The sequence below is a fragment of the Tachysurus fulvidraco genome, chromosome 9, assembly GCF_022655615.1.
Source record: "Tachysurus fulvidraco isolate hzauxx_2018 chromosome 9, HZAU_PFXX_2.0, whole genome shotgun sequence".
Taxonomy (NCBI): domain Eukaryota; kingdom Metazoa; phylum Chordata; class Actinopteri; order Siluriformes; family Bagridae; genus Tachysurus; species Tachysurus fulvidraco.
Window position 1 is genome coordinate 14,810,818 of NC_062526.1, and position 72,089 is coordinate 14,882,906.

The 72,089-nt window shown below is 38.2% G+C and overlaps 2 protein-coding genes across 7 annotated transcripts in view; one reads left to right on the forward strand and one right to left on the reverse strand.

The window, feature by feature from the left end:
• The window catches only part of trpm6 (transient receptor potential cation channel, subfamily M, member 6), a 35,670-nt gene extending 18,278 nt beyond the window's left edge, over positions 1–17,392 (forward strand). For 3 of the 6 annotated variants that reach the window (XM_027141194.2, XM_047818726.1, XM_047818725.1), the window contains 25 exons: positions 466–570; positions 1,185–1,450; positions 1,596–1,824; positions 2,164–2,310; positions 3,633–3,764; positions 3,968–4,096; positions 5,209–5,460; positions 5,736–5,910; positions 6,064–6,178; positions 7,101–7,294; positions 7,746–7,878; positions 8,863–9,737; positions 9,885–9,961; positions 10,050–10,149; positions 10,260–10,306; positions 10,748–10,812; positions 10,938–10,963; positions 11,062–11,112; positions 11,241–11,306; positions 11,556–11,845; positions 13,633–13,715; positions 14,330–14,535; positions 14,644–14,695; positions 15,952–16,061; positions 16,590–17,392. In XM_027141194.2, coding sequence (XP_026996995.2) covers positions 466–570; positions 1,185–1,450; positions 1,596–1,824; positions 2,164–2,310; positions 3,633–3,764; positions 3,968–4,096; positions 5,209–5,460; positions 5,736–5,910; positions 6,064–6,178; positions 7,101–7,294; positions 7,746–7,878; positions 8,863–9,737; positions 9,885–9,961; positions 10,050–10,149; positions 10,260–10,306; positions 10,748–10,812; positions 10,938–10,963; positions 11,062–11,112; positions 11,241–11,306; positions 11,556–11,845; positions 13,633–13,715; positions 14,330–14,535; positions 14,644–14,695; positions 15,952–16,061; positions 16,590–16,651 — 3,987 coding nt within the window. In that variant the 3' untranslated portion in view covers positions 16,652–17,392. Of the gene's footprint in view, positions 1–465; positions 571–1,184; positions 1,451–1,595; positions 1,825–2,163; positions 2,311–3,632; positions 3,765–3,967; positions 4,097–5,208; positions 5,461–5,725; positions 5,915–6,063; positions 6,179–7,100; positions 7,295–7,745; positions 7,879–8,862; positions 9,738–9,884; positions 9,962–10,049; positions 10,150–10,259; positions 10,307–10,747; positions 10,813–10,937; positions 10,964–11,061; positions 11,113–11,240; positions 11,307–11,555; positions 11,846–13,632; positions 13,716–14,329; positions 14,536–14,643; positions 14,696–15,951; positions 16,062–16,589 lie in introns of those variants that run through there. The other 3 variants (XR_007143934.1, XR_003439816.2, XR_003439814.2) reach the window with 3 other exon arrangements.
• A 4,398-nt stretch (positions 17,393–21,790) lies between these two features.
• Positions 21,791–47,516, reverse strand: rorb (RAR-related orphan receptor B). Its single transcript, XM_027141225.2, has 10 exons — positions 47,149–47,516; positions 31,784–31,869; positions 30,562–30,703; positions 29,215–29,601; positions 28,356–28,477; positions 26,147–26,279; positions 24,697–24,804; positions 24,499–24,609; positions 23,810–23,922; positions 21,791–23,250 (listed from the first exon to the last, which is right to left on the reverse strand). Exons 1-10 carry the CDS (start codon positions 47,153–47,155, stop codon positions 23,092–23,094), a joined length of 1,368 nt encoding a protein of 455 aa, XP_026997026.1. The 5' UTR covers positions 47,156–47,516; the 3' UTR covers positions 21,791–23,091.
• Between the last annotated feature and the right edge of the window lie 24,573 nt (positions 47,517–72,089).

Sequence of the window (72,089 nt, forward strand, 5' to 3'; positions counted from 1 at the left end):
TGTAAAATGATAACATGAAATTAATGTGAAGTTTTTCTGCTGAACAACCACAGTCACAAGTTGTTTTGCATATGTTTCAAACGTGTAAACAAGGCCAGAATAAGAACACAGTCTCCTATTTCCTGCTTTTTATAATATGATCACCATGTGACTTAGTGTCCAAAGGTCTTGCCGTGTGTGTGCATGCATATAAGAAGGTATCCAGGTGTTAAAACATCACTTCTGGCTTTAAGCTTAAGCATTATTTAGGATTTAGGCAAGAGTTATGCATGAGTTATACACTAATCACTACAGAGCCGTGTCCCTCAAGAAGTTTGATGTCCTTCATTGTTACTGATTTGTTCTTTGCTGCACTTAAATTAATTATAAACTTTAAGTTTTTTATATGGCATAAGTAGATTTTAAAATATATAATATGACAGATTTAATAGAACTGTTTTATTGAGCTGTTGCTTTGCTGGCTAGGAAGGCAGTGAGGACCGTTCAGTATCGGGAAGAACTGGCACAGAGACATCTGAGACAAATAAACAGCCTCAATTCTACAGAACTGCAAATCCTTACAGACGCCAGGTTAGTCAAATACAAAGAAAAACATCCTTACTGTAAATTGCAGCCATATTAATCAAATTAAATATTTTTTAGCATAAAAAGATCTTTTTATTTATTTATTATAGCACATAACATAGGGTGTCAGTCTGATAAAATATAAAATACTTCTAACTTGATGAGGACCAAGAGGACCAACAAAAAGACAGGGTTGTGAACACAAACAGATGGATTTAGAGTCCATCAGGAACAGGGCCTAATACCTGCATGGGAATTAGAAACTGGGAAAAAACCCCAAGCCATGTTGAGAAGCAAAGACTAATGTGATCACAGGAAAATGTCTCAAGATTGACCCAATGGTCACATAATGGAAATATGGGCAAAAAGCAGAGACTTGAGAAGAGGATAAAAGAGACACCAGACAGTTTGGACCACAGTCTCAATTGACATGATGGTTCACGCACCATCATGTCAATTGAGACTGTGGTCCAAACAGACTGGTTTAAACACAAACACAACATCAACAATGGTGGATGTTGCTATACTGTTACTTTACTGCTCATGGAGGTCAATGCAGGCAGAGGTGCTGCATGAATAAAATTTCATATGTACATATTTTTTTTTATTTTATGCTCTAGATGAAATCAGAATCAGTGCCTAATACAGTGGAGGCAGTAGAGGCAGAGCTCGGCGGCTCGTCCCTGTTTGTCTACAGTTTCAATGACCTGTTTGTGTGGGCAGTGCTAAAGCGGCGGCAGCAGTTGGCACTCTTCCTCTGGCAGCATGGCGTGCAGGCAATGGCCAGAGCTGTGGTGGCATGTAGGCTGTACCAGGCCATGGCTAGTGAAGCCAAGGAAAGCAACATGGATGACAGCATTACTGATGAGCTCAGGAAATATTCTCTGTTAGTCTTTGTTTGTTTTTTTAGACTGTATACACAATATATAATAAATAAATATTATAGGTTTTTGAGTTTGATAAATGAAAAAAGGCTAAACGCTGAAGATTTTTCATAGTGTTATGTCTGCGCGTGTTTTTTTTTTTCCAAGAGAGTTTGGCCAGCTTGCTGTGGATCTACTGGATAAGGCATTCAAGGAGAATGAGCGCATGGCCATGAAGCTGCTGACCTGGGAGATGACAGATTGGAGTAACTTCACTTGTCTGCAAATGGCTGTGGCCTCAGGCCACATACCCCTTGTGACCCACTCATGCACCCAGATGCTTCTCACAGACCTGTGGATGGGTCGCTTGAACATGAGGAAGAACTCCTGGTTAAAGGTGTTGACTGTTGTGTTGCACTTTTAATTGGCTTTAAAAGTAATATTTTAAAGGTACACTAAGTAGAAGATGCACAGTAAAGATACAAAAGATGTTAAGAAAGGTACAGTTTAGTAACGTTTCTACTGCTAATGTAGCATGTCAAGGTCACCAACAAATGATTGTGTTTATTTAAAAACAAATCTCAAATATCAATGCTATCCACTTTGCATTTTAGTGCTCTTCTCTTATGAACGAATTTCATATTTAAGTATTTATGATAGTGTCCTGTACATTTCAGTGTCAAATATATTGTTTGCATCAATAACTAATCACCATTATTCTGCTACTATAACACAGATCATTGTGAGTATACTGATTCCTGTGGGCATCCACCTGCTAGAGTTTAAGAGCGAGGCCGAGATGTCCCATGTGCCTCAGAGTCAAGAAGCTCTTCAGTTTGGGAGGGACACTGGAGATCCAAGAACAGAAGATGTGATGCAAACAGTGAGGGAAACATCTCATCATTGTTGTTCATCAATTTCTCAGTACTGCTTTGGATACTGAATGATACCTCTCTTGCATTCAGCTAATTTAGTTTGTAAAGACAGGCTGATAATTGGCTGTACAATATACCACAAAATCATATAGAGATTACAGAATATTCAGACAATATTGAATGGCTGATCATGTTGCAGCATGCAGATGCAGGTCAAGGCTTTCAGTTAATGTTTACATCAAACATCATAATAGGGAAAAAGTCTGATATCTGAAACTTTGATTGTGGTATGGCTGTCGGTGTGTATTGAGTATTTACATAACTACTGACCACTTGTGATATTCACACAACTGTTTATAATTCACACAGAATAGTACAGAAAAGAAAAAATATTAAGTCAGCGACAGTACTGTGGGTGTAAATGCATTGTTGGTCAGAGAGATCAGAGGAAAATTGCCAGATTGGTTCCAGCTTCCATGCAGGATACAGTAACTCTTAACCATGGTGAACAGAAAAACATCTCAGCATTAACATACATCGAACCTTGCGGTGGATAAAGTATAACAGTAGAAATCCGTATACGGGTTCCAGTTCTTTTCGCCAAGAAGAAGAATCTGAGGGTATCATGGGCACGGGCTTACCTCAAATAACCCAGACCTTTTCAGTCTTTAAATGTCCAGTTTCAATGAGTGTCTAGGAGATCACGTTTCTGAAATACTCAAACCAAGAACTGGAAGTGGAGCGACGTCCCTCACCGGAAAAAATGCGGAGCGATGTCACAGGAAAAAGAAAAAAAAAACAAAAACAATTGTCTAGGGAGGAAAAAAAACAAAACAATAAGAAATAAATAAATAAATAATAATAATAATAATAATAATAATAATAATAATAATAATAATTATTATTATATATATATATATATATATATAATGCTGGGTCTGAGTTTAGGTGGAATCCTTCTGTCACATTGGGAGGAGGATGACAGACACAGATTCAGGATAGTTCAAATAAACGGGGCTTTAATAAATAATATACATAGATCAGGAACACGGACGAACTAGACAGGACAAAGGACGAGGAAACACTGATGCAGCCATAGGCACGGTTAAATACTATTAACAATCAACACATAGGGAACAGGTGTGCAGAGACGGGAAGGAGTAAACAAGGGCGGGGCAGACACGTGACACAGAACATAAACAAAAGCATGTGGCCAAAAGCCCGGGCTGAATACTGACAACTGCATGATTGTGCCTGTATACGTGTGTTCTTATTAAAGTGTTTAGGGATTGTAAATGTGTTCTGCAATTGTGTTTGATTTCCTCTGAAGAATGAGAGTGATGCTGAGAGAGGGAGGAGCCATGTAAACCACCGGCCAAATCTCACTGCATGGTGGTTACCATGGTCCAGGAAGGTCTATGACTTCTACAATGCACCAGTGGTCAAATTCTGGGTCCACACAGTAAGTCTCCTGTCTCTTGAGCTCCCAGTCATCTACTCTATGTCCATCTTATTTCTTCTTCCTTTTCGTTCTTTTTCTGACCCACACTGTTAATTTGTGTATCTAAGTCTTTAATCTTACCTTTGTGCTCTTTCTCTGTCTATATCTCTCTCTAACTTCTCTATCTTTAACTCTGACATGCAGTATATTCTGTGTGTTTGTAGATGTTCTACCTGATGTTCCTTGCACTTTTCTCCTACACGGTATTGGTGCGGATGGAGCCGAGACCCAGCGTCCCCGAATGGATGGTTTTTGCCTACATCTCATCCACAGCTGTAGACAAGATCAGGGAGGTGAATCTATATGCTCAGAATTTACCTGGAATTATTGCTCTCATTCTCATGCTTTAATGCACAATGTACTTGCTGGTGATATTATGCCTCCTTGGCGGTCTTTCTGTAGTTCATCCACAACTCCTGTGTGATACAATTAGGATTATAATTTCTTTGGTAAATGTCCATCATTCAACATCACTGGGTCTTGAAATAACAAACAGCATGCAACTCATTACACGTGGAAAAACTTTACTAGATCTGGAATGTAAGAAAGTAAATTATATAAGGAATTATAAGATGACTCATCTGACAATCTGACTATTAATTGACATTTAAATCTTCAAAAAGTCTGGGCAAGTGCAGTGTTTTAACTTTCTATCTTTTATATATATTTTTCTTACGTAATTGTGTGAAAAATCTCAGGCATATTCACTGTCATGCAAGTTGCTTTAATTATTATTTTACTTTACATTTACAAATTCTGATGAAGTATTCTGTCTTTGAGGGCCAAGTAAGAATTAAATGTATATTACTATCGACCGTCAGTGTCCTAAACTGAAGGCCCACTTTATTAGTTTTACTGGAATCAAAGGTCTTGTCTTATCTCCATACCAATTTTCTTGAAGAGACCGCTTTCTTTTTACGTCTGTCCGTCTGTCTTTGAGTGTAAATTAGCAGCTGTGTTGCTAATCATTCACCCAGTTTAGTTGTTTACAGTACGCTTCAAACGTGACAAACACTGAGACTGTTTAAACTTAAATATGCATCGGTCAGATGTTATTGTGAGAAAAGCAGTGAGAAGTAACAAGAAAATGAAACATTTATCTTGTATGCGGGAACTGTTTAGCTATATCTCAAGCCAGTTGTCAATGTTTGATGACATTTTTCATTCCATAGACACCAGTGAGAGAGAGAGAGAGAGAGAGAGAGAGAGAGAGAGAGAGAGAGAGAGAGAGAGAGAGAGAGAGAGAGAGAGAGAGAGAGAGAGAGAGAGAGAGAGAGAGAGAGAGAGAGAGAGAGAGAGAGAGCACGCGCTTGCTCGCTGCTTTTGCTCACTGGTATACATGCTACTAAAACCTGTTAAATGTTTTAAAATGCTACTATCTGAAAATATGCTCCCTCTTAACCAGGTGTGGGTTTCTGAGCCTAGTCGACTCAGCAAAAAGCTGAAATTGTGGTTCAGCGAATACTGGAACATGAACGAGTTTGTCGCCATCATTCTTTTTTTCACGGGCATGGCGCTGCGCTGGTACAAGGGCCTAATACACATCACGGGGCGCATCATTTACTGCCTGGACATCATTTTATGGTTTGTGCGTCTGTTAGACCTGTTGGCTGTTAACCAGAAAGCTGGACCCTACCTCACCATGATCTCCAAAATGGTATTTCATTTTTGTTTTATTGATACTGTCTACTCCAACAGACACAGTTTCCAAAAAAGTGGAAACTGTGTCTGTTGGAGTAGACAGATGGATATCAAATCCATTTTTCAGACTTTTCTGGCCTGAAAAATGGATTTGATGCATCCTTACATTTAAGAACAGATTCTTTTTTTTAATATGGTCAGGTTTTATCTCATGGTGATGGTTTTCTATGTGTATTGGCTGAAAACATTGTTCTCATTTACATGAAATTTGTGTGTCTGAGCATGTTACAGATGAAGAACATGTTCTACATTGTGGTCATCATGGGCATTGTTCTGGTGAGTTTTGGTACACCTCGGTGGGCCATCCTAAATCCCCATGAGGGACCATCCTGGAACCTGCTGAAGCAAGTGCTCTTCCAGCCCTACTTCATGATGTTTGGGGAGGTCTACGCTACAGAGATTAATCGTGGGTAACAGAAATAAAGACCTACTTCCTGAGAGAGAGAGAAAGAAAGGATATTCAGGCCACATCCTACTGTGTATACTGTATATCGTAGTATATGTATACTTGTTAATTATGGACATAATATGAATTTGATTCTTTATACATTTTTTATAGCCTGTGAAGAAAATCCCAACTGTCCTCCTGGATCATTCCTCAACCCACTGCTTCAGGCTGTCTACCTCTTCATGCAGTACATAATCATGGTCAACCTCCTTATTGCTTTCTACAAGTAGGCACCAGCTATACAGCATACACTGGCTTACAGAAGTTTTCAAGCACAGTTGGATTTATCAGACTTGTCCAAATAATACTTGGCACATATTATGTATATTCTTTTTATTTTCGCAAGTAAGTATTTAAAAGGTGATAGAAGCGTAGAAGTGTTAACAATGGCAATAGAAACTGCTGAGTATTGTAAGCTAAATTAATACAATTATTATTATATATTATACAATGCACTAAGGATTAGGAGATACATTCTCAGAGTGTGGAATTTCCAGTAAGCAAAGTTGAATCATCTGTGAGGAAATGGAAGCTGTGTCACACCACCAAAAGCACTACCTAGACAAGGCTGTCTGTCAAAACAAGACCGTGACTGGTGAGGGAAGCCATAATGAGCCCAACAGCCACTCTGAAGGAGTTATAGAGTACAGCAACTGAGAGTGGAGCACCAGAGATTTATTGAGGACTGTGCGAAAGTCACCATTGCTAAAGAAGAAATATATATATATAAGCAGAGATGAAACCAAGATCACAAATTTCAAATTTCTATGTTTGACTTAAACTAAACACAGGCCATGCCTCAATTACCACCTGTGCTACAGCAAAACAATACAATTGCAATACAAAAAAATGTCTTAAACAATCTGTTTAAATCAGACAAATCTGGAAACCTTTAAAAGTGGTTTAATACTTTCACAAGGCACTGTAAATAAAACAGATATCACAATGCAGCTTACACCCCGGTATGGTGAGGGACAATATTTTTAATCATACAGAGATTTGGGAGCTCTGTTTCTTTCATTAGTACCAACAGTGAGAACTCAGATCGAATGATTTTGATTTGGTCAGATTTCAATTGAAATTGTAAATGTTGGAAAAAGAGTATAAACAGCTCTCTGTTCTCTTTTCTATGTTTTTCGTCCCCATAGCAATGTTTACATTGAGATGAAGAACATATCCAACCAGTTTTGGAGGTACAACCGCTATCGTTACATCATGACCTATCACAAAAAGCCACTTCTGCCTCCGCCTCTGATCTTTCTGAGTCACACGGCCTTGTGCATCAATGCAGTCTGGCAGAAGCATAGACGGACATCTACACATGACCAAGGCTCTGGCCTTAGTGAGTGTGTGTTTGTTTGAGAAGCATTTTTCAAATGTCCCCACATGGATAGGAATTTCTGACTGGTTTTAACTTCTAGGTTGATTTTAACCTCTAGGTTGTTTGATGTGCCAAAATGTTTCCCTGTGGTTGTTGAGATTAAGGTTAGACAGACAGTAGATTTAGGTACAGCATTGATTTAATGCTTTAGTAATTAGGTCCGTAGAAGGTCATAATGATAGTGAGACAAACATCATTACTAAAAATCATCAATCATCATCATCATCATCATCATCGTCATCATCATTTTGATATTAATATGAGAAAGTCCACGCCATAAAAATGTCTAATGAAATTCTTATATGAGTCACTATTTAATGAATTTCTCTCTCTCTCTCTCTCTCTCTCTCTCTCTCTCTCTCTCTCTCTCTCTCTCTCTCTCTCTCTCTCTCTCTCTCTCTCTCTCTCTCAGAGCTGTTCTTGGCTCCTGATGATCTGAAGAAGCTGCTGGAATTTGAGGAAAGATGTGTGGCTGGCTATTTTTGTGACAAACACGAGAGACAGCACTGTAGCGAGATTAACCGGATCTGCGTTGCTACAAACAAGTGTGTTCCCCCCAAAGAACACCCCTCCCCCGAACACTGACTTGACACAAATCACTTATTTACCTTCAACAAATAGACATATTTTTACTTAAAATATTTACGTGTTAAAATGATGGATGACCTTTAGAGGACTCCAGTCTGAACAGAGAGCTGGAGGTCAATGATCATGTGGTGAGCTAGCTCACAAGTACACCTTTAAAGTGCCTGTTTGCTGAGTCACATAGACGACACTAGACGACACTATATATTTATAAATAATACTTGGGAAGCTACTTTAAATTTGGTCACAATCAAAATTCTGATTTTAATCTTTACATTTTACATTTTGCTGGTTCCTTCACTCACTTGTGTTTTGTTGAATCAAATTATTTTAGTAATGTTTTTGGTAACACTACACTACCCTTTAAGTATGTTATACATTAATAAGTGAATTTAGTTGATTAATTTATGTTCAATTATTTACAGAATTAGGTGTTAACAAAGCATTTATTCCACAGTATCCACTGAATTAATGCAGTCATTTTTATACTCAATTAATAGTTAATGAATCATATAAAAGTGCCTAAGTTGGGTTGTATTGAACAGAAAACAAGTCAGCTACCATTTATTTGTTTCTTAAAATAGTTCAGAAGCTTTATGCCCATTTCACTACACCACATAACTATCCAAAAGTCTAGCTCACGATCAAGGTGCAATTCAAAGCACTTTGCACTGATTTTTAACAGCCATGCTATGCTGATAGTCATGCTCATTTTAAATATAACTCTAGCAGCACTTACTAACATGAACTGAGCTAAATAAAATGGAGGTTTCTCATGACTTGGTATTGGTATGGATGTGTACCAAAAATAATTTAATGATACTTTATCTAAAAAAAAGATGGTATCAGTGGTGTTGGTCCTTAGGACCATTAAGTATTAATAACCTTAAAACAAGTCTACTAAAATACAGTAACCACTGCTGTATTCTGTGTGTGTCCATCAGGGCAGAGGAGATGATGGGTACATTATCTGAGGTATCTGAGAAGGTCCAGTTCATCCAGGAGAGCCTTCAGACGCTGGACGCTCAACTTGGTCAGCTGCAGGACCTGTCTGCTCTTGCCGTGGACACACTTAAACTCCTTTCAGCATCTGAAAACAGGCAGCAGGAAGCTGTCCATCTTTGTCCCAGCCCCCGAATCACAGTTACACCTTATTCATCCATTGGGAACGTCACCCCAAACCACACCGCTCGGTCTCCAAAGGCTTATTGGAGCAATCCACCATCCCTACTGCGTGGCTCAGCCCATAGCAAGTCATACAGCACTTCAGAGCATCCGCCAGGGAGTACAAGCAGCTTCTTTGACAGCAAGCTCAAGTGGGTGCTTGGAAATTTGGAGGCAGAGCACAGCAGTCCAAGACAGAGACTTGGTGGAGACTCGTCCATAGGATTCCGTCTCTCACATGGATCTCTGACCAATTTGTGGTCAGACCAGCATGGGTCACCTGGACCTTCATGCACCAGCTCTCTCACCACAGTCTGGGATCATGAGCCACAAATTCCACCAAGCCAGGAGGAGTCCATGGAGGAGGAAGAGGACGACGACGACAACGACAATGACGATGATGACGATGTGTTTATTGACACCAGAGCCACGAGGAACAGCATGCTCGGCATTGTGAATCCAGCTTTCTGTGGTGATAGTGATTTAGCCATGCCCAAACAAGCTCTCTTTGGCAGGAAGTTGCCATTTGCAATAGACAGAGATCTGGGGCAGAGCCGCTCACTTTCTGCTAGTGTGGAGACATTGGCCACGCCCACAAATAGGCACAGTGTTTCAGGAGAATCCATACCATTGCATCCAGGACCGAAGAACAGGGGTACTGTGTCTTTGACATCAGATCTGAATTCTCAAATTTAAAAAAAGCATGATGTGTCATTAATTCATTGTTGCCTCACTAACTGAAACTTAACAATACACTGAACCTGTTTACATTTATTTGTATTTTTTTTCTTGTCACTGAAAGATCTTTACAGAATCTTAGAAAGGAGGCGATCATTTGGCCGAAAGTGTGTCAAGATCAAAGAAGGAGAAGCAACCGATGTAAAAAAAAAAGCCATTTTTGGTTATATATTTTTTGCCTTTATTTTCACATCAGATCACAAACTGTGTAGTAACATTGGCTTTGCAGGTAAGAAGACTGGAAAGGGATTTGACACGGAGGAGCAGACGAAAAGGGAAGGGATTGGCTGGACGCAAGTTCCGATCATCTGTCAGTCTGTCTCAGCTCAGTACGCTCATTATTTATTCATTACTAGTATTTGATTTAATGGAATTACTAGAATTAATGCAGTTACTTTGAGTCATGCAGCCATTTGATTGTGATTGTTTTTATTTTTAGCTTTTGATCATGTGGATTTCTTGCAGAAATCACTCAGTTTGGCTCAGGTAAGATGATTTTATAGTGTGTTTTGCTTAATATTTTTACTGAATACGAACAATGTTTTGTGAAGATGGTTTATCAGAAGGATTCTCAAATCAGAGTAAGGATTTTACATATCAACTGGAGAGAATCTGGATTAAAAGGCCATTGAAAGAAGACTGTAGATATCCTGAACATAAGAATTAAAAATCTTATGCAAATTTGCATTTTCTTCCTGTGCTTTGGGGTCTGCAGTTTCCTTTCCAGTCCAAAAACATGTTATAGGCTGATGGGCATCTCTAAACTGTCAGTAGTGTGGGAATGGTTGTGTGAGTTGGGTGGATAAAACCTTGTGCTCTGTGTTCGCTAGGAAAGACTTCATGTTTTGTGTTCTTTGTTGGATAGGTGCTACAGAAAATAGAGGTATGGATTGATGTACATTTAATAACTCAATTTGTTTCCACCAGAATACAAGAAGCCCCAGCCAATCAGTTTGGAACAGTTGGGTGCACTCAGCCAGCCGTCGTTCCTCGTAAGTCGTAAGAATTTTTTACATACACAATATTTCTCAAATGTGCTGTTTTTTTGTACCTCTAGATTTCAATTTGATTTAACTGTCCTTAAAAAGATGTCCTATATTTTTTATGTGTTGTACAGGGTGCAGAGCTGGGCAGCAGTCGAATGTAAGTATACACAAAATTTCTTTAGTATTCAAATGTTCAATTTAATCATAGAGTTTGAACTTCACCTCATCTTGGTCTTTGTTCTGCTGCTGTTTCAGCTCGAGCTTCATTGTTTAAGTCAACTGAAGATTTGGACCCACATTACTCAGGCAAGTCCGGCTCAGTTTACACTGTATTTATTTTTTCATGCCTGGCTGTCAGTCATGAGAGGCCCTTTTTGACTCCCCTGGTCTTCGTATGACATATGGTCTATCTCCTGTTTGATTTGATTTTGCAGCTATGGAGAGAAACAACCTGATGAGATTAGCACACACGATCCCTTTCACACCGGTGTCCCTGCTGGGTGAGTTACACAAGACTGTTTTCTCTGAGAAAATGCACTGATCTGTTATTGTACTTTATATTCCACCATGTCACTGTTGTACTCTTAAATTAGATTGGTCAATTTTTTATTCTATAATGAAGCGGAATCAAATGAATGAACTTGAGATATAAGAGGAGCTGCTTCTCACCTTAAAAGGATATTCATTTATTTACTCATTCTTGGATTTGATTTTAATGTTAAATCTGTGTCTTTACTTTGGCTGTGTAGGAGGAGAGGAGGTGTACATCTACACTCTGGAGGAGTCAGATCCAGACTCCATACTCTCCAGCACCTCCTCGTGGTGTCAGAGAGGTCATGCGGCCGTACTGCAGCCCGTGTCAGAGCAGGGAGTGCTGGACGGTGGGCTGCGCCGTGCTCAGTGGGTACTGTGCACCTGGGCAGAGGAAGATGTGCTAAAACCCGGCTGTGTGTACGTGGTCAAGTCCTTCCATGAGCAGGTGGTGCACACGTGGCAGACACGGTTCCCCAACAGCACCACCATAGATCTCTGCTTAAGGGTAATAAGAACATCTAGTCAAGTCAAGTCACTTTTATTGTCACATCACCATAGCACATGTGCCTTGGTGAGTGAAATTCTTGGGAGCAAACTCCAGAAATTGCAGAACAGTTATACAGATAAAGATATAGATAATGAGTTGACGTGAAAATGTGCAATTTGCTCATACATATAGTTAGTGAAATATATGTGTACAATATGTGTGTACAATCAGCAAATGAACATGTGCAGTATGCTCATACGTGTCAGTACACACAGTGTACTATTGGGCCTCCTTACAGTAGCACTACACATTATATGCAGTATGTATTTATATATGTATATGTGTAAATATATGTAAATATATTATATATAAAATACTATAAGGTGCAAAACAGATTGTACAGGTACAGAAGTGACATGGATGTGCATCGGATGGTATCTAGTGGTAACAGATGGATTATGGCATTAAATGCAGTGTGTATGTATAGTCCAGTGTGTCTAGTGCATTGTGAGAGTATAGTCCAGTGGATAGTCCGAAGTTAAGGTGCTGAGCGTGGCATACCATATTGTAAAATATTTATCTGGTATTATATATTATCCAACATGTTGTCATCTGTACCCTTTCTCTTGGTTTAATTCAATTCAATTCAGTTTCATTTGAATAGCACTTTCAACCATGGACACTGTCAGCTTTGCAGAAATATATCAATTCAGGATAGAGAATTTCATGAGGTTAATGTTTCCTTTAAAGGCAACTTTTAAAACATCTCGAATAATATGTGCGATTTTAATATTAGCAGTATTTTTCTGTTCTATTTTCTCATTCTGTTCTATCTTATCATGATGTATAATCATCATATATTCTATTGTTAGGAAATCTATAGCAATTTTTCATGTTCCATTTATTCTATTCTGTTCTGTTTAATCTATTTAAACTATTTCTATCCATAATGTAAGTGGTTCTATTCTCTTCTGTCATATTACTTTGTGTTGTCTTATAATATATTCCATTCTATTGTCAGAATAGAACAGATCATAATATTCTATTCTACGATACGTTTTCTATTTTATTGTCATTATGTATTAGATACCCTGTCCTCTCAATTCCTTTTTTAATGGTACAATGCATTCTCTTCTTTTATGTTATATTCTACTCTGTCATAATGCATTCACTTCTAGTCTGTTATATTATCTTCAGTCAAAATGCATTTTCTTATAGTCTGTTGTATTTTATTGTGTCATAATTCATCAGTAGGTCAATTCCATTATTTTCTTTTTTATTCTGCCATGTTCTATTCTCCTTAGTCGTAATGTATTCTATCTTCTCTGTCTTGCTCTCTTCTATTCTGTAGCAATGCAGTCTGTACATTATATATAGTCATAACCTAGGTTATTCTATTCAGTTCGATACTGTTAAATGCTGTCCTCTTCTCTCTTTTCTTTTTCATATTTTATACACCACTCTGTCATTTTGTTCCATTTCCATTCTGCTCTCAAAATTAATTATTTTATAGTTATTTATTTTATACTTATATATTCTATTCTCTCATTCTGTTTTCAGTTCTTTTTAGGCAATAATGTATTCTCTCCCATTCTGTTATAATCTGTATTCAATCATAATTCATTCTAGTTTATGTTGCATTCTGTTTTATGCTCTCATTATATTCCAATATGATCTGTTCTACTGTATTCTGTTATATGTAATTTTAGATTACTTTCATATTCTTTTATCTTTTAATCTATCTATTAATCTATTTAATCTTTTATCTAATTCTATTCAATTCTATCTATTTTTGAATCCTGTAGGAAATCCAGCAGCAGAGGGCAGCCCAAAAGCTCATGCAGGTCTTCAATCAAATCAAGCCCAGCTCTGAAGCTCAGTCTCTCAGGTTAGTTAAAACCCTAAATAAGAGTGTATATGTAGGTGCTTGTAGAGTGTATATATAAATATGGACTCAGAAAGTGCTTTCTTTTGAATAATAATGTGCTGTGGGTCTGTTAATGACAGTCAAAGCTTTTATTAGGCTTTATAATAAAAATACTGAAATAATGAGAGTTTATATGTGTGAGTACTGTATGTGTAACTATGATATGTGTGAATATGTGTGAGTATGTGTAAAATGATGTCCAGGCAGTAAATGATGCGCCCGGTGATGTGTATTAGACCCTAGCGCAGTGCCATGCCTGTGAAAAAAAGAATGATGGCGACAAAATCGTTCATGTTCCAATATTCGCTGAACCACATTTTCAGCTTTTTGCTGAGTCGACTAGGCTCAGAAACCCACACCTGGTTAAGAGGGAGCATATTTTCAGATAGTAGCATTTTAAAAAATTTAACAGGTTTTAATAGCATGTATATCTGTGAGTAAAAGCAGCAAGCAAGCGCTCTCTCTCTCTCTCTCTCTCTCTCTCTCTCTCTGTATATATATATATATATATATATATATATATATATATATATATATATATATATATATCTGGCTCTGTGTTTTCCCTTCTTTAGATTTCTGGATCTGTCCCTGGTGTACTGGCAGGCTAAAAACCAATGGCTAACCATAGAGAGGAGCATGAAGGGTGACTTTAAGAAGTACAACAATAATACAGGAGAAGAAATCACGCCCTCTTGTGGCCTCGAAGAGATGGTGCTGGCTTTCTCACACTGGACTTACGAGTATACAGAGAGAGAGCTGCTGGTACTGGACTTGCAAGGTCTAGATATTATACTATATTTATATCTACATGTTTCTATGTACAGAATTCCTGTCATATGATGTTTAACATGAACTTCATAAATATTCATTGTGTCCCTTTTCTCAGGTGTGGGAGCGGAGCTGACAGAGCCATCTGTGATCAGAGCAATTGATAACAGGTTCATTCTCGAGAAAGCTTATTGTGTAACTTAAGTAGAATATCTTATACGCATGTTCACGGTAGATTTCTTCTGGTATTTAAGCATCAGCTTACATCTCATCAACTCAGATGTTGAGCAGATGTTGCTCAACATATTCAGATCTATTCCTGTTAATACCTGACTTTTCAGAAAAAGTGTATTTCACCTCATTAAAGAAAAATTAGCTTTTTGAACGCTTATTTGTTGCCATATAGTTCTAATTGAGATTGTCCACTGGTAGTGTTTTCCTTAAGAAAGTTTATCATAAGTAAGAAAGGACATTATTTACATTTACATTATTTACTGTAGAGTGTCACCCAAATGAGGATGGTGTCCCTTCTGAGTCTGGTTCCTCTCAAGGTTTCTTCCTCATATTATCTCAGGGAGTTTTTCCTTGCCACCTTCAACTCTGGCTTGTAAATTCATTTTAAACTTCAGACTTTAACATTTTTATTCTGTTTCTATACTCTATACTCTGTTTCTATACTCTGAGACAATGTAAATTGTTAAAAGCACTATACATATAAATTTTATTGAATACATTTATTTTTCAAAGTAATTGTCCATGTGCTTTTAACCAACAGTCCATAATGTCTAAAACATGATGACACCAAGTAAATCCAAAGCCAAAGAACTTGCAAAAGGCACATAACACATAAAGCAATCCAGGTACCAAACTCACACAAATGCGAGGTCTAGTCCATATGCTTTTATTCAATTTCAAATCTATTTATTTGTAAAAGGCTTTTACCAACTGGCATCGTCTCAAAGCAGCTTAACAGAAGGATAGAAACAGAAAAAAATACTATTTATCTCTAACAATTTCCCCTAATGAACAAGCTGGAGGTGACGGTGGCAAGGAAAAACGAACTGAGATGATATCAGGAAAAAACCTTGCGAGGAACCAGATTCAGAAGGGAACCTCATCCTCATTTGGGAAGAATAAATAATATAAATGTAAATAACTGGAGAATAAATAATATAAATGTAAATAATGTCCTTTCTACAACAGTTTGTAGTTGAGTGGAATTAAGCAATGAAGAGCTCCTGAGGAAGTAATACTGTAGGTCAGCTTTAATATTGTGGAAGCAGGAAATGGGAAACGTCACCTGGTCATAGATTATTAAGTGTTTGATTCCTGACTTAACTATAGCTTTCAGCTGAAACATGCAAAAAGCACAAGATTATCTGATTTTGTGTGGTATAGTCGATGAATATGATCCTTGTCTTTGCAGCTCTTCCAGAGATTTGATGTTCGGCACAACCAGTTTGGATGAGGATGCAGTCCGGAGTTTTGTCCACAATCATACCTGCAACTCATGCTGCAGGAAGCTTGGCCTTACAGGTGAACTCTCCCTCCCTCTCTCTCTCTCTCTCTCTCTCTCTCTCTCTCTCTCTCTCTCTCTCTCTCTCTCTCTCTCTCTCTCTTTCTTCTCAGAACAGCAAACTTTATTTTATACAAGTCAAAAAGTTAATTTTGTTTCTAAAGGAGGTGAGAAAACAATAACATAAAAAAAGTCTTAATAAACTGAAATCGTTGCATCAGCATGAGTACAAAAACATGCAACGTGGAGGCGTGGCTTCCTATGTTTGGCATTTCGAGAGCTTTCTTTGATTACATATTTAATAGCCCTTTGTGCGTTCACTTTGATTAGATATTAATCACAGTCTCGAAGACGAGACAAGACGACAAGTCTCGTATCGAGAGAGCACTCTGTTCAGAAGTGAGGGAAAAAAAGGGAAACAAATAAACAAGCACAAGAAGCTGAATCAAAACAAATTATTTATTAGAAATTTTGGTATTGTATCTCAGAGAGCGTCATTCATTTATTCATGCTTATGTTTGTGTGTATGTTTGTGTTTGACTCATTAGATTTGTGGAAGAACAGCAATCTTCACAATCCAGCCTCCGAAGACTGTGTCAGCACAGTTTGACCTTTACCCCAGATGTGTTTATATATTTTTTTTTCCTCACCTGGCGTGTTCATTCTGGCCCTTTAACACATCCCACAACACAAACTGTGTCTTCTGCCACAACTTCATTACTCGAGGATGTTATTAATATCTGGATTTTTCTTATAAATAAAACTGTTCTAATATGAGTCCCTCCAGTATTACCAGAATTTCAAGCAAACTCCATGGTATACTCAGGAACCTGCAATGCTTCAAAATGGCCGCAGATTTTCTGCAGGTTTGGACTTGACAGCACACGTTTAGTCAAAGATTTCTTCAATTTCTGTGTATGAACAAAATTACAGCTATCATAGGACATAATTCCATATGTCTTCACTTAGAAGAATTCCGTGTTTGCAATTTCACCAAATCAAAAGACACACAAAATGACAGAAATATCAAGCATTTCTGACTTCATCAATTGCAAAAACAATCCTTGAATATTAGATCAGCATTTCTAACCCTGATTTCTGTATGTATTTCCACACTGCCACATGATTGGTTTATTGGATAGCCACACACTTGGGCAGCAGTGTAGGTGTTCCTATTAAAGTGACCTGTAAATGTGTAAGTACTCTCAACTATTATGCTACATTTATTTCAGAACACACATGATATATTAGTTACATGACAATTTTTTTGTGGATGACTCTGTAAAGACTTTGCTCAACGCACGGTGTGTGTAATAAAAAAAAGTACTAATAAATTTTTTTTTTAAAAAGAGCCAGAGGTCTCAGTATCCGTAAAATTGTCTTTAATTCTGTTCCCCAACAAAGAAATGTATACAAAAAGCGATAAAATATCCTTTAACAAAAGTCCTGTGCCTGCTATGTACAAGTCAGAGGAGGAGACGGTTAAGAGCTCGACTTTGCTTGCACACAAGCTGTGGATAAACCCCTTAAAACACACACACATAGCCACACTTCTTAGTTGAATCATCATGCATACAGAGCACACACGCACACAAACACACACATACACACTTGGCAAGTTACCCTGTTCTTCCTGCCCTGATCCACAACCTGTGTCTCTGCAGCATTGTGTCATCAAAGACGTGTCATTAAAAACAAAGACAAAACTTTTTTGTCTTTCTTTGAATTCCCAGTTGCTAAATGGTTCTCAAGTAAACGATGCATTCTTCATATTTATTCCTCAAGCGCCGTTTAGCTTCATTGCACCCCAGCTATGGCACTTCAGAGAAAAACATCCAATGAGCAGCATGTTATCATTTACAAATTAACCAGTGATTGTAAAGGAATTGTGGTTTTTCCTCATAACTTCCAGAGTTATACAAACATAAGCATATACATGTGATATATTTCTTCCTGTTGGGTTTCTGTTTGTCAAAATATTACAGTCGCTTTGATTTGAGCTTAAACAGACGAGTAGCTTCCAAAAGTCAGGTTCAAGAACTGTTTATATATTAAATCATTTTTATCTAAGAATAAAGAATGTATCCAAAAATGAAAATTAAATCAAGGAAGGAATCGTGGAAAAAATCCTACAGCAGTTAAGATGATTTAAATCATTACACAAGGCTCAATCATGTGTGAGAACATACTCATGTCTGACTATCATTGGATTAAACTCTAATCTTATTGTGTGCAATTGGAACCAGTTATGTGTAATTATATGGAACTTTTCTGTTGTAGCTTTTACTGTTAGACGCTATCAGTCTCTCTCTCTCTCATTATTCACACTGCCTGACTTTGATTAAAAATATCATTGCGTAAAATAAAAACAGTTCTCAATGACTTTTGGTTCTCTTTGCTGAAATTGTTAAAAAACACATTACATTATTATTAAGAAGAAAAAAGTTTCTGCCTCGTTTGAGGCTTTCAAGTCCTTCATAAAACGAACTAAGTGCCTGTTATGTGTGTGACAGCAGACTCAGCAGGGTAACATGTATTCATTCTTACTATAATAACATTCACAACAACACCCCACCCCCAAAACCCGCCCCCTGACCCCAACCACGCCCTTGACAGTATCACGTAAACCAAACACAAAATCCTGACTGTTTTTTTTCCTTCCGTTCCATCGCCATGAAACAGCATGCAAGGATAACCGAACAACAGGCTAGGATTTAATAGAAATATCAAAATCAGGATAACAACAAAAATAAAAAATAAAAATAAATCCAAATAACAATGCCAAATGGGACAGAAATTCAGAGTTTAGTTATTGCTACAGTACAATAAAACCTAAAACAGTGTTGAAACTGTTTACAATGTGATCGCTTCTGTCCTAAACCAAGAAAAAGAAGAAAAAATACATTGTCGCCACATTTACTGAGCGCTGAAATGGATCTGGAGAATATTCAGCATAATTATACACTCTATAAATAAACTAACTTACATAGAGATCGTAGGAAAAGCATATTAATAATAATAATAATAATAATAATAATAATAATAATAATGATAATTAATAATAATAATTACAGTGTTCTATTTTTTCAACCTCTCTTTTCTCTGTATTGAGTGATTTCATCACTTTTAACAGTATTTACAGGCCGCTAGGCCTTTCACGAGTATTTAGTAAGTATTTACCCTGTCAGCATTACACACACTCATACTCATTCACATACACACACAAAGCCTTGTCTGGGTAGGTCTTATTTCAGGCAGTATTTCAGAAATCTTAAAGATTTGTTATTATTTTTCTCGGAAGTGTCCATTTTCTTTTTAAAATAGGAGACTCTTTCTATTGAAAATAACAAATGCTGAAATCCCTGAGATGGATGCTTTCCAGGTGGCATCCAGAGATGATTGTCTTGAATAAGAAAGAAGCAGAGTGTTTACAGAAAAAACGATCGGGTGTCGGCATGGACAGTGTGTGTAGATCCTCAGTGTTTCCTGTTTTGCCTTTCGCACCTGATCTGTACAGTAAGTGCTTTCTTATTCGTTTCTTCCTTCATTTTCATCGGAATTACTGATTGCACGACGCACTAGTATCTGCTGAGAGTGGAGGGATGGACCAGGGGTTCGTACGACTAAACCTGGCTTGGTGGCTATTGCAAAATATCAGAAACTGTATGAGTAATCATATACAGTATGTAAAGAATTTAAAAGAAAAAAAACCTACATGTTGTGCCATTATAGAAAAATAATCAACTATGGGGTTTAATTCAATTTACACCATAGCAATTTCCCAGTGCTGACAAGTTTTTATTCATTAAAATGGTGGCTCTTATTGCCAAAGGGGTCCAAGCACCAAAGTGAGCCACAGAGCTTTTCACACACTGCAAATCCTGGGTACAGGAACGTTTCACACTTGGAGTTTAGAAGCAGTGTACAGTGTTTTCTGGCTAGTTGCTTAGCAAAAAACAGGCAGCAGAAGTGTGCAATGTAGCAAAAAGGAAATACATGACACTGAAAACTAGAAGCTGGATATCATCAAATGTCTGGTCAACTAGACGACAAACTTAAAAAGACCAAACAAGATAAGAAAGATGTGAATGATAAACTGCTCAGGTCCCGAACGACAGACCTGATCTTTTTTCCTCACTGACATGAAAGCATAAGACGAGCCATTATTTAAAGCGGCCATGCCCTTGACTTATCCAATCCTGCTTGTTGATGCGCAAATATGCAAATAAGAATGCAGAGTTTAGGAATGAACAGTGTGAAACCTCAGATTATGAAGTGCCAGGATTAAGTGTTAACCACAGGTAAAGCATGAGCTTAGTGAAACCTCAACTAACAATAACCCAGGATAATGTTATTATTGTTGATAAATTATTAAATACCCAGAGTTCACTAGGACCCAGGAGATCTATGGAAAGCTCTGTGGTGGGAAATTCAATAAAGCTCAGTAATCTTCATGAAAATAATCCATATTTACTGAGTGGGGCAATAGAACAGATTTTACAGATTGAGAACCACACTGTATTAAAGTATCACAATGCTTTTACTGGAAATGTAACTGGACGGAAAGAAAATCTTTTCAAATGGCTGTCTCAGTGGTGTTTGATTTAACTTCAAGGTACTAAATGGGGTTGTTGTGAAACTGTTTTTGCCTGAGAGAATCGTGAAAATTGTAAACTAAGCAAGAACAAATATACGCTTGACACTCAGACCTGCTCAGATTTGTCCTACTGGAACTGTTAAAAAAATGAATAGTAGAATGCTACATGATTGTCAAAGCTACAATATTGCCACTGAAGAGCGTCTATTAGACAAAAACGTCTACACAAGACTCGACAAGCATGTTTCGTGTGAAATGCCTGAAACGATGGTACCATTTTTTTCCTTTCAATATGGAATATTCCTGGCCATATTATTCTAAAACATTAGATTTAATATTCTTTATCACACTGGCAAAATAAACACGAGCATGGTTGAGCCGTATAATTGTGACGCAAATGAAATAATTACATACATTTCATCATCATTTACTTGCAATCTAGTTAGCAACTATATATTTAGCAAGCTAGTTAAAAGAGTTAATCCATGGAGGCATCCATTATTTCCATTTAGCTTAATTAAAATAAAATAAATAGGAAAAAATACCTAACAGCATGTTCTCATTGCTGTGTTTCTTCAGCAGTTTTCTTGTGAGAATATTATAGTACAATAATAGAAGTTAATAAATAATTGATTGGTCACTGCTAGTTTTATCTTTAGCTTGATCAGTCAGTATCAATTCTCACGATTTGGTTGCCTGGAATATTGTGTTTGGATGCAATAGCATATTGACTGCTATGTTAGCTAGTTTTATGATCTTAGACAGTGGGTGCATTCCAAATCTCATACTTATGCACTATTTGTCGGCATTTCCTTCTGACTGTTTGTGTCAACACATTCCCAAACACACACAATTTTAAATACTGACACTTCAAGTACCTTGATGATGCACTAATTTAACCCCAAAAAACTGAAGCGTGGAATGCTGGATAGCAGTTCACAGCTTTGCTTATGTAGCGGGAGAGAGGCGGGGCTACTGGAAGAGAAAAAAAAAACTTCAAGATGGGAGACGACGCTTCGCTGGACAAGACGTCTTGTATTTTTAAAAAAGTGTCAAAGAATCATTTTAATATTCATCGTATACTGCTGAAGCTAGCGGCGTCCCGTTATGTGCGTTAGATGTCATTTGCCATCGACTGGGAAACAACTTAAACTTCCAGTTAGTAAAGAAAAAATTGTGTTCCAGTGTTTGAGACAATACTATTCTTCTAAAATTCATCAACTTTACGCTGGAGTACATAGTGCATAGTGTTAGTGTGTAGTACATCATTTGGGATGCAGCTCGTGCTTGTGACCGCGACAAATAGACTTTAGTTTAAAACAGTTAAATGGTCGTACTTGGCCGTTGTTGTTTCGGTTGTCTGATAAAAGGCTTGTGATGGTAGGCGTTTCAACTAGTGTCTAGCATGAGATTTTCTTGCAATTTTCAAATAAAGACCTTTTTTAACCTTTTTAAAAAAGTAGTGGGACAAGTGTGCTCAAGCTTGGAACAATCCTTGCTGAACAAATACTGCAGTGCATCTTTAAAGGGAAAGTTTACAACCATTAAAAGTGTGACGATGATCAGAAAGTCTTTCTGCTTGCATCTCAGCAGAAATAAAAGGTCTGTTTTTTTTTTCTTTTTCTATATATAAGATCTAATTTTTGGGGGGCTTTTCATAAACTGATCTGGAATGACTAGTGCTTATTGACATTATTGCAGAGGTGACTGATTGATCAACCATAAGCATTTTCAAAATATATATCAATATCTTCATATGGAAAAAGATCAAGAATTATTGTTCTTCTATTAGAAAATCATTTACATTTCCGTAACATTTCTAAACATTGTTGTAGAGTCTATACATATCTACATGGCCCAGACAAGGCTTTTTTTTAAAACCGTACCCGAAAGGAAATTGTCTCTAGTATAGTTTTACAAGTTGCTCTCAAATTATATACATGTAAAACTACAAAAAAAGAAAAGATTTACACAAAGTACCGGCCTGTCGGGTTCTTGCTTATAAATTATGACTAGAATATAAACAGAATGTGGTTTAATACTGGAATATATCAGAACTAGGGAATTACTATGAGATCCTCTGTCTTTGACCCTTGTCCCCCTTTTTCTTTTCACAATTCTGTATAAAAAACAAAAACAAATAAACTTACCCAAATAAAAGACAGCTTATTAAAGGCTCTAAAGTCTGTACATTTCTGGTCAGATCCTCACTAACAGGCGTGTATATACATTCTTTTGACTGAATCGGTGAAACTGAAGTCGAATGTTTGAAGTGCTGGTCATTCCTGAAGTTCTCTCATTGTATCGTTGCCTCAGGTTGCTGTATGCCGCTGTCTGCTGTGTCAAGGTGACCCACTTAGCATTGCCTCCTCTGCCTCAGTGGCTCAGGCCCCTGAATGTTCTGCCGTAGTGTTCTGCCATCGTGTTTTTTAATTTTTTTTAAAAAGCATTTGTCACTTGGACATGACATTGGCCACATCAGGATTGAAAAGCTCCTTGTAGAGTGGAGGGAAGAGCATGTTGACTGTTTCTGGGTGTAGCTGCTGGAAGGCCTGAAGCTCCTCTGTGTGCAGGGTGCACAGTGCCGCAAGTGTGGGGATTCGACCAACCAGCTGTAAAAAAGGGACATTGTTATAAGATGCTTTCAAGGCAATCCTAGCACGTGTGGGTGATCATGAAACCACAAAGCTTAACATCCAAGATAAACATGTAGTGATTAAGAAAACAGACAGAAAAAAAAATGACAAATACGCATAATAGAAAATGTGCAGTAAGCAGTGCTAGGGTGGTAGTAGTTCAGGGGTGATTTCAGGATTACCATGGTAATTGGCACAAAAAAATTTATCCTGTGAACTGTTCTTTCATGTATTCGATCATCCTTTGTTTTTGTCTTTTTGCTAGTCAAGCTAATATCTTGTTGAAAGCCAGTTTGGTTTCCTGTTTTATTTGAGAAAATGTCTGGGGTGTCAAAATATCTCGATTTTCTAACCTCTGTTTCAAAATGATTATGCATACTGCAGATTTGTGTTTTGAACAAACACCTGAAAACTGAGACGATGCCAGATAAACTAGAAAGTGTTCTAGTTTAAACAGGACAGAGCACAAATTGAAAACCGCTGGGTTAAAACTATCAGCAACAGTGAATGGGTAGACAATTGAATGCAGTGGTACCTTAGTCAATGCGTCCTCGTCCATGTGGTTCTTCTGCATAATGTGCTGGAGGGCCAAGTAGATTTTCTCCTGAAGCTTCTGGACTTTCCTTGGTTCCATTAGCCAAGGCCGATCTGACAAAACACCCAGCTGTTATTTGTCAACGTTCCCTTGTTGGGTTTTAAAATATCCATCAATCCATCTATCCATCTAACCAATAAATGCAGAGCCATGGGAAAACAGAAGCTTATCTAAAAAACAACTAACCAACAAACTATGTATCCATCCAACCAACCATTCATTTAACAATCCACCTTTCCATTCATCTATCCATCCAACCAACCAACCAACCAACCAATACAGGGCTATGGGGAAACTAAATCCTATTTGAGGGTATTTGGGACACAAGGCAGGTGAGGAGATGGAATACCCAGAAGAAACCCAAAGCATAAGAAGAAAATACAAACTCAACACAGACAGGGAAGAGACATTAATTGCCACACAGAGCTGCAAGGCAAACAAGTTAACCCAAACTAAGCCACCATATACCTTGGGTTTGGAAAAATTCATTAACTGATTTTCAGTAAGCAGTGTACTAGGACACTGGGCATGAGGCCATTGGGTTGCTACCTAATCGGACACAGTTTCAACATTTATCCATCCATGCATTCTGACATAGTATCATCTCCTATACTTGAATGAACACTGACCTGTGGAGATAAGAACAGCTGCAGAGAACAGTGCAATCTCTTCCTCTGTCAGCTGTAGAGAGCACAGACTCTTGGCAAAGTCGAACATGGCGCTGACGAGATCGTCGCAGCCTACAAGAGAGAGAAAAGCAAACACGAAAGTGAGACACATACAGGCTGAAATTAGTCTGTTAAAAGCGTGAAAGTAAATGGACTTACCGAGTGCTTTGAATATCTGAATGCCACCGTATTTGCCCTCGAACAGAACCGTGTTATTGAGAGGGTTAAATGCTCTGCACATTCTTACCAACACCACCTCGAGACAACCTGAGAGAAACAGATTATAGTTTATTACTCATTAATGTCATTTTGCACCCTCGTTAATACTGTTCATGTGTAACGTGTCAATATTCATTTAGATCACGGTGTTGGATTCTCAGTTCTGATTAATTAGAAGGTGTTGCTTAATTTTCTGACACAAGGCTTTTTACTATTTATATAATGTGTTCCTTTTAATACACTATCGTTTCCATGGTAACAAATGGGAACACGGCCCGAAGAACATAATTGTTGATACAGAGATTTCTGTGAGAGTTATAGAACAGAAGCCTTTATTTTGTCACATATACATTACAGCACACTGAAATTCTTTCTTCGCAAATCCCAACTTTGAAGGTTGGGGTCATTGCACAGGGTCAGCCATGATACAGCGTCCCTGGAGCAGAGAGAGTTAAGGGCCTTGCTCAAAGGCCCAACAGTGGCAGCTTGGCAGTGCTGGGGCTTGAACACTGATCCTCTGATCAACAACCCTGAGCCTTAACAGCTTGAGCTACCACTGCTTCTGCAACTTTAAAACGTAACTACAAAAAAGAATAAAATGTATGACATTCTGTTTGGTAAACTGAAACCAATTTGAATAATTGCTGTGGAATACAACACTCTGATTCGTAGTTAAATGGAACTTCAGCTGGGCTTCATTGCACCACCCTGATATGTTTTAAATGTATACCTAGAGGATTAGCTGACATAGCAAGCATGTTAATATTAATTTATGGTTAAAGGATTACTAGCTTTTCTGGATTAACTGTTCTTTAATCACCCAGCAGCTATGGGCAGACCCAGACTAACATCCCACTCCTTCACAAATACATACTTTCCTTGATAGATTACTGCATATACTGAGCAATGCATAGCTGTTATAGAACAATAGGCTTTAAACCTAGGAGTAGATTCGAAATTATCTAAATTTTAAATGATTATTATTATTATTATTATTATTATTATTATTATTATTATTATTATTATTATTATGTACAAGGCAGAACATACAGCAACTTCAAATATTAAAATCTATTTTAACAAAAATGACAACGCTTAAGAAAAAAATTGTCTACAGAATTGATAAGAGCAAAACCTCTCCCTTTTATTTAAATGTTTCTATCATTTCAGTTTGAATGATTTCACAAATGTAATCAACTAAGATCTTTTCTAAAAATCTGTCATTCAGAAACATGTCCTTTCAAAACGTATATAGCTAAAACTCCAAAAAGTAATGGCACCTTGTGTTTTAATAGAAAAAAGGTTTATTGAGCTCACAGAGTTCTCCTCATAACCACTTTTCAGAAAGCCAAAAGGAACTTTTCTTTATTTTGAGTGTGAAGGTACAGACCTGATTTGAGCAGCAGTATCTGGTCGTTCTGACACAGTTCCATGAAGCCGGTGATGCGCTTGGCGAACTCCACCACGTACTGAATGGCGTGAGTGATCTGAATTGCACATTGTTGCCATAGCGCCTCCCTTGACTGCACGCGCACACACACACACACACACACACACACACACACACGCACACACACACGCACACGCACACGCACACACACAAATGTAGACACAGCATTGGTTATTATCTCTTGTCTATTATTAAGTTCTATAATTAACAAATAATAAACAAATAATGAGCAAATCATAAAAAGTGACTAAATCAAGGCTGCGATGCTTATACTTTAAAGCATCACTCAAGATATCACATGTTTACATTTCTTATAATTAAGGCCATCCTATATATATTTTCAAGTTTCAATGTAAAAAAAAAGTAAAATTTTGGTGATGGTGATTGTTTAAAGCTGTGACTTTAAACAAATTAGCATATCGTGACGTCACTGACTGGGTCTTCAACCCGTGACTTCGGGCACATCATTGCAAACCTCATTTTGATGCTGGACACAGTTTTTCCAGAACTTCGTGCCAAATTAAAGGGGTGTCAAGCTGTTTTAATGAATTTTAGATGTATTATGGTGCCCGAACCCGTTAATAATATTTTATTGCTTTTGTATTAGTTGCTTGATGAGTAAAAAAAAAAAAAAAAAAAAAAGGCCGGTCTTAACAGAAATTTACGACCGGCAAGTCGGTCGGACTTAAAGCAAAATAAATAAATAAATAGATAGATAGATAGATAGATAGATAAATAAATAAATAAATAAATTGCGTCAGTCCTAAATTGACAGGGTCGGTCGGATTACGGCAAACAAGAATATTTTTAAGGATGGCCTAACTTATAATATACAGTGGCTGGTTTAATGCACTCTCCCTAATATTAACTGTACAAATAAATGCACAAAAATACAATATTTCATTCTTACATAAATAAAATCATTGCAGCAAGAGGATGAAAATCCACTCCACATCACATCCACCATCCTGATGCAAAAGATTAAGTACTGAGATCAGACTCTGACTGTCCTTGTTATTGTATATGCAATTTCTCCCCTGTGCAACACCTTTGGACGTCTTAAAAGAATAGTTTTTAGAATAATAGGTACTAAAGAATAGTTCTTATTTGACTTGCTAGAATACATTAATAACACAGAATACTGTTTGTGTAACATTTGCCAGTGTTCATGCACATGAGATTAAATATGAAACTTAAATACAAAATATTCTTCTATTAAAAGAAAAAAAAAATGGTTAAAAGCAGAATTTTCAGAAGTATGGTGTGTAGCAAAAAGACAAGAATCGTTGAAGTGATTATTATCTGAATAATTTCAAGTTGCACTATAGCTATGTTTAATAAGATTACTTAGTAAATAATCCTTGATGCTGTATACAGCTTTAACTGAATGTAGGATGCTCTTTTTGACAAATTGTCCCTTCGTGCACCAGAGGAAACTGCAAGAAAAGGAAAAGTTTGTGAAGTTTGCCATTTATCACATGTCCGGAAGACAAAACTGGAAATGTTCATGTCAGCAAATTGCTTCTGTGCACTCTGCAGCTCTCTCCCTGCGCACTGAATCTTCATAAACCCCTTTTCAAAGGACTGCTTGATAATTACCCATAATCCATTTGATACAGGGCAAATGAGAGAGGTTTCCGATATGTCTTCTGCCTTTGGCTTCTTCTTCTCTGTCTTTCTCTCTCTTTCTCTCTCTATCAGTAACAGAGAAGAAACTGGTTGTTGTATAAGATGTATAGATGTATTAATTTCTATCTATGTCGATGATAAACTTCAGAATAAAAAGATTTCACTCCACTTCTATTAATCTAATCATAAACTATTTGTCTTATATTTTGTGCTGCATTCCTCCATGCAGAATGTCAGAGATACTGTTATAGAAAATGAATCAACACCATCTGACCAAAGAAAATTCAGTTGGTGTACAGTACAGTATATGCTTTGTGACTTTGTGCAGCGCCCTCTAGTGGCTTCATCTCTTTCACTACAAAGCAGACAGCAACCACAATAAAGTGCTGCTACCTGGCTTCTGAATATCAGTACAGCTATCTGGCATTAATTATCTCGGAACTCTAAAGTGTTTATGTTGTAGGAATCAGAGTGATGGGAAGAGATGATCAAAAAATAAAAGTAAGACAAATCTCCTCACCTTGCTTTGGTACATCTTGACCTCCTCGTATGAATGCGTCTGCCAGGACAGCTGCTGCAGCTCCTCGCCCGTGTACTGACAAGTCTCCATATGAGACTTTATGATGTTTTGTGCAATTCGGTCTGGAGAAAATAGAGACAGATCTCAACTCGTTTGTTTACGGATCTACAATCGGACAGATGAAGATTATTCTCCCAAACATTTATAGTGTGTACAAATAAAGATCATATTTACAAGTATAACACATATGGACAAAGTCCATACTGTGAAAGTCAGGAGATTCTTTCAGCTCAGTGTTTCTGAGTTAATGGTGGGTCAGTATGAAAACATTGTGGATCAATGGATGCAACTTCGGTTTCAAAGCAGCTCAGAAGCTGATTTTAATTCAGCAAGTTATTAAAATACAAACAAATGATGTGAATGTTTATGGGAAAGAAATGGTTTGAACACAATATAATATGTAATGATAACGATTATACAGTATAGTTTAGCAGCTGCAAATAAATTGATTAAAAACATCAAAAAACATCGCACCTGAAGCACATTTTTTGTTCTTTATTTTCTATAAATAGGGTTAAAAAACAGTTTTTTTTTAAAGTCTATTGTGTATCGTTTATTGTAACAATCTTAAAACAATCTCAGAATATCTGGAGTGCTTATGTGAAGATGTTTTTAAGCTACTTCCCTGAGCTGTCAACTATGTATAATTGTAGTACTTTTGAATATGTAATTCTATTCATTTGATTGGGTAGATAAAAGTGGCAATTAATTAATTCTGATCTTGGCTAATTAAAATTAAGATTGAAGATTAATAAAAAATTGTATAGTAAAAGGCAGAAGCAGCGAGGCTCTGACATACCGAGTTCCCCCATGGACACTCCGGGTGCTAGCTGGCTGTCCTGGTACGAGTAGGTGAATAGGTCGGGCACGGGCGTCAGGTCATAGACAGGCTCCTGTTTGATGGGCTTCATTCCTGCCATGTCCAATCCGGACTGGTCTGGGCTCGGCTGGGTTGAGTCCATGCTGTAGTAGGCAGCAGGATTTCCGTTAGCATGCGTCTTGGCCATGTCAATGACATGTCCATTGGTGTAGGCGCCAGCCAGGTCGTGTCCGAGAGTGCTCAGACCGGACGAGTAAACGTCACCTGTCTGCTGCTGCCGCTGTTCCTGTAGCCGCTGCTGGTGTTTTTGTACCTCAGCATATAGCGAGTCACGCTGCTTCTTTGACATGCGGCCGAACTTTACGGCTGAAGACAATGAAATCGAGGAGACAGAGATGAGCAATGTGTGAGTGAAAACAAAAGCCAAGGATTAAACAGCTGTTCCTATTAGACATAATTAAAGAGGTTAATGACATGAAATTTGACATGCAATTTAAAGGATTAAAAATATTGTTACATCTGCTAATAGAGCTGCCTTGGGTGCTTTTACACTGCCAACATTTTGTCTGGCCAGTGGAATCCAGGAGGAATCTTCCCTTCAGTTTTAAAGGCTGGTGGGATGGACACAGCAGTCACACTCTGGAAACAACCAACGTGGTCTCGGCCTGATTCTGAGCAAACTAAACTGCAGAGTTGAAAACTTACCCGACTGCAGAAAGTGAATTACAAGGGTGTACTATGGTGAATGTAACTTTGCATAAAATGTGCCGTACAGTTTGTGGGACCGAATCAATAACTGTAAGGTCCCTAGGGCAAAATCAACAACTGTAGGGGTCCTATGACCAAATCAACAGCTGTAGGGTTCATAAGGCCCAATCAACAACTAAAGGGTCTCTAGAGTCAAAGTAACAACAGTCGGGTGTGTAGGACCAAATCAACAACTTCCGGGTGCAAAGGGCCGAATCAACAAAGCTGTATCAATAAGACCAAATCAACAGCTGTAGGGTCTACAAGACCCATGTTGGTGTGTAGGACCAACTCAACAACTGTAAGGTTCATAAGGCCAAATTAATAACTGTAGGGTCCATAGGGACAAATCTGTGGGAGCTCTTAGAAAAGTTTTGAATGAATCACTGAATCTCAAAAACTTGTGGGAATCGTAGGAACCAACATAGGAGTTCAAAACCACTTGCATGACTGATCTTATTACATGTATTGATTTATTAAATCAATATTGTTTTAATTCTATTAATATAATTAAAGTAGAATTACATTGAACATTTTCATTAGTGTTAGTAGCAATAGTGATAGAAGGGGCTGCCTTACCGTCACGCGACATGCCCAGAGCGAGACACTTTTGTAGGCGGCAGTGCTGGCAGCGGTTACGGTTGGTTCTGTCAATCAAGCAGTTGCGCTGCCGAGGGCAAGAGTATGAGGCGTTGTTTTGTTGACTTCTTCTAAAAAACCCCTGTGGTGCAACAAAATACTGTATGATAAAAGATGCGTCTTCAAAACAACTACACTACCTTTATTACGGACCATTTGAGATAATTCATGTCTCTTTAGGCTGAATTTAAAGACAAAATAAGAACACACTGGAAAAAAATACCAATGACAAATAAAACAATATTATACTATTAATTAAATCACTACAGAGTGCAACCACATATGGTTCAAAATGTGAACATTAAATCTATTTTAATATTGTATAAGCCACTAAAATCACCTTTCCTTATGATTATTTACTTATATACTGCCTAATAAAGAGGTACACTCAAACTCCACTTTATTAGGAATACTCATTTGTGCAGTGTAACAACCAACCAATCAGCACAATCCCTAAAAATCATGCAAAAGCTTCCAGTTGATCTTTAGATCCCTGTTTTCTTGATGTGTATTTCTGTTGTTTTAGCCCATACTTGAGGGGCAGTGGTGGCTCAACTGGTTAAGTCTCTGGGTTGTTGATCGGAGGATACAGGGTTCAAGGAACAGCACAGCCAAGCTGCCACTCCTGGGCCCTTGAGCAACCCTCCCTGATCCAGGGGTGCTGTATTATAGCTACCCCTGCACTCTGACCCCAACCTCCTTAGTTGGGGTATGTGAAGAAAAGAATTCCACTGTGCTGTAATGTATATGTGGCGATAATAAAGGCTTCTATGCCCAGTTTTCAGAGTTTGATGTGTTGCATGTTCTGAGACTTTTCTGCTTTTTCAAACCGTGGATGTAATGAGTGGGTTCCTTGTATAGAACTCGAAGCTGGCCATTCTTCTCTGAACTCTCTCATCAACCTCCACAGAACTGCATACTGATGTTTGATGTGATCGTCAACCGACACTCTGCATTGCGCTGCTGCTACATAATTGGCTGATTGCATAGCTCGATAGTAGAACAAGTGTAAAGCTATTCCTAATCAAGTGGACATAGAGGTTATATAAACATACAATACATGAAATAAACAGAACCAAAATCTAAACTAAATAAAGATTTTCAGCCCATTATAATCAGACCAGGGAAAACCTGCTACGAAACAAAAACAATGCTTTCTCACCTTACACCCTTCGCAAGTGATGACCCCATAATGGATCCCTGAGGACTTGTCTCCACAGATTTTGCATGGTATAACTTCAATTTGGGCTGCCGACAGAAAGACAGGGAAAGGAGAAGGAAAGAGAGAGAGAGAGAGAGAGAGAGAGAGAGAGAGAGAGAGAGAGAGAGTTACGCAATCGCTCGTGGTTAGATAAAGGCTGAGATAATGAAGGGCCACTTCACACCGAGACACTGCTTCTCTAATAATTCTGACACGGGTGGCCCTTTTCACAAAAGCTGTCGATTTTGAAGCCCGCAGCGAGGAGAGCAAAGAGTGAAAAGGTGCCTTGCATTCGCTACACATGTGTACACAGACCTCTCCAGCATGCGGCTGGAACAGACTGTTCCAGGGGGAAAAAAAAGCAACAGAAGGAAATACAAAGATCACCTATTTGTTTGGTGCCACGGTTGGCGGTCTTTGTTGAAAGAAATTGAACAGAGAGAAACCTCTTCAGTTGTTATGTAATGGAGTACAGTGGCTGATGAAAGACAAAACTAATTTTCAAAAAAGGCAGGCTGAAATACACTATTTATTTATTTGTTTGCTTGCTTGTTGTTTGTTTGTTTATTTATTTAGACACTCGTAAAACTTATCAGATATCTGTTAGAATTATATTATTAATAAATTAATATTAGCTCAATATTGATAGCCACACCATCACACTACCACCACCATGTTATAGTGTTGGTGTGAATGTGGAAAGCTCTGTAGGTTTTACAGCAGGATTCATGTCATCCATACAGTTCCAGGTTACACTCAGTCCACAGACATAGAAAAGACCTCAAAGGCTTGGGGGGATCATCAAGGTGTTTTATTATTATTATTATTATTATTATTAATCTATTGAATGACCAGCCATTTTGGAATTAGAATGTTGAATGACATTCAGCTTTTCCGTGCATAGCCGTGATTTTTTTTCCTCAGCCTCTTGATAATGATGGATTCATGACTGTTGATCTAAGGTAGTAAAGCGTGTAGCTCCTCAGATGTTTTGTGACACCCTCGATGAAAACTCCAGGGATGATTCACCACTGCTCCAAGTTGCCTCCATTTGGAGACAATGGCTCTGGCTGTGGTTCAAATGGTGCCTCAGAATATCATTTTCTTAACCCTTTGTTGACTGACATTTCAATAACCTTCTTTCTTGTGTCTAATGGAATTAAAACAGAAACCAGGTGTCTGCTTGGTGAGAACTTCACACGTTTGGCAGTAATCAAGCCTCTTTGTGTATGTGTGTGTTTGTAATTTAACTGAATCCAATTATATTCTTATTATTAACTGTCTGTGTGAGTTACTAAGAGTTAAAATGACATTTTTACACAGCACTGGTTGGAGCACAGGATCTAACACAGGACCTCTCTCTCCATCCGCCCTGTTCTGTGCAAAAAAACAAAAACAAAAAACAACCCCCCCCCCCCTTTTTTTTTTGCACGAACACTTTAATTCTGGACTGTCACTGTAACTCTGGACTTGCAAAGCACAGTGCCACTTTATACACTATCTTAACTCCATACTTCACCTGGACATTCTAAGGACACTTTAACTGTGGACTTTCACAGCAAACACATACACCATTTACACACCATACTGCACCATACAGGACAATCTTTAAAAACCATACACATTTATGTATATGTATATTTATGTATATACATTATCTCTTCATATTCTCTATATATATTTCATATTTTTTATATAGTTTTCTTATATAGTTTATACTTTCTTATTATTTTATTCTCATTTTATTTTTTGCTTTTTTATACTTTTTTATATTCTTTATTCTTATACCGGACAGTTGCATAAAGCATTTCACTGCATATCATCCCTGTATGTATGTGTATGTGACAAATAAAATTTGATTTGATTTTGTTTGATAACTTTTCTCCCTGCAAAATTTGAAAAGATCACTTAAAAATCTCTATTTTGTGTTAATTCTCTCTCGTGTTATATTGTGCGTAATGATCCGCAACAATTAAATGCAAAAAAAGAAAGAAATCATTATAAACTTTATCCATAGCACAGTATATTTATAGTATATATAGCACAGTATATTACACAGTATAGCAAGAACCAAATTGGAGTCAGCCAAAAGATTATTAATTTGAAACGGAGGAAAGGGGGCAGTGGATATGGAAGATTGCAACCTGCGCACCTGTCAATCACTTAGTGATTCGCATGCTGAGTGGCACATGTGCTGTTTTAAATATGTTTCAAATATGGAGCTCCTTTGGGAAATGCTTAAATGTTCTTCAGGCTGCTAAATGAATATTTAGTTCTACTTATGAAGGAACAGTTTTATAGTAAAGCGTCAAGTGTTTGGAAGCTGAAAGAGAAAGACTGAAAACTACAGTTCCAATTAAGGTTAAAGGACTTGCAATGACAAGGAGATACACAATCCAGAAATTTCTCTTATCTGAGAGAGAAAAATGGGATTTAAAATCAGGAATGAAAGAAGACCGAAGACAGAAGAGTGAGAGTGAGAGAGAGAGATGCATGCTGAGGCTGCACGCTCACAATAAAGAGATTAGCAAAACGTTCTAATCCTAAATCATTTCTACACACGTTCTTCTACACATGCTTATCTGATGCAATGACTCTCAATTAATTTCTCCCAACATTACACCGTACCTCTGAGGCTGCATCGCATGTTTAAAAAAAATAAATAAATACAAAAAAAAAAAAAAACAAGGCAAAACTTTTGACATACAGAATTAGGTTCATTAGTTCCTGTTGAAGCATGAGTAACCCTCATGTTCCAGATCATGTTCACTTCGACAGCAGAACGATAAGTAGAATATATAGAAAAGCGGAAAAATACATTTCCTACATGCAAAAAGGACAAAGTCACTTTCACTTACCAACGACATCCGATTTCATTTTCACCTTAAAGCACAGCAGACACACATGCACGCATGTAAACACACCCGCTGTATGAGTGTGTGTGCGCATGCATGTGTGTTTGTCAGCACATGGATGTGCCTGATAATCTGTGTCTGTAAATACATGCTCAGAGTGGCTGGTGTGCGTCCTTGTGTCTGTGTGATGTGTATATGTATCTTTATGCACATCTCTTGAAATGTAAACAACCTGTGTGTATTTGTATTACCTAGAGGTTTGTATTAATATGCATGTATTAAATATGTATGTGTGTACACTGAAAAATCTAATGAGATTAACACACACACACACACACACACACACACACACACACACACACACACACACACACACACACACAGTATACACGAGCTTGTGAGCTGCAAGAATGTGTGGCAACCTGGGAAAACCCTTCATTTGTGTATAGGGCTAATTAACTATACCATAATATATTATGGTTTCTATAGTAACAGCTCATTCACAGGGACTTGAACAGTGGATGAGGCACTTGATCAAGGACTAATGAAAAAGTACAGAAATACAATCACTGATATGCTGTCAGAAGATGCTTATTTATCTGGAAGGATCTCCGGTATCAGTGCTTTGCATCACACACACATGCACACACACACACAAAAAAAACAGAGGCTGGTATCTGATTACTAACTGATTCGATTAAGCAATTAGCTTTTCAGAAATGAGAAAAGCCAGAGATTTGCAAATCAGTTACCTCTGTAAGAAAACCATTAAAACCCATTAGGTCACAATGCTTGGTTTGCCCTAAAAAACTTGTGTTCAGTCAATTTGGTACTGCAGTCAAACCCAAATACAAACAGAACAGCAATTAAATCGATTAAATCAAGCATTAGATCAAATGCTCATTAAGATTGCTGTGGTAACTGCAGTGCTGTGAAACCACTTAAGTTATTCAATAATGTATCCATAGGCTGTAGTGTAATCACTGATTTGTACAATTTTGGCAGCAGTTAAAAGATTAAACAGTTAAATACATGGCTACAACAGAATGATGAATCTCTCAGACTAGCTGTGTTACGCGGTGTGATTTCAACGGCACTGAAATGGTCAAGTGACTCACGCGCACACACACAGGGCAGTTAATTTCAGCTGTCTACCATCTAGAAGCACAGTTTGTCTAGTACCAGAACAGGGTCAAACAATGTAACTAAACAGAGAACACACACACACACACACACACACACACACACACACACACACACACACACACACACACAAACGCTCAAACTGTCCATACGCAGGCCTTTATCCTTATAAAATCAGGACTGTCGTGCGTTTATCAGCATTCTGTTATGATGTACAGCAATCTTTCGATCTTTAAGAAAAGCATTTAAATATAAAGACAAATCGCTTTGGTATACAAAGAAACCGCCATTTTGTTTAACCCTTGATGTGTCAGTTGGTTGGTTTGCTTTCTCAAATCTCTGAATTCAGTTTGTAGGATGCGTGTGGTGGAGGGATGCTGAAGAGCGTGAAGATGCTCTGTAAGGGTGTGTGTGTTATAATGGCCAGAGGCTCTACATGCGTAGGCCTGTCATAAAAAATAAGGAGATGTCCGTGTCTGTGCCTCGGTTGCCAGGACGACCAGCGCCTCCCTGGAGTTTGTGGGTAGGAGGTGCATTTAGTCGACCTGTCACTGCGATCATCCATGCCACTGTCACATTTGTGCAGGATGTGATGTCAACACCACCCCCAAAACACTCCGAATGTTTCATCAGTAATGGTAAATCCCTGATTTACACACATCCGCATTAAGGAAAATTTAAATCACACACCAAGTATATTTTTGGGTTATAACATTTGGGGCAAAAGGTCACTTTTTTTTTAATAGCACGTAATTTCTTATATGATACACAGACACAATTTAACACCACAGACATACTTTCTCCATCTCTCTTTCTCAAACCTGCTCACAGAAAATGAACAAAAAATGCTAAGAGACCGCTGTGTGTTGATGCGAATAAATGCGGCGTCTGTGTGTGTTAAGGCCTATTAGCCATGAGGGCTTCTTTATCTCTAGATTATATAAGACAGGGAATGCAGTGCTGGCGATTCCATGCTTAATTCAGCTTAGCTGAGGACAGACGACACTGTAATACCTGTACACCAGCTAGCCCAGCCATATCATACATTAATATGAATGTGATTTCAGTTTGTTTTTTGCACGTGTGTGTGTGTACTTTAGTAACTGTGTCCTAATGACAATATAGCACTCATGTCTCTGGAGATACCTTTTCTCTCTATAGTTTTATTTAATGAGAGTCATTAAAGTGGCTAGGAGTACCTCAACTTAAGAACAAACACACGTGCGCACACACACACACACACACACACACACAACGTGCCATGATAAGCGTAAAAAAAACAACATCACTGCTATGTTGTAATGCTAATATGAATGATTAACATGTTAATAATAATCACTATTGTTAGATTTTTATTTATTATTATTAGCACACATGCTTAGAAAATAAGCTTTTTAGTATGCGAGTCAACATTTTCAAGAAAACAGATTTGAAGCTTACGTTAAAAGAGGTTAAAAAAAATGAAAGCTTTGAACTTGAGCTAGCTTTCTCAGGAATTTCTCTCAGCTTATTTCTGCTGTTGTGTTATTTGGCTGTTTGCCTGGTAACATGCTAAAGCCGTGGATGAATATTCTAATCAGAGGCTCAGATTTGTGCTGTGTAGGCGAGGAATTATTTCCACATACTCACAGCAGCACATATGAACAAACAACCAATGCTGTGAAATCATTTATTCTGGTTATGGGCTGCATCATCAATGATTTAAAAAAATAAAAATAAAAAAATTCACTCAAGATTCAAACCACAGCTTTGTGAAAACTCCCTAAAAAGATACTCAGACACATATGAAAACTGAGTTCATAAGACACCCCTCATGGCTTTTCACATGCAACCGAGGCCTCAAGCAGACTTTATTATTTATAAGTGAACTATGCTTATTTTAAAATTGATTAATGTATGATCATTATTGAATTGAACCATATTCAATTCAACTTATTTGTATAGCTCTTTTAGCAATTCACATTGTCTAAAAGCAGCCTTACTTATGTATAGAAACAGCATAAAAATGTTAAAGTTTAAAGTTATTATATATCTCTAACCTCTATCCCAAATGAGAACCATAGACACATTTGAATCGAATAACCAAGCTGATTTAATTGTCAAATTTACTATGAAGGGTCCTTCTGTGGGGGGATCCCCCATTTTGAACGCTCCTCCAACATTTTTTTAAGCATAATTGACTGAAATGTGTTAAACGTAGGCAAACTTCCCCATGTTTTTGTTCGCTCGGGGTTGTTTCAGCTAATAATCAAGAAACATATTCAGAGTCAGGATATGTGGCTGCTGAAAGAATACAGAGAGATTACGTTAATCATCTGTTTAACTTCTGATCTTAGGTGTGCAATTGCAAAAAAAGGTTTCTATTTCCTTTGCCCTTGGCTGAAAACCTGTGGAACAAAGTGCTCCAACTGAATGGTGTGGAGATTTAAAGTAGTTCATCAACTGGTTGGTCCCAGATTGGACCAGCATGTGGTGTTCATCCATGTTTCACATCTTTTGCCTTGGGGTAAGATTCATTGACACACGCTTAAGGGCGGTCAGATATGGATGACGAATCCTCAGGCATTACCAGTAATTAGATTAGGAGTGTAATACATTGTTACCGCTCAGACAATTCAGCTGTGGTGGCTAAAAACTTTGGGATGTAACGATCCGATATTTTGGATCGGTATCGACGCCGATCCAAGCATTTTGAGTGGATCAGGTATCGGTGGTGCGTGACCGATCCTAATCCGATACCCGTGGTCATAGGCGTCGGAACCATTATATGTGGGTGGGACAGGACCCACCCACTTTTTAAGACCAATAATATTGGACCCACCCACTTTTAGCGTCTCTATTCAGCGTCTCTATGTCTTTTTTTAATACTTTTCATTGCGCCGCCAGTCGAATCCATTCTGCTTGAGGAATGCCCTAATACATTAAACTCCATTCTGCTTTTTACCTACAGCATTGTCCACGCTCCTGCATCCTGAAATCCATGGGCGTCGGAACCATTATAAGTGTGTGGGACAGGACACGCCCCCTTTTTATTTGCTTCCGACGCCCATGTCCGTGGTGGTTGATTAATGAACAGCAAACATCATAGACTATTGCTTAAACTTAGAAAAATACACTTATATATTAAATTGCATTAATGAAAATACATATATATTAATATAAAATAAATCGCTCATTTGGGTTTACTGTTTAATACATTTTGCATTGTGTTTCAAGAGTTCTAATATAAGATTCACTTTAAAATATTGCTTTTTCTTCAGAAAATAATTTAATTTAATAATTGCATATATATGGTTTAGATTGTTATACCACTAACTGTTAAAAGTACTGTTTGCAACTGCATTAATTTTTTTTAAGGTTTCTTGTGTTTTCATTTTTCATCCAGTAATAGGTATTTTTGTATTTAAATATAGTATATACATCTTAATAACTAAACAAGTTGTATACATTCTTTAGTTTTAAAGGTAGAAAAGAACACAGATATCGGATCGTTATCGGCCGATACTGGCAAACGCTGGTATCGAATCGGATCGGAAGAGAAAAAGTGGTATCGGTACATCCCTACTAAAAACGTTCAGAATAGTTCAATAACATTCTGGTTCAAGCCCCAGCACTGCCTAGCTGCCCTGTGAGCAAGGCCCTTCATTCTCTCTGTTGCAGGGTCAGTGTATCTATGTAGAACCCTCAGAAAAGACTGACACCATGTGAACCACCTTGAGAAAATGCAGTTCCACAAGGCACCAGCCATCTAGTACAACCCTGGCCCCTGGCAAATACTTATGTACAGAGACTGCTCTGTATTGTGGGTAATTGTTGACGAGGCCGGGGACATTCCCCCGCTGGCCCTGGCATCATCTGTGCCCAACTGCAGCACTGAGCCGTGATTGGCTACTTCACTAAGTTAGCAGAAGGGTGTCAATGGCTGGAGTCCAGGATAGGAGACGCATATGCAAATGTTAGGGCTCATTACACTGTTTAGATGCTGATATACAGAGCAGAGATTAGAAAGGAAAATAAACAAATTTCTTTCTTTAAAGAAGCACAGCTAAGACACATTAATCTCACATTATATATATAAAAATGTTTGTCTATAGCTGCATCCCAGATCCCATACTAATGCCATATGAATAGTGTGAGTAGTGTGTTCACTCTAAACACTTCTGTATTCCACGTCATTTGGAATATTATATGTGGCACACACAAATTTTACATTTACAGCATTTACCAGACCTGGGACTCAAACCTATGACCTTTTGAACAGTAGTCCATCATCTTAACCACTGAGCTACCACATGCCACATTTTGGGTTCAGGTGCTCAGTGCAAAACATTGCAGTCTGTGTGTGTGTGGTGGTGGTGGTGGTAGGGGGGGATGTAAACAGTTTAAGTAGGTTAGTAAGACACTTGCCTAGGGGTGGTACAACAGTGTCATAACTGGCTGTTTGTGGGACAGCATCCTCTCACTCACTCAATCCCTCTGCCTTAATCTCTCTTTCCCTCTCTCTGCCTCTCATCCTCTCTCTTTCCCACTCATCCTCTCATCCTTGTATGTTCTCATTCTCTCCTTCTTTTATTCTCTCTTTCTCTAACTGTCTAACTTTCCTATTATCTCTACTTTTAATTCGTCCTAACTCTTACTAACTCTCTCTCCCTCGCTCTATCACATGACAACATGAAAACTGACAAATTTTAAAAAACCTCTATTGTGTTCAGCATTCTAGAATAAAGCTAGTTTAATTGTATAACTGATTTTATCTGGCCTTTTGGTCCCTACAGAAAATTGAATATGATGCAACACTCCATGTTGATTCGGCTCCGTCCTTCCTTACTGAAATCTCTGAAGGACACGTCCAGGATCAAGATGATTACGGTTTCTTTCCATCCTCTCTTTCTTTTACTCATCATCTTGTCTGTTTGCTTTTCCTTTCCTTTCTGTCTGTTTTTGTTTGTTTCCTTCTTTTTCTTTCTGACTTCCTCCTTGTTTCTTTCATATTTCATTGTTTGCTTTTTCCCCACTTTGTTCATTTTTCTTTCCTCATGTTCATGGTTTTTGTTTTTTTTTCTTTGCCTCCTTTCTACTTTTTGTTGTTACTTTCTCCCCCTTTCTGTTTGTTTTGCTCTCTCCTTCTCTTGATTCATTAGTTTCTTTGCTTTCCCCCTCTGTTCATTTCTTTCACTTTTTTCCTTCTTTCTGTACTTATTTCTACTTTGTTTGTATATTCTTTTTTCCAGCTCCCCTTTTTGTTTGGTTCTTTCTCTTAATGTTTGTTTATTTCTGCTTTCATCCTTGTTTGCTTGTTTTTCTCCCTCTCTTGATTCGTCCATTTCTTTCAATCTTTCTTTGTATTTATTGGTTTGGTTGTTTCAGTTCTTTCCCCCATTCTCTTCATCTTCACTTTTTCACTGGTGTCATATTAAAGTGTTATGTGTTAAATGTCACCGTTTGTTGTAGAATATCATCAACAGTCATCAGCTCCAAATGCACCTGAACACCGACCTGTCTTGCTGAATGTGTGTGTGCGCGTGTGTGCGCGCTTTCTCTCCCAGGGCAGAATGTTAATAGCTCGCCTCGGGCCACAATTTGATTCAGGATAACGAGTTTTTTCCCCAAAGTGGCCCCATGAGCCTGACGCAAAACGATCACAGACATCTCTTCACCCGTGAGCTGTCTCTCTTTTTCTCTCACACACACACATACACGCAGGTTTTTCTTACCATTCTCATCTATCTTCTTTGTCCTCTCACATCGTTGGCTTTCTTTCTCTTTCACACACATCCTCGTTATACGTGAACACCCTTATCTCCCGAGCGTTTCTCTAACATCTTTTTCTTCCTCCTCTCCCTAGGCTCTGCTTATCTATCCCTTTCTTTCCCATCGTTCACACCCTTCTTTGGAATCTATTTGCCAATCTCACTTTCACGCAGACAAAAAAATTTAATAATAAAGTGGACACACACCCTGGCTGAGAGCAGTACACTTTTCCCACCTTATAGCATGAGGAGAGTGAAACATGTTTTATGACACACTCCATGCCAGTAACTTCTTATTAAATACAGAAAGGTTTAGCCATGTGTGTACCCGTCCCATGCAATCATGATGAAGAGTCACACAATGAATGACGAGTGACAGTTATAGATTGTGTGTATTAATGTAAATAAACCCAATGAATGAAATAAGAAGTTACAGTGAGAGAGAGAGAGAGAGAGAGAGAGAGAGAGAGAGAGAGAGAGAGAGAGAGAGAGAAGCCTTTTATAAGTATTAATCCATCTTGGATATTTTTTGTATTAGACCATGGAGATTCTTCAGTGCCCATGTTGAAGCATCATTCTAAATCTGACTCTTACTATCTTTGTTTTCTTCTCTGACTAATTCAATTTATTCGATTACTTGATCATCAAATTTTGGTAGACAGCTTCCTCTATCGAAAATCTCTCAGCTTTACAAATCTCATCATAGCTTTATTAGCAAAACCAAAAAGACAGTCATGTTTTGTTTTTTCTTTCACGAAGAGAAATGAAAAAAATCTAGTATTTCTACTTGCATAACACAAGCCACTTTCCTTCAAGCACAGGCCTCCCTCTCTCCTTTTCTCTCTTCACTCATTCTCAGCTACTCCTGTGGTGCTGTGGAAACTTTAGCCTGGCTGCAGAAACCGTAGAGCACTCGGAGGTTAACACACAGCACAGGTATGCATTCTCCTGTATTCTCTCTACAGCCCTGAAATGCAGCTCCCACAGGTGAAACCCATCCTCCCAGAGCATCGCCACTAAACAATCATGCGTGTACAATTCTGTGTTATCAGAGGAAAGCCTCCGTCATGCCCATCTGCTCACTAGGAGCAGGACAAAGACGCAAGCGCGTCTTTCTTTTACCTCTCGAACGTAGCACGGACCTCGTGAAAGGTTTACAGCAGACAAACATTCACATACGAGAGAAACATAAGCACTGGAGTATACATTACAAAATAGATTTAGTCGACTGATGTATGAGCAGCGACTGAATGTGGAAGAAGCTTCAGAAACATTATTTGGTCTGCGCTGCTTCATGGAGGATCATATACCTGTGAGCAAAGGTTTGCATCGCTGTGATTTTTGCAAAATCTAAACAAAAAGACCATGGGATTCCAAACAACAAGCTTCTGGAATTTTTTTTTTAACTAAAATCTTTGATCCCTGACACATGAAATGTCAATATTTCTTTTGTGGAAACTGAAGTAAAAGTTTTTATGTAATTTTACTGAGACAAAAATATATTGTTGATGTCATCAAAATGTAAGGTGTTTAAGACATGCTCTAAATATTTTTTACAATACTAATAGAAAATCTCAGTAATATAAATGTTTAGTCTGGTTCAATTTTCAGTGTTCAGTTTATGCATGTTGCTCCTTATTTTAAAGCCACATTTATGTTTAAAGATGTGCTACACCTTTTTCTTAGAATGAGCTCCATAATTTGAAAATCGTCAGCGTCCTACATGCGACACCTTTTTCCTAACTCCATAGCTACTTCAAAAAAAATCTCACTAGTTTCTTTATTAAATCAATATGACAAAAAGTTTCACAACCATAAACAGTCAGGACCCTCAAACAAACTAGTTCTTTCTGTCTTTTAAACAAACAATCGGCAACAACTTTCCAGCACTTAAAAAAAATCACCAATCAGAACAGGAAATAAATGAACTGAAAATAAAGATTAGGTTTCATTTCTGAAAGGGATTATTAGTCACCTTTTGCTGTAGGACTTTAGCTGTATGTCCATCAATAATCAAATATTTGTAAGAGTCAAGTACATTTAAGAAAAATAATGATCTATTGTCAAGTCTGTCCTGTTTCCACACCCTGCTATTACACACTAACACACACTACAACAGCGATAAGTGCTTAAACTCTTAGCCCTGATGCAAAGATCCTGAACCAGGAGCTAGTGTATTATCTGTATACTGTTAGTCTCAGAAGAGAATCAACAGAAATCCAACATCAATGAAACTCATGCCTTCTTTCTAACTGCACACATTTTATTTTTGTCTGATCGGCTCTTCATTCATTTGTGTGTACCAGATGAGCATGGTTTTGATTGTGTTTTAGTGTTTGGTGGAAACGAGGACTAAAAGAGAAGGATCTCATAGGAACTAGAGGAAACTCTGGACAAAGTGAAAAGCTTGCTCTTTTTCCGCCCCTGCAATTATTTCCAAATATCTCTCTGTATCTCTCTCTCTTTCTGTCTCTTTGTTTGTGTGTGTGTATAAGCAATACATCCTGGTGAAATGGAGAAAGGCTTTTGGAAGGCAGTCGATTCTCATGTTACCAGATCGGATGCTTTGCCGGTGTACTTTTAATCAACCTGGCAACCAGAGAAAGCTTTTGATTCCTGTCGAGCACTGAAACATGCAAGTCTCCAACAACACACTCAAATGGCAGCAGCATGACTGACAGGCAAAAGATTTCTGGAGAAACACTGTACAGGTTCCTTCACGCAGAAACGCACAACACAAACATACGTACGGTTTAAACACACGGCTACAAAAGTCTGTTAATACAATAAAATAAATCTCGAAAAAACTCTGCTTCCTACAGACAGCCATGAGTTAATCGGTCATGTTTTTAAACGTAACCATATCATTCGATATAAAAATACAGCAAATGAGAATGTTAGGTAAAAATCTTACAAAGAATCCATATTCATCTCAGGTCATCATGTAATGTCTAAAAATGTCCATATTCACATACGCTAGAAGAGCAAGTGCATAACGAAGCTTTATACACTGCTAGCTTTCTTTTCTCAGCTAGATTTCAATTTGGATCAAAATGTTTAGCATTGTGCTTATTATAGAGCTATTCTAGAAGTCCATGTTTATATCCATGTTCATTCAACAATTACAAAATTGACACAGTGACCAACAAAATTAAATCACTGAAATATATACAAATTCTTTGATTATTAAATAAAATGAATACAATCGGAAATAGCACCATTTAATAGTATTCATATATACATAATTAGATTTACTTTAAGAAGCAGAAATTAAATGGCCTCTGCAAAGAAAACTGATTGTAAACTGATTCTCCCCATGTGTCAGAAATTTTTCTTAAGGTCTTTTCTTTTTCTCGCAAAGTTTCTAGAACTTTTTTTGCACTAATGGAAAATGTTTTCATTCAAAATGAAGGCTGAAGAGGCTAAAAAATCTAGTCAATCAAAAATCAAATCTAGACAATTTAGTCAGCTTCAGTGTTGACCCATATTTTATTTATTAAAATAAAACCTCTTTGTTCATTTAAAATGATCAGCTTTGTGCCACAGTGCTGTAAACCTTTCCTGAGGTCACTGAGGTGGTCTCATCACTTGTACATCATTTGTACCTTTAGTGTTTATCTTTTTTCCTGGAAACATTCACAGTGTACATTTAAACCGAAGGTACAAGAGAGGCCTTTAGGGTCTGAATATGCAACATAAATCATTTATAGACCGCATTAACATCACCATGTAAAAGATACGCACCCCAGGTACAGATACACTCCAGGGTTAAGGAAATGGAAAGTTTAATTCAACTCTTTCATTTAAATGAAGTCCTTTATTTTTCTTTCCCTTTTTTTGCCTTAAGAGAAACCTGGAGATGTTGTGCTTTTGACTTTCCCTCCCTAACACCATGCATTAGCATATATAGTATTTCTCACCTGATATAATGAAATCTGGAATAATATGGAATAGATTTTGTTCGGGGTGTGTAAACTTAACCAGTTTAGTGATGTTTTTTTTTTTTTTTTTAAATTTGATGAAATATTTTATTTTGGTACTTTATGAATTCAAACTTACATTTTATTTAAACTGTATAAACTGGAACCAGTGTGTAAAATAAATAAACCGAATAACTCCTGTGTTTAATCAGGTGTCCTTCCGCGTGTAGAAAACTGCAAGACCAAACGCCTACAAATGATAAGTTACTGAAAAAAGTGACCGACAAACTGATCAAAGCGGCCCGGAAGCTGCAGTGAGAACTTTGGGCGCGAAGCGGCGCCTTGTGGACGACGTCAACGTCGTTTTCCCACATTTAAGTTCAGTTTTTCAACATTGAGTAGAGATAATATCCATTGTAATTTTACATTCCAGTGTCTTCCCTGACAATTATTTTATTTGTGAAACAAAAATGGACGTCAGTGTTGATTTTCCTTCAGCGCGTGCTGTCTGACGCTTCAGCTAACGGTTACGTCTTGAGCTTAAAATAGCAAAAAATATAAACACTACGGAATAAAAACAATAAGAAATAACAATACTGGATATCGTAAAAGTATAAACAATTGTATTAATCCCGAACAACTCCATGTGAGCAAGCCGTGTACAGTGGTTAAGCTAAAAACGGTTAGCATCCGATTCTCACCAGGGTTTTTACACCAGGGTGTGAAAACTTAGTGAGCGATTAATGACTTTTAAAGCAATAACTGTTTCCAATCACTGTGTAAACTCAACATCTTTCCTTCCAAAAGCGAAAGTAATACTTCAAAACTTTTATAAAACACTGAAACTGAAATCTATTGAATATTAAACAGTTTACTTTCTATACCTGACCTTTTACTGAAATACACCTTAATTAAAGAAAATAAAACTATTATATTCAAATTACAGGTTATATAGGGTCTATAAAAGTGGATCAAACTTAATGCTGTCTGATAAATAACAAACATGAAACGCCTTTAATTAACTGTTAAAGTGCTTCAGTCACTAAAGTGTACAGAATAATGAACACTGTGTTAATGCGACGGTGACAAAAACAACGCACTAGAGCTCAGTATAGAACTATAATATTATTATCAATATTATTAACAGACAGTCAGTGTTATGAGAATATGACAGTTACTCACACTGCAGGATCATTAACGTGTTTACAAACAACAGACTCAGCGTCTCATAAGAGGAAAAAACAAACACTGTGCAAATTAATCTGAGTCATGATTCATTTGAATCTGATCTATAATGAATTATCCATTAAAACACACACACACACACACACACACACACACACACACACACACACACACACACACACACACACACACAGAGAGAGAGAGAGAGAGAGAGAGAGAGAGAGAGAGTCCAGGTTCGTTCTTTTTCTTTTTTTTTTTACACACACACACACACACACACACACACACACACACACACACACACACACACACACACATAGAGAGAGAGAGCCCGGGTTCTCACACACACAGTCCAGGTTCTCTTTCTCTCTCACTCACACACACACACACACACACACACACACACACACACACACACACACACACACACACACACACACACACACACACACACACACAGTCCAGGTTCTTACCTCGCATAGTGGTGGAAACTCGCTCCCGGACGCGGCAGGCATGAAGAAACACACAAACACTCACTCTCTCTCACACACACACACGAGGGAAAAGAAAGAAGTAACAACAGAAAGAAAGACAAAACCAAGATCCTCGGATATAAAGTTTTTGCCTGGTGTCACTGGCCGACAGAGAGACGAGAGAATAGAAACATTTCCCAAACACTGCGCCAGTCACAGCGAGCATGCGGCGTTTCACATGACACCTGCGGCCGGGAGGTTTTCACCGCGCCGGGCGCGAGGCACCGCGCGAGCGCGCCGCTGATTGGACCGGCGCTCTTGTCCCCGCCCACTCTCCGATGGACACTAAACCACGCCCCTCCTCGGTCTCTGGTGAATTACTTCCGCAAACTGCGTGCCAAATTAACGCACAGCAGTTTGTTTATTTTTTAGACGTATTTTTTGTTCTTTCAGGCCTTGTTTATTTATAATTTTTACTCGTATGCTTCTCATAAAAAACATTTTACTCTTTAGACTTCAAAATGTGTTGCCAGTAAAACAGACATAACTTTTGCAAACAAAGATGAAATATTTATACAAATTACTGACAATCTGAATAATAACGATGTCACATAATAATGTTAATCTCTTATACTCCAAAGAGAAAGGAAAAAAATAATTATGTCATGTCTACAAATGAAATGTTTGACATTCATTTAAAACAAGATTTTCACTCACTTCCGTTCAGCTCTAAACGAGCGCTGTTTTTAGATCATTTGTATCTTGGCTGCCTTAAGAAACATGTGCTTTCACTTGTCCCCATTACATGCTTTTCATTTTTGTGCTGTCTGCTCAGTCACCATTTGACCAGATGTGTTCACACCACCTATGCAGTGCCTCAATTGATCTGCCTAAACTCTTTCTGGGAAAGAAATCACAGTTTCCATAAATAGCTGTGATATAAATCAGAAAGAGAAGGTTAAGTATTGTTCATATGTAATGGTGCATGTAAAGGAAGCTGCCACTGCTGGACCCCTGAGCAACGTCCTTAACCCTCAATTGCTCAGTTGTATAAAATGAGATTAACTGTAAATTGCTCTGAATAAGGACGTTTGCCAAATGCTGTAAATGTAAAGAGACGTGCTTCAACACATTGTAATACATGCACCTTTTTATTTTTTTTATTTTTAGGTAAGTCATCACCATGGCTGGTAAATTAAGAGTCACCTGTCAGTGCCACATTAAAATTCAAGCCTTGTTAACATAATCTGCACGTCTACACTTTAAACTCTCAGATGACTTCTCAGTTATTCATTTATAACAACAGCCACTTTGAATTATTTAGTAACTGCACTGAAACTAATACGAAATAAATGTATTTAACTAAAAGAATGAAAGTTGTATTGTCTTGACACACTGGAAAATTCACTTTCTGTTTAACTCTATTCTCTGAGGCAAGTAGACTCTGTAATTTTTTAAGGTAAACCATTTTACAACACATCACGTGTAGTTATCATATATCAAGACTTATAATCAGCTATATCTTTACAGAGGACGATATACAAGTGAGTGACTCTTCTCCCACGTGTGCATGTGCACATATATGTGTGTGTGTGTGTGTGTGTGTGTGTGTGTGTGTGTGTGTGTGTGTGTGTGTGTGTGTGTGTGTGTACACACTCCTCCTGTGGTAGACAGATCGCCGCAAGCTCATCTCCACTGACCTAAATTTCTGTCTTTTCCCTCTCTCTCTTTTCCATCCGTTTCCTTTTTTCCCCTCATAATTGTGATGTAATGACCAAAGCAAACAGGCAGGACAATAAGCCAGAGCAGACAAATAGACGTGTGCTGGACAGGGCAGACGGTCTCACACTGGAAAAAAAGAGCTTTTTGTATTCCTATTCAAAAGGCCAAAAAAAAAAAAAAAAAAAATCTGTGTCAGCTCACCTGCAAAGTCAAATAGTTATGTTTTAGATGGCTGTGTGATTTTGATGTGGTTTTTCAACTCTGTAGGTGTCTTCAAGACAAGCGTGGGGGCAAATTACTAAAACGACCAAAAATTCTATATGTCCAGGACAGGAGCTGTATGAAAATATGTTTGTCTAATGTTGTGTACGCAAAGCAGAATTATAGAATTACAGTGAGAGATGAATGATTCATCTCTCAGTGCCATATGGTGTCTAAAAACCCTGAAGCAGAAAGAAGTCTGTAGTGGCTAAAGGCTTTACTGTACTGACTAAAACCCAAGCCCTGCCTCCTCTCTTCTCTTGTCTTCTCTTGTCTTCTCTTGTCTTCTCTTGTCTTCTCTTCTCTTCTCTTCTCTTCTCTTTTCAGTGGTTTACAAAGATTTTGTCTAATATTGTAATATTATTGTATTGTCTCAAGCTTCTCCATGATCTTACTTCTCACTTCACTATTAAGTCTTTTCTTCTTTACTATTATATTATTTTTATTTTTTCTCAATCATGTATTTTCTTAATTCCTTCATTTTTTGTCGAGTTGATTGTGCTATTTTCTCTTGTTTCCTTGTTTAATCTCATGTAAGGGTCTGCTCGTTCAGCAATTGTACCACCATGTGCTAAAATATCAGTGGAAATATTTCTCCTAGCCCTGTTTTTAAGGGTAAAATCACACACACGTAACTCCTTTGCCCTTGAATCGACCACCAGGAAGTTAACTTCAATATAATTAGAGAAGTTTCTATTGAAAATAAAATGAGGGCACGTTTCCTCAGTGGAATCAGCCCGTAAATCTCTAATGACACAACCCTTTTTTATTTTACACCGGAAACAAGCAGGTATATTTGCAAGCAAAAGGGTTTTTCTTTTTTTGTGAGATTTGATGTGACATACAGTATGACTTTTTTTTTCTTAAGCACCTTTCTGGTTATTTTTGATTATCAGTCAGTCAGTCATGAATAATTGAGCTATTCAAACTCAGTGTAAAGACCCATAATGTTCTAAAAGCTGCATGATAAATCAACTTATCTCGGGCAACATCATACTAAGAATTAATGAGCAGAAATGAATTGCCATAGTATCTGACAGAAAGAGAGAAAGAGAGAGAGAAATCCACTTGAGAAATATATAGAGATACCGACCACAAGTGACAGAGGCAATTTTCGGTGGAAAAATTACTCCATCATAATTTCAATCCCAAAAAGGATTGGAAAGAAAGCCCTGAAGGACCCTGCGGTGTCACCTTGAAAAATGGCGGAAGAAAAGAGCACCAAATTACACACACACACACACACACACACACACACACACACACACACACACACACACACACACACACACACACACACACCAATTAAAAAGTGGGTGTCGTGTCTCATGGAACTTTTCAATAATGGCCCTTGCTTTTATGTGTTTATGTAAAATTTTACCTGTGCATAAAGATCCAGTAAATAAGATTCAATCAACATGAATATAAAATGAATTATCAGATATCTCCAAACTACCCACAGAAAGAACTGCAGTGTTTTTTGATTATATACTTTCTCACAGGATAAAGCAGTGATGATGTTTTATATATCTGATTTCATATATCACATATCAGACTCCTTCCCAATTTATGGCCTTATAGATATAGATTATAATTAAAATATACTTTTTTGGCCATTAATGCATGCACTAAATCTATATTAATCTATAAATTCACCTTAAGTTCAAAGCTTTCTCAAAATTTTTATTTTTATTTAAAACTTATATTTTTTTTTAACTAAAACTGAAAACTCATTTAAAATAGACCCTGATTCAATACTTTGTTAGCCCTTTCTGCAGCAATTACATCTTGGATTTTTCTTGAGTAAGTTTTCACAAGCTTGCCACACCTGAGTTTGGGCAATTTCTCCCACTTGAGGACATTTAGAGACTTACCACTAAAGTGATGCCACTACAGTGATGTCTTGGCCATGTCCTTGATGTTGTTGCTTTCCCAAAGCTCATCTCTATGGACGACCTCGAAAGCTCTGTTGATTTGGTTTTTGGGTTCTTGTGCAGCTTCCAGATCAACGACTTTCTAAGTTATTACGTTTTGCCCTAATCTATTTCAATTATAGAGGTCAACAAACAAAGAGTAATTTATACAAAGAGACTTTATACAGAATTAAGTCCGAACAAATAAATTTGCCACAGTTAGATTCCTGTCAAGTTCTAGAGACTAGAGACATCCCCAGATAATCAAAACAAGCAGGATGTATCTGAGCTACATTTGATGTGCCTTAGCCAAGGGTAATCTAAATTGTTTGTTTAAAATTTTTTATTTTTTTTTTAATACATTTGCAAAAAAAAAAAAAAAACATACTAAAAATACACTGTCATTATAGTTTATTATGTTGATTAATGAAAAAAGAGTATCATAGAACCATTTTTAAAATGGATTCCATTTTTTATCAATTGGTAACAGAAACTCCTTAATCTGGAAGGGTATATAAATGATCATTTGTGAGATCAGTAAAGTTTTATTTATTATAAAAAAGTAAAAAAGTGATGTGAATCCAGATTGCATGTCCAAAAGTGTTCTTCTATGTCAATTTTTTTATTTTTATTTTTGTATACATTTTATACATATAATGTTGTGGAATAACTATGAAGGTTATTACTGTTATCACTAACATTGGAGCAGATCTGAAGAGTTATGATGTTACTATGTTATTAAGACAGAAAGATGCTGCTTTCATGTTGTGAGAAACCATAATTCCATGACCTATAGATCTTCCTGCAGCAGAATGCAACAAGACTGGAGGCTTCCTCTGGAAATGTTAAAAGTAGAAATCCTGTGGCTCTCTTTGTGAACGTATTTTATTTAGTTTATTATTAGGTACAGTACACAGCCATGAATTAGCTGTAGACATGATAACATGTTGGAAGAAGAACATTCATTTAACTTGTGATTTGCTTTGCAACTGTAGCTACTGTACAGTCAGAGCTGCTGTTATAGAAAATTCATCAACACCTTCGGACCAGTCAGTTTTAAAAACCATGCTGTTGTGTAACTGGAATTATATAACACTGTAGACTTGAGATTTCCATATTATGTCACATTGCCCTTTTTTTACATTTTGAACATTTTCTTATCAACACACCTAATAAATCTAGCCCACTAATTATAGAGTTGCCTCAGGTGTGCAGGGAATAGGGGAATAGGCTGAAAAACCTGAAACAGCCTTCCAGTGGGTCTAGCACTGGAGTTGAGGACCCCTGGGCTGCAAACTAGTAAGAAGCATTTGCCTTCTCAAAAGATCTCTGGGTTCTTGGAGAGCAACGAGAGCTTTATAACACAGTGAACTAATAAAAACCCTTAGGAACGTTCGTTATGTCAATTTAAATCGATAAATATCTACTGGCAAGATCTCATGCAAATTTTTAATTGTTATGGGATTTAACATTAGTCTGTGTTTATTTTTCTAAATGTGTTGAGTTTTTGTACACATCTCTTTTAATCTGTGATTGTTTGCTTTGCCACAGTGTCAACATCAGCAAGAAGTGATTGCATGAGAACGAATTCAATTATATTCAATGTTAGAAAATCTTAAGTTTAATTTTGCTTACATCAGGGTGGTATAGAGTTTATTTAATGTTTATTTATAGACCAAGTTTGCATAAGGACAGCTTGCTATTAGCGTTCAATTATTGCTAATTTCTAGCAACTTGGTGAAAATGGCACTAATTTACCATCAGTGTGATTGAGGCACACATCTTTTTTTCTTTCTTATATTATTTTATCCTTCTACTTGTACTGTATGAACTCCAGTGACAATTTGAAGACTTACTTCAAACTCTACAAGTGTATATATTGAGACCTGAGTATTTGCAGTTTTACAAGACTTGGTGTTTTAGCACTTCTATGTCAAACCTACTGGATAATGTGGAGTCGTGCTCAACCTGTACGGCTTTATTCCTGAAATAAAAATTCAATTGAGACTCACATTATTACCTAACTATAATTCATAGCTTCTGAAGCTATTTATTCACTCTGACTGTGACTAGAAAGGGTAGATTTATAGGGAAAACTGAGTAAAAAAAAAAAAAAAGGCATGTTGTACTTTGGAATCCATGATTGCTTTTAGGAATCCCATGTGTGGAATCATTTTAGGAATCATCAAGGAATAATTTCAGCTGCTTCTCCCAATGCAGCACAGCCGAAGGGATAACATGATTATTAATATTACAGGAAATTAATAAAGTTAGACTCCATCTCATCTGTATCAAAACAGAGTAATAAGCATGCCTCTCCTCAAAGCTTTTTAATAAGGGCAATCGCTCCAAAATTGAACTGCCTCCTCTTCATCAAATTATTACTACAGACAGCCAATCAGTTGATTATAATTGGATTTCTTCATAATCCATGTTTTTTGCATATCAGGTTTTTTTTCTTTCTTCCCTTTTAAACGAGGCCATTAAGATATTAGTGTTGCTTTTACTGTGGGGAGGATTTTTTTTAACAAGCATATTAAAATATGCTCATGTGGCCCGAGGCAAGTTCTCAAAATAAACGTACCACTGATTTAGTTTCCAAAGCTTAATAAATGTTGATGTTGTATCTTTGATAATCAGACACTTGTATTTTCACAAGGCCTTTCTTCACATGAGGCTGCTTTGAATAAATGGAAAGAGAAAACATGGGCAGCATTTGGAGAACACGGATCAGACACTAATCATGATTAGATTTTCAACTGAAATGATTCACTTAAAGTGTGTTCACGTATGCAGTGTATTATATACTATTTTGAGGCCACTTCCATGAAATGTTTTATTAAATTATTAATTTTTTCTTCAGTATGTATTTATCCTGGCGTGGGTTACAGTGCCTGTCCATGGAACATTGTGTGCGGGGCAGAAATACACCCTGTATGGGACACCAGTCCCACAGAGTAAAAGAGTTTAGTAAAATATCATTATTTAAAATTTTAATACTGAATATCGAAGCTCAAATTATCGTGTCTTTTTTTTTCTACTTGAAATGGTAACCTAGCACGGTGCTAATTATCACCATCTCTCTCATAGCTCTACATGTGCTACTGACTTTGTACTGTCCTTTTTGTGTAGGTATTATCATCACTACTACTTTCCAAGACTAAGAAACGTTCTTTTATCTTTGTTTGATCTTTACCTTTTAGAAGCCAAAGTTCAAACAGCAAGATGTGCTTTTGAAAAGTTCCTAGCCTTGTAGAACTTGGCAATCAACTTTCAGTCCTATATTCATATGAATATTTGTACTTAATGATCCACTCCTATTTGATCAGTCTAGTGATTTTCATGGCTTGTTATTAAAAAGTGTGTGTGTGTGTGTGTGTGTGTGTGTGTGTGTGTGTGTGTGTTGGGGGGGCGCCTGGCACAGGCAGTCTAAAGGTTTAAAAGTTCTAAAAGTTGCAGACAATCAGAGGAAGATGTTCTCCTGTAGAGTATTTATTAATTCATTGTACAAAGTACAATTGCTTTTTAACTTTATTACAAGATGGAACTTGAAAGTCTGAACTAAATGTTTCAACATTTTCTGGACTTCTCTGCAAAATGTAATCTGTGATGAACCTCATTATCAATGTTTCACTGAGGTTAAGTCCTTTGTGTGTGTGTGTGTGTGTGTGTGTGTGTGTGTGTGTGTGTGTGTGTGTGTGTGTGTGTACAGGGAGCACATGAATAATGATTGATCTCATAACTTTACAGAAAATAACAGCCAATGACATAAAAATGGAATATCCAGCTCCAGGGTCTCTAAAGAGCTTGGGTAACTGTCTGAACAGGGTTTCACATGCTTTTCCTGTGTTTACATGGGTTTCCTTCAGGCTCACAGTCTCCAACTATTCTACTATTCAGGTTTGCACGAAGGTGGAATGGCTGTGTTAGCTTGTCACTAAGTGTGCATAAATGTGTGAATGTGTGTGCATCTTAAGGCCATATTCAGTGTTACTGACTTAAGGTTTGTTTAATATTTAGCACTAGTTTTGCTAAACCTGCACAATTTTGCGTAAAATCCATGGACCTCACACCTACCAGCACCCCTACAGCTCCTTTGTTCTCCTACTTTTGTTGTGCAAACGGCCCCATCACCTGTGAGGCCTGGCTCATTTCGCATTTGTTCACTCAGAGTAGCTCAGATCCAAGGCAGGCCAAACCTCTGTCTGTGACGGAAACCTTCAAGGCCTATCTATACAAAATAGTCTGTTTAATTTATATTAAAAAATTGTGTGCTAAGGTTTGTCATTGCCATAGTACATATCATATTTATACAACCCTTGTGCAGACCTGTGGTCTATTTGACTCATCTGGAAAGTTTAATGTGTCATAACTTGGGTTTCCTTCCACATATTTGCCTGAATTTTACCAAGATTGTTCCAAATTATGAACTCTGCAAGTAAAATTAATCTTGTCCTCCCGGGTCAATTTGACCCGGCCACATTTTGTGGGGCAATTGGTCACACTTTTGCCCTTTTCAGCGCAATGAACATACATACAGACACAAAAATGCACACATAAAATGTCCACTAACACACGCACCCAAAACACACACTCACACACCACACACACACACACACACACACACACACACACACACACACACACACACACACACACACACACACACACACACACACACACACATACAAATTGGGCATTGCATCTCATTAGGCCTCCAGAAAAGTGTGTGTGTGTAGCCGTTTTTGGGTGATCAGATGGCATCTGGTAGGCAAAATAGACATAAGTGTAAAATGTTCAAAATGTAAGCTGATCACACAGAATGGTGATCATTGTAGAATTTTTACTTTATAAGCATTCAAGTCAATTTGACCTGGAAAAAACAGGTTTTATTATTTACTGACATTACAAATGGTCAAAATGGTTTCAAAACAATCTCCTGGCTTTCAAAGAGATATTGCCAAGAGATGGATTCATTTCAATTATACAACACCTTCTAACAGACAAATTTGCTGCGGTCTCCGACATCTGGACATGCTTTAACAAGAACTGTGCTGAGAGTTTCACTCCAGGAAAACACATGACCATAGATGAACAGCTGTTCCCTACCATGGTTTGTTGTCCATTCACACAGTATATCGCAACCAAGCCAGACAAATTTGGGATCAAGTTCTGGATGGCCACGGATTTGGAGACCAAATATGTCTGCAATGCATCTCCTTACTTGGGAAAGTACCCCAGTCGCCCAGGGTCCAGCTTGCGCAGTGAAGCACAAGCAATTTGCTACTGCACTGGACATTCCAATGTCCTCCTCTCCCCACACAGTGCCGTCTTTTGTCGTCTGGCTCAGACAGGGCTTCCCAGTACCACGGTGCATCTTCTGTGGAGGCATGTTGGGTTCTTGTTCTCAAAATTCACTTTTGGTGTTATAATTCATGAACATGTCAAAAGCCATGGACCATAACTTCACTCAGCTTATGACATTTGTCTACAAACATACGTTGGAGACTGAAGTGTTAGCAAGTTTTCATTTTATTCATGTATTAGCAACTTTTCATTCTTTCCCAAGTAAGGGATGTCTCATAAACACTCCTCTTCATGTCTCATACACAGTCTTACTGTTCCAAACACACTCCTCATGTCTCATACACACTCCTCTGCTAGGCAAAGGCATAGCAAAAGTGTATCAAAAGGCATAATGAAATGCAATGCCCAATTTGTGTGTGTGTGTGTGTGTGTGTGTGTGTGTGTGTGTGTGTGTGTGTGTGTGTGTGTGTGTGTGTGTGTGTGTGTGTGTGTGTGTGTGTGTGTGAGTGTGTGTTTTGGGTGCGTGTGTTAGTGGACATTTTATGTGTGCATTTTTGTGTCTGTACAGGTATGTATGTTCATTGCGCTGAAAAGGGTAAAAGTGTGACCTATTGCCCCACAAAATGTGCCCGGGTCAAATTGACCCGGGAGGACAAGATTAATTTTACTTGCAGAGTTCATAATTTGGAACAATCTTGGTAAATTTCAGGCAAATATGTGGAAGGAAACCCAAGTTATGACACATTATACTTTCCAAATGAGTCAAATAGACCCCAGGTCTGCACAAGGGTTGTATAAATATGATATGCACTATGGCAATGACAAACAGCACACAATTTGTTTATATAAATTAAACAGACTATTTTGTATTGATAGGCCTTGAAGGTTTCCGTCACAGACAGAGGTTTCTCCTGCCTTGGATCTGAGCTACTCTGAGTGAACAAATGCGAAATGAGCCAGGCCTCACAGGTGATAGGGCTGTTTGTGCAACAAAAGCAGGGCTGAAGAACTGTGAAAATCTCAACAGGGGGAATCACACCTTGGGACCTGCACCAGAAAATAAAAAATCCAGTATTTCTAGTGTTAGGCAACATGTTTTCTCAAATTATGACATTTACCTGTGCATGGTTCACCCCTCCAAGGTGAATCTTAATAGATATATTAGAGCCTGAGATAAACTTAATATTTTTCAGTAAGTGTTGTTATATTTGTTTTTACCTTCTGTACACAGCTGTATGGCTACATAATTACTTCCTTCATAGCGATCATGACACACATACTAGATCCAAGATAGTTAAAAACAAGGCTGAGGTTAATGGGCTTGTGGTAGGGTGAGCACAAGAATTGGAAGATTCTACAAAGTCCTAAATTTTAGAATACTGTACGTTACTAAGACTTATGACAGTAAATTGGATGGCTAAATAATACAGCTGTGTACAGACTGCTCTCAGATCTCTTAATGTTGCTCTTTCTTTTGTTCATGCATGTATGCAGAGCAATAACAGCCATGTCCATTGAGTACTGTAGTCCATTCTCTAATTATTTCATCTTATGTAATCCTTAAGCTTTTACTGTAGTAGGTGGTGGAAGCACACATTTGTATAGGAACGAAAATGTTTCATTGATTAAGACTGATTTCCTGCACTGATAACTCCAGGCCTTGGTTGAAACAGTAACCTGTAGTCTTGCAAGACTGAAACAAGAGGCTGAGGTAATGGAACAAGCTTCTGCACTGACTAAATTATTCACTTTGTCCTTAAGAGAACTACTGACAATGCAAATACCCACTCACATGCTCTCAGGCTTACCAAACTCAACATAGTGCTCTTACTTTGTTACTCTCTTTGTTTTTCAATCACAAATCAATCATCTTCTTATTTTTTTTTTTTTCTTTTTTTTTTTTTTTCTTCACATTTCCCTGATCCTGATTCCCTGGAAAGCACTGTCACTTTTTTCTCCCTTTCTCAATCAGAAACAGATATACACAGTTAAAACACCACATCCTCTCTGGTACTGTTGTTCTTGTTTTTTAAAATACATATCTAATTATTTTGGGACTGTCAGGATCTTCATACAGCAAACCAAATTACAGTCCAAACTAGCATGTTTGTCTCCTCATTCTTGTGAGTAACAGCTTAAGTTAAGGGGTTTCCAGCCTGTGGAAGTTGAAAGCTAATGTACCAAGACCAATTCCAAGATAAATTATAGACAGTCCAGTTATGTTCTGAGTCAAAAAGAACAATAACATGCATGGGGATTACTGAAAATGTTCAACAATCCAAGATTCTTTCAATGATTACTCAAGATTGGATTTTTCCATACAACTGTTTAGACATTACATTATGGAGTAATATCACTAGTGTACAAATTGCTAGCCTGGTCACCTGGGACAAGCAGATTATATATTCAGGCTGTCAGCTTTTCATTCACAGTTGCTCAAATTTGCAGTTGCCCAGAGGCTGTTGATATAACAACTGGAGAAACAAAATGCTTTACTCTTTATTGGTATAAGAGCAAACTTCATGTGATGCTTAAACATATCTCTCCCTAAAGGTTCTTCTATTTCTTGGTGGTGTAAAGCACCTTGGTACTACGGCATTGGTTAATCCCATCACTTGCTTCTCCTGGCTGCTGCTAGGAATATATAAGAATATAATCAGGAGTACAAAGCTATGTGAGAACAGTGACAGAGAGCACCATTTTGGCCATTGCAAATTAGAATGCAATATTCGCCTCCAAAGCATCTCCTATAATTACGTTCAGGGTTAAGGAATTTAACAATTAAACCAATGGTGATCATTGAACCAAATTAGATTTAATACCAATGGATCATAGAACCTACAACCAGTCAACCTTAAATAGTTAGGCTCACTCAAATGAACGATTCTAATTCTAACTTGGTGACTTGATGTTTCAACTTTAAGAAAGTGGTGTGATTTGCGGTTGTAGCTTTACAATGTACAAAATTTCTTTGAGGTCTCAACTCAATTTCTTATAAATGATAAGACTTTTTTTGCAATCAAGAGTTCCATAAAAGCAGGACATGATGTAGTAACAGTAAAGGCATCGTGACCCCTTAGAATATTTGCACTGAGCCTCTTAAAGTTGAGGATTCTAACTATCACTTACCATTTCATTGGGTAAATGCAACAGTGATACAGGCAGACAGGTTCAATCTCACGCTGGGACTTGTAACAGTTAAACTCTAACCCTTGCTTTCGAGAACCTTTCTCAGATGATGGTGAAAGGGAACTATTACTCTATTCTCTTACTCTCCTCACCTACTAACACCCTACTAAGCACCTTAAATCAGAGGCACATCTACTATTGTGTGTGCGTGTGTGTATGCGTGTCTGTGTGTGTTTAGGGAGGGGTAATAATGATACTAGGGGGTTATGAGACATCCACTTCACCCCTCTACACAACTCTCCTTCCTGGCTTTTGTTGGATTTAATCCATGTCTAGGAGTAGGATTAGTGCTGCACCCACCACACAAACACATCACAGAAAGCAACAGTTTATACGCCACACGTGAAGGATTATCCTTATGTTGACTCAAAGAGTAGCATATAATATTAAATGCTGTATGAACAGGTTATTCAGATTTATTTTTGCAAAAAAAAAAAAAAACTTCCTGAACAATATTTTGGTGAAAATAGCCTTTTGTTGTAGTTCAGCTTTTCAAAACCTACGGTATGCTTAAGAAAGACGGTGCTTCAATAAAGAGTGTCTTTGACTGTAAATTGAAAGCTAAGATGATATTCTGTCAGTCAACTGTGTCCAGTCTCATGTTTTATGTCATATTTACATCTATGGCTTTTGGCAGACACCATTATCCAAATCAGCTACTTATCTCATTTATACAGCCGGGTAGTTTTGAAAGGAACCAACAGTGGCTGCTTGGTGGTCCTGGGATTTTAACACTACATTAAAATAAGTTGTCTAAAATCTTAACCACAGAACTACCACTTCCCACCACTTTCAGAAATGTTTTCATTGTCTGATGTAGTGTGTAGTGCAGCAGATTGTTGAATTTAAAATGTGGGGGCTATAGTTACAGTATTGAGGTAATTAGTAAGGATTTTTTTTCTGGGTGTTATATATACACATTATTTATAATACACCCTCCAGTGTCACCTACTGTATATGAGGATAGGTTCCCCTTTGAGTCTGGTTCCTATCAAAGTTTCTTCCTTTCCACTGCTGCCTGAGTCACCTCAGACTTGCTCATTGGGGATAAATACAAACACATTTAAATATATCTAATGTTGATCTTGAATTTTGTATTCTATTAATCTTTATATTATTCTTTACAATAACATTTTGTTCTATGTTTATGTTCGGTAATACAAATAAATTTGAATTGAAAAATTTAATTGAATACATGTCTGCTGGGCAACTCTGAATAAAACTGAATAAATATATATATATATATATATATATATATATATATATATATATCTTCAAACTTTGGGCCCTATGCTTCAAACCTATGCCAAATGGTTTAAAGAACAATTTTGGAAAAAATAAATAAATAAAACAGAAGACAGACATACTGTAGACCATCGTTTGACCATATTCGACTGGTGACAAAAATGTGCTAAATAATCATGTTACAAATCTTTCCATCATATTGGAGTTTTTTGGATGTTTACTATAATGAAACATCATCAAATTTAAAAGAACAAACCATGATCCTTCAAAATGTCTCACTTGGCTGAATGACAATATAACTAACCAGACTGCAACACAAATTCAAGTACACTAGCATGATTTCATTAGTGCCAGGATGAAGTAAAACACCTGTAATCTAATCATATCTAATCTATTTTAATGAATTGAGTTTTTTATCTGAAAGAAGAAAGTATATTTATGTATTATTAGGTGTTTCCATTAATATGTTTGAGAGGGAGCTTTTAACTGAGCAGATCCCTTGTCATCACTCTACATTCTAATCAAAGGAAATGAAAAGGCCCATGCCCCTGAGACACCATATTTGTGTGTGTGTGTATATATTATATTAATTTTGTATATATTATATTATATTATTCAACCACTTTTTATAAAAATGTACATTTACTCACTTAGTAAGTTGACATTTGTCAACTCCGTCTGACACATGAAAATATGTTTTTTTGTGTGTTTGATCAATTCAACAACACTGTAAAGTCTTTAAGTGTGCAGAAATGGTGTGCTTTAGCAAGGTTAAGTGTTAAATTGTATTGTATACACTTTTAATATTATTTTACATTGTTTTGGAATTAGCCATTTTAAATTACCTTCATTTAGTTTACAAATTTTTTACATTTTAATATATACAATCAATGGTTTTCTGCACACAAGACACTGATGCATGTAGATAAGTTGGTGTTTTAATGTATGAACACACTCAATTGAACAAAAGAAACACATTTTTTTATAAAAATAAAAAATCTCCATCTTACGGTGTTGACACACGAATAACGGTGTTGACACACAATTGACGGTGTTGACAAACTAATCGAGAAATAAACTGATTAAAGATTACCTAGTTTTAACATGGAAAAGAGAGAGAGTATCAAGGGAAACGGTATCAAACTTCAAACAAAGAGTACCTGGTGATAGGATCTTTAAGGCACACATGAAGATGTCAAAATGTTCCTGGTATCAAAAGAAAAAAGCAAATGTATCTGGAGCTCCTCTATTGCTCATCTATATTCAAATTAAACTGTAAACTGTAAATACTTTATATATTTTAAATATATTAAGATATTTTAAGTCAATCAACATGTATACTTAGATCATAATATCATGTTATGTAGCTACCATTCAAAAGTTTAGGGTCTCTCACTTGTTCTTTATTTATATTTTTCCCATATTACAGATAAATATAAACTCGTCCAAACTACGGCATAACACAAATGTAACTGTAAGAATTATTTTGGTGACTAAAAGCATCAAACTCTGTTATATTTTATCATCTGAAGTGCAGTCACCCTTTGCCTAGAAATTGCAAAACCGTACGCGTGTCATTTTTTCAAGAAGCTTCTTAAATTTTCAATTTAGGATGATTTTAAAGAGTATAGAAGGAGTTCATATTTAATCTGGGCTCTTATTGGCTGTTTTTTCTTCAATATTCAGTGTAAGTCATCTATTTCAAAAATAATATTTTAAAATAAAATTTTAGTTTTCTAATAACAGAAATTAATCTGTTTGGCACAGTTATATTTTTGTCTACAAAAGTAATTTCAAACATTTATCCATACACCTTCAGATTAAATGATTTTTAAGATCATAGTTAACATTTTAGTCAAGTGACCCTTAACTTTTGAACGGTAGTGTACGTTACTTAATAAGTACTTGGGAGCACTTTTCCACTCCGTCAGCTTACATGTCAACACCGTCAGACAAAATATCTGACAGAGTTGACGTCTGACGGAGTTGACAAAACAATATGTTTTTTCAACTTAATCATGTCTAATAAATGGTAGCCATTTTGATTTTCCTCAGTGGTCAGCTGCCACACAACTAAATCAAAATACCAACTTTTATTTCAAAGTTCTTGATTAAAATCATCCCTACTTTGAAGACAGTGTTGACACATAAAAGCTGTGACCACAGGGATTTCTTGTTTGCTGAATATTTAAAAACAGTTAAAACTTACGAGGCCATGTGTTAGACTGGTTAAAGATGACCAAAATCCATCCATCCATCCATTTTCTACCGCTTATCCGGGGCCGGGTCGCGGGGGCAGCAGTCTAAGCAGGGATGCCCAGACTTCCCTCTCCCCGGACACTTCCTCCAGCTCTTCCGGGGGAATACCGAGGCGTTCCCAGGCCAGCCGAGAGACATAGTCCCTCCAGCGTGTCCTAGGTCTTCCCCGGGGCCTCCTCCCGGTTGGACATGCCCGGAACACCTCCCCAGGGAGGCGTCCAGGAGGCATCCGAAACAGATGCCTGAGCCACCTCAGCTGACCCCTCTCAATGTGGAGGAGCAGCGGCTCTACTCTGAGCTCCTCCCGAGTGACTGAGCTCCTCACCCTATCTCTAAGGGTGCGCCCAGCCACTCTGCGGAGGAAACTCATTTCGGCCACCTGTATCCGGGATCTTGTCCTTTCGGTCATGACCCAAAGCTCATGGCCATAGGTGAGGGTAGGAACGTAGATCGACTGGTAAATAGAGAGCTTCGCCTTGCGGCTCAGCTCTTTCTTCACCACAACAGATCGGTATATCGACCGCATCACTGCGGAAGATACACCGATCCGCCTGTCGACCTCCCGCTCCATCCTTCCCTCACTCGTGAACAGGACCCCAAGATACTTAAACTCCTCCACTTGAGGCAGGAACTCTCCACCAACCTGAAGAGGGCAAGCCACCCTTTTCCGGCTGAGAACCATGGCCTCGGACTTGGAGGTGCTGATTCTCATCCCCGCCGCTTCACACTCGGCTGCAAACCGTCCCAGTGCATGCTGAAGGTCCTGATTTGAAGAAGCCAACAGGACAACATCATCTGCAAAAAGCAGAGACGAAATCCTGTGGTCCCCAAACCTGACTCCCTCCGGCCCCCGACTGCACCTAGAAATCCTGTCCATATAAATAATGAACAGGACCGGTGACAAAGGGCAGCCCTGCCGGAGTCCAACATGCACCGGGAACAAGTCTGACTTACACCCGGCAATGCGAACCAAACTCCTGCTCCGGTCATATAGGGACCGGACAGCCCTTAACAGAGGGCCCCGGACCCCATACTCCCAGAGCACCCCCCACAGGCCATCACGAGGGACACAGTCAAATGCCTTCTCCAGATCCACAAAACACATGTGGACTGGTTGGGCAAACTCCCATGAACCCTCCAGCAACCTGGTGAGGGTATAGAGATGGTCCAGTGTTCCACGACCAGGACGAAACCCGCATTGTTCCTCCTGAATCCAAGGTTCGACTATCGGCCGAATTCTCCTCTCCAGTACCCTGGCATAGACTTTTCCGGGGAGGCTGAGGAGTGTGATCCCCCTATAGTTGGAACACACCCTCCGGTCCCCCTTCTTAAACAGAGGGACCACCACCCCAGTCTGCCAGTCCAGAGGCACTGTCCCCAACCGCCACGCGATGTTGCAGAGGCGTGTCAGCCAAGACAGCCCCACAACATCCAGAGACTTAAGGTACTCAGGGCGGATCTCATCCACCCCCGATGCCTTGCCACTGAGGAGCTTCTCAACTACCTCAGTGACCTCAGCTTGGGGGATCGACGAGTCCACAACCGAGCCCTCCACCTCTGCTTCCTCAATGGAAGACATGTTGGTGGGGTTGAGGAGATCCTCGAAGTACTCCTTCCACCGTCCGAGGATGTCACCAGTCGAAGTCAGCAGATTCCCACTCCCACTGTAAACAGTGTGAGCAGGGCATTGCTTCCCCCTCCTGAGACGCCGGACGGTTTGCCAGAATTTCTTCGAGGCCAACCGATAGTCCTTCTCCATGGCCTCACCGAACTCCTCCCAGACCCGAGTTTTTGCCTCTGCAACCACCCGGGCTGAAGCTCGCTTGGCCCTCCGGTAACTATCAGCTGCCTCCGGAGTCCCCCGAGCCAACCAGGCTCGATAGGACTCCTTCTTCAGCTTGACGGCATCCCTTACTTCCGGGGTATGACCAAAATATGACTGATTTATTTCAAAATTGAAAAATATCTGACACAGTTGACATGAATTGATGACAGATTTTGAAAGGCTGTTGCTAATGTATAAAATAATGTAATGTTCACTTTAAGTATTTTGTGATATTTAATTAAGCCATGCAATTAACCTCATATTCATATTTGTGCATTTTGGGCATTTTAAAACATTTTTTTTTTTTTTTGCAGTTTGATACTGTGACCTCTACAGAGGACAAGTTCATTTGCATGGGCTTTCATAGTACAATGCTGGTATTTTATAAAATTACTATGAAATAACATAAATATATACTTTTTAAATGAAACAATTTATTGTTTTTTAAGGCAAATTGTAACATTTTGATGTGGGAAATGTTTTGTCCCTTATCTCAAGAATCAGTGATATATATATATGTGTGTGTGTGTGTGTGTGTGTGTGTGTGTGTGTGTGTGTGTGTGTGTGTGTGTGTGTGTGTGTGTGTGTGTGTGTGTGTGTGTGTGTGTGTACATTTGAATGGAAGCTATAATTGAATGGAGAATAAAGTGCAAATGGGGCTCTGTGTCAATTAGCCTTTTGGCACACATGAGATGATTCTTCCTCCTGTGAGTTTAGACATGTCCAAGATTACACATATTATCAAATGACACCATTGCACAGGAGAGATGTGGTTGCAGGCTTAAGACTGTCACAAAAATAAACATTACTATGTGTACTTCAGCTGTTATTTATTCAGCATTAAACACTTTCTTTTATATTATATTTATATATTTCTGTGTGTACCCATTGTACACATTATATTTTCCTGTGTGTGACAGTGAGGAGGAGGGGGATTATGCCTCTATATGCAGGATACATACAGTAAAACATTATTTGAAAGTTGATGTTAGACGCTTCTTCAATAATTCCAGATAAAGTGTTGCTACTTTAGTTACTAAAATGGCTGTAATTAAGCATTAGTGTTTTCTTTCTGATCACCAGTCATGCAATCTCTATTATCATTTGCCCCTATCTCTAATGTACATGTAAACATGTTCTTTCTTTCATTCCTTTTTAATGTGTCTCACATTCTGAACTCCTTTCTTCTCTCTGACTTCTCATCATTTGCCTCCCTTTGCTTATGAATGGAGGAAGTGGTGTAGTAAATGCTGCATGTAGGTCAGCAGGGCAGCTTTGCTAACTGGTGTCTAGACTCAGGGCAGAAAGTCATATATTTATTCCCATTGACCAGCATGCATGGCACAGTGTTTTCACTGCCATTAAACTACAATGTTCTATTAGACATTGTTACCATGACCAGATCCCCCCATTGGCCTAACCTCTCCCCAATGGTTCAGCCCCTTAGGCAATGGTCCAGCCCCCTCCCAAGTGGTTCAGATGTAATCAGCTTTGAATAACATATAAAAATAATCATATAAAAATAATCCTGTACCGTTATAACAGAAAATCAAGATACTCAAATTTAATACCCATGGTTATTTTGCACATCTTGTTGCTGACAAATAAGATGGAGCTGATTGTTAGGCTCAGCTGGTGGGTACCTGCAAAATCCTAGCTAGGAAATTGTTAACATAAAACTGACACTGTTGTCAGTGGGAATTTGTTCCAATAATTTGCAACAAGTTTACAAAATTTGTTGGAAAAAAAGAGTTTCACTCACAGAAATGCATCTATTCCTATGCTCTGGTTTCCCCTGGGTTTGGGAGCTGAAAGCCTAGCTTTTTATGTTTTACAATATTTTATTCATGGCTATCAGGCTGTCTGTTGTCTCACTAATGCTTAAACCCAATATGGCCTTTGACCGTTTTACTTATGTGAGGCTCTGAGCACTTCACTCTGTACTGTATGTGGAACACATTCATATAACCAGACCTCTAAGACCTTTATAAAGAGCTTTTAAACAAGTTAGCAAATCCACCATAATGGACCAATCAGACAGTCAAATAGTGTTGTAATTAATTCATCATTATTTTAACATTCAGAGAAAATTTAAAACACATTACATTTTGGTATATTTTTGAAGATAGTGAACAATTTTAGTGCAGATACATGACTTTCTACAGATCTCAGGGGGAGCAGAGCTACATATGCATTATACAGTCATAGTCATATGCCCAGTTTAAACAATTCTGTCTGAAACACTACGTACATTTTCTGCAAAATAAAATGCTGTCTGCAGTAGATAAAAATTTAGTAGATCACATTTAGGTCTTCTGTATTTTCATTAAGATTTCAATTACTATGATTTTATGATTATTTTCAGTTTGCTCGCTAAATGTGAGGTCCCAGATATTTCTGATTCTGATTCAGATATTTGTGTGTCAGGACATTTTAAGTTTTATTTGCGCAGCAAAGAAGACCCCAAACAGCATTTCAGTTAACAGCCACACACATTCTACAACTGGCATTTCCAGGTTCAGGACTTTTTATACAGTATGTGTATCATAGGACTGTCTTTAAGGATGTGCCAGTTCTTAAAATGCACTTATGTAGATGAGCTGGCAGCACCACTGAAATGAACTGAAATTACAGTGAGCATAGAAACTCCTTCTAACTTAATGGTGATAAAATCCTAGCTCAGATGTCTAAACCAGACAGAGGTTTGACAATGACATATCTAAAAACATGGCAGGATTAGCTGGAGTAGCTCCAATTCATTGCAATGTTGGGTAGGGGCTACAAAACTTTGGAAGGGCATAACCTATTAGGGAGCCACTTGGGGAAGAGCTGGATCACTGGATAAGAAGGTGAACTATTTTGGAGTGGCCATGAAGCTTGGGAACGGGCTGGACCTCCGGATAATGAGCTGATCCATCTTTGACACTAGTCTATCATTTTATATGGCTGGTAGTAAAAAAAAATCTGTGTATCAGGTCAGAAACATAGACATATGCTAACCCAACATAGAGTTATTTAGAGTTAATTAATGACCTTATTTTCTGTAAAGATCATTAATTAGTTCTTGCTTAACCTTATTGCAGACTATGCAATGTGAAAAATAACATCAAAGTAATGGGGAAAATAAATATTAAACTTAATATTATTAAAACAAATTGATATATAAACCCATTGTGATATTTACATAAAGTATTACAATGAATTTGAACAGACTTGAAAATATTTAAAATATAAAATAATTAACTATTGATTAAAAATAAAAGCTACACCATGTCATGTTTAATTTCCATTATGTTAAGAGAATATTTAGCAATCGGAGTTTAGAGGGTTTTTATGTGATTTAAAATTTTTAATTTTGTTCTGCTGAGAGAAAAATATTGATATTTATCATATTTGAATTTGACCATAATTCGTTTCTCCCACAGAATAACAAGTGCCCCCTAACAAAAACCCGCCTGTAACCACAGCGACAGACTTGTTGTGTCTGCTGCATCATAACATTTGACACAGTGTCAGGGTGTTGTCTTAAAGTGCAGATATTATGGGAAAGAACAGCTGGGCAAAAAAAAAGTCACATTGCCGCACACTGTCAGTGATGATTAGGACATGTGGTGAACAATGTGGTTTCCATATTCAGTGTTGTTCCGTATTCTCAGTGCGTGTGTTTAGGTACACATATGGGTTTGGGTATGCATGCTTTTATACCATCTGTGCATCTGGGGACCTTCAACAGAGATACAATTACACACCTGTAACAAGATATATCTTTGTATGTACAGTATGTAAAGTGCATCATTAGACAAATAAATGCTGACGTGGTAGTGTGTTAATATTGTTTATACTGTTATTAGTCTTACACAATTAATCGCAAGATATTATCAATCCAAATAGTACATTTAGTTGTGCAAGATCTGATCACTAAGCTGGTTGGAACAGCAGCAGTTGCTTTGCTTTCCCTGGCCCTCTGCTAAGCTCCGCCCTCTCTGGGGAAGCCCTGGGCTGTGCTGTCACTTCCCATCATGCATCAGCTCCAGCGGCATACACTGTTGCCAAGGACTTGGCCGTTAGTGGCCAAATGAGTGTATGTGTGGGGTGGGGTGGGGGGGGTTAATTATAGATTACAATGAACTTCCGCACTCTCTCCTGCTGTGTTTTTTCAAGCACAGTGAACAGCAGAATTTGCGTAATTTTCCAGTTGCTGCAATTTATCTACGTCGTTCTACACCTCAGGGACAAACCAAACATAAAACAGACATTTCTGTGTATAGAAATACCGAATATACAGTTATTGTTGTCTCATTTGTATACACGTATAGACTGAGAGGAAATATCAGCCTCAGCATACAACATACGAGACAATCCAGCAGATGCGTGCATACTACTTCAGAAAAGAGAGACAGAAAGACCTGATCAGGACAAATGCAGCATGATATAATGATAACAGATGGGATTGTTTCATAGCATGTTTGGGAATGAATTACTGGTTTGCTTCACAAAGCAAAGTGGCTCAAAGTTGTGAAAGGTAAGAGTTGAGTAATATTGGGTGAACTAATAGGGGTTTATTTCCCTCACTCTGTGTAGCCCAGACTCTCAGGATTGAAGCTTCACTGCTCTCCAGCAGCCAGCCTAATCCTGATGTGCCTCCACCTCCAGCACCAAAGGCACCTCATGACACCAGATCACCTTTTTCTTGCTGCACTGCTTCCACGTCCACCTTTTGCACAAAAAATAAAAGAGCACTAATTTTTCCACCTCATTCTCATCTCTGTGCCTTGTCTCTCTGTCCCGCATAACAGTGTGAGATGCTACACTGGTGAGGAATGCAGGCAGGGGATCAGGTCCGGGCACCATGGATATGCATAACCCGCAGCGGCCGATCTCTTCTCAACATGGGCAGTGACGTTCATCATTGGAGGTACTCACTGGAGTTAAACTAATGCTCCTAATTTGAAGAGCTGGTCTAGATAATGCACCACTGGCTCCAGCTAGACATTCTTGGTCTGAAGAAGATGGTGGAGTGAGCGACTATGGATCGGTTACTGTGGGCATCTTGTCTTGGGCTCAAGCTGCTTCACGCCATAGCAACACTGGAGATCGGCCCGATTACCGGCAGGAGTTCCAGGCCGCATGCCATCAGCCGACACCCCTCCGCCTGCTCAAACCAGGACCGAATGGGGAGAGGAGGGGGCTCAAGCACCGCTCTTCCCCAGGACCTGGAGATAAGCCCATGCCCACCATGCCTTCATGGTCCCACAAAAAGCCAATTAAAACTGGCTAGCCGGCTGCAGGGTGCACGCCCCCTGAGCTCCCAAAGTTAATGTAAAGATCATGGGAAAGGCTGATTACTGCTCTGCAGGTCTCTGGGAGCATGGTGCCCTCCCTCCTCCACACAGCACAACCGGCCAGAATCCTCAAGGTCGCCTGTGTGCATGGCGATGCTCGCTCCATGCCTGCCTTACAGGTCAACATCTGTGGCCCCATAGGGGGGTATCCTCTGCTAGTGGGAGTCAATCTGGACCTCCCGGTGCTGCTCCTGCTTGCACACCACTGGGATAGGATTCTCGGTTGCCCTCAGAACGGCCAACCCTTTGTCTGCTGTGTTATAGCAGGCTCACCTGGAGAGGGGGTTTGGAAAAGAGCAGAAGATGTAAAAATATGGCTATCACTATAAACAGTTTACAGATGTGTATATACTATGAATATGGACATACTGTAATATACAGATGAATATATATATGTATTATGGATATAATTTGCAGATGGCTATTAGTATAAACTGAAATTTACAGAATGGTATGTGCTATAAATAAATATATGGCTATTAATATAATATATTGCTGTTACTATAAGCAGAAATTGGGTGGATATATACAATGGTAAGGCAATGGTGAGCAGAAAGGCAAAAAAGAGAGCAAGTGTGCAAGTGAGCATAGTTTGTGTAATAGTCCATTAGTGCAATAACGTCCATTTTGTAAACAGTCCATTAGCGCAGTAACGAGGTGTGAGGTGTAACAATGTATGAAGGAGATTGACAGTATGATCAGCGAGGGGCAGAGTTCAATAAAGAGACAGCTCTAGGAAAAAAGCTGTTCTTTATTCAGCTGGTCCTGGTCCGGAGGCACCTTAAATGCCTGCCGGAGGGCAGAAGTGAAAACAGTCTATGCGTGGGATGGGAGGAGTCCTTAAGAATGCTGCGAGCTTGACGCAGACAGCGTTTCTTCTGGATGTCGTCCATGGCTGGAAGTGGAGTCCCTGTGATGCGCTGGGCGGTTTTCACCACCCGCTGCAATGCCCTGCGCTCTGCAAAAGAGCAGCTCCCATACCAGACAGCGGTAGAGGTTCACCAGGATATCCGAGGAAAGCTTAATTTTCTTTAGTGTCCTCAGGAAAAATAGGCACTGGTGAGCCTTATTGACCAGGGTGGAGGTGTTGGTAGTCCACGACAGGTCTGCCGAGATGTGGATCCCCAGGAACTTGAAACTTGAAACGTGCACAACAGCCATCCCATTGATGTGGGTGTTGTCATATTTGCCTCCTGTCTCTTTCCTGAAGTCCACAATAAGCTCCTTTGTTTTGGAGGTGTTAAGGAGCAAGTTATTGTCATATCACCATGTGGCTAGGTGCTGGATCTCCTCCCTGTAGGCAGTCTCATCATTGTTGGTGATGAGACCTATCACTGTAGTGTCATCTGCAAACTTGATGATGGAGTTAGATCCATTCACAGGCCTGCAGTCAGAGGTGAAGAGGGAGTAGAGGAAGGGGCTCAGCACACAGCCTTGTGGTACACCAGTGTTGATTGTGATGGTGTTGGAGCAGATGAAGCCTGATCGAATCTGCTGGGGTCTGTTGGTCAGAAAGTCCATAATCCAGTTGCAAGTTGTGGTGTTAATGCCCAGATCTACTAATTTGGCTATTAACTTGGATGGAATGATGGTGTTAAATGCTGAGCTGAAGTCAACAAACAGCATACGTGCATAAGTGTTCTTATTGTGCAAGTGTGTGAGCACAGAGTGCAGCACCATGGAAACTGCATCTTCTGTGCTCCTATTGCTGCGGAAGGCAAACTGGTGAGAGTCCAATGTGGGTGGCAGAGAGTCCTTCAGGTGAGCTAGGACCAGATGCTCAAAGCACTTCATGACAATGGGTGTCAGTGCTACAGGGCGGTAGTCGTTCGGGCACTTTGGGCTGGAGTGTTTTGGCACTGGCACAATGGAGGTGTA

Excerpts from the sequence above, each read along its gene's own strand:
- rorb (XM_027141225.2), bottom strand. Across the intron at positions 29,602-30,561 it reads TCTGGGCATGTCGCGTGACG|CCGTAAAGTTCGGCCGCATG; the intron begins GTAAGGCAGCCC and ends CATTGTCTTCAG. Across the intron at positions 24,610-24,696 it reads TCAGATATTCAAAGCACTCG|GCTGCGACGATCTCGTCAGC; the intron begins GTAAGTCCATTT and ends TCTCTCTTGTAG.